The following is a 72,089-nucleotide window of genomic DNA, read 5'->3' as shown; positions in this document are numbered from 1 at the left end:
TCCACTACAGAATATCCCCAGTCCACTACAGAATATCCCCAGTCCACTACAGAATATCCCCAGTCCACTACAGAATATCCCCAGTCCACTACAGAATATCCCCAGTCCATGTGTATTTCATCACTACAGAATATCCCCAGTCCATGTGTATTTCATCACTACAGAATATCCCCAGTCCATGTGTATTTCATCACTACAGAATATCCCAGTCCATGTGTATTTCATCACTACAGAATATCCCCAGTCCATGTGTATTTCATCACTACAGAATATCCCCAGTCCATGTGTATTTCATCACTACAGAATATCCCCAGTCCATGTGTATTTCATCACTACAGAATATCCCCAGTCCATGTGTATTTCATCACTACAGAATATCCCCAGTCCACTACAGAATATCCCCAGTCCATGTGTATTTCATCACTACAGAATATCCCAGTCCACTACAGAATATCCCCAGTCCATGTGTATTTCATCACTACAGAATATCCCCAGTCCACTACAGAATATCCCCAGTCCATGTGTATTTCATCACTACAGAATATCCCCAGTCCATGTGTATTTCATCACTACAGAATATCCCCAGTCCATGTGTATTTCATCACTACAGAATATCCCCAGTCCTTGTGTATTTCATCACTACAGAATATCCCCAGTCCATGTGTATTTCATCACTACAGAATATCCCCAGTCCATGTGTATTTCATCACTACAGAATATCCCCAGTCCATGTGTATTTCATCACAGAATATCCCCAGTACATCCCCAGTCCACTACAGAATATCAGTCCACTACAGAATATCCCCAGTCCATGTGTATTTCATCACTACAGAATATCCCCAGTCCACTACAGAATATCCCCAGTCCACTACAGAATATCCCCAGTCCACTACAGAATATCCCCAGTCCACTACAGAATATCCCCAGTCCATGTGTATTTCATCACTACAGAATATCCCCAGTCCATGTGTATTTCATCACTACAGAATATCCCCAGTCCATGTGTATTTCATCACTACAGAATATCCCCAGTCCATGTGTATTTCATCACTACAGAATATCCCCAGTCCACTACAGAATATCCCCAGTCCACTACAGAATATCCCCAGTCCACTACAGAATATCCCCAGTCCACTACAGAATATCCCCAGTCCACTACAGAATATCCCCAGTCCATGTGTATTTCATCACTACAGAATATCCCCAGTCCATGTGTATTTCATCACTACAGAATATCCCCAGTCCACTACAGAATATCCCCAGTCCATGTGTATTTCATCACTACAGAATATCCCCAGTCCATGTATTTCATCACTACAGAATATGTGTATTTCATCACTACAGAATATCCCCAGTCCATGTGTATTTCATCACTACAGAATATCCCCAGTCCATGTGTATTTCATCACTACAGAATATCCCCAGTCCATGTGTATTTCATCACTACAGAATATCCCCAGTCCACTACAGAATATCCCCAGTCCATGTGTATTTCATCACTACAGAATATCCCCAGTCCACTACAGAATATCCCCAGTCCACTACAGAATATCCCCAGTCCACTACAGAATATCCCCAGTCCACTACAGAATATCCCCAGTCCACTACAGAATATCCCCAGTCCATGTGTATTTCATCACTACAGAATATCCCCAGTCCATGTGTATTTCATCACTACAGAATATCCCCAGTCCACTCATCACAGAATATCCCCAGTCCATGTGTATTTCATCACTACAGAATATCCCCAGTCCATGTGTATTTCATCACTACAGAATATCCCCAGTCCATGTGTATTTCATCACTACAGAATATCCCCAGTCCATGTTTATTTCATCACCACAGAATATCCCCAGTCCATGTGTATTTCATCACTACAGAATATCCCCAGTCCATGTGTATTTCATCACTACAGAATATCCCCAGTCCATGTGTATTTCATCACTACAGAATATCCCCAGTCCACTACAGAATATCCCAGTCCATGTGTATTTCATCACTACAGAATATCCCAGTCCACTACAGAATATCCCCAGTCCATGTGTATTTCATCACTACAGAATATCCCCAGTCCACTACAGAATATCCCCAGTCCATGTGTATTTCATCACTACAGAATATCCCCAGTCCATGTGTATTTCATCACTACAGAATATCCCCAGTCCATGTGTATTTCATCACTACAGAATATCCCCAGTCCTTGTGTATTTCATCACTACAGAATATCCCCAGTCCATGTGTATTTCATCACTACAGAATATCCCCAGTCCATGTGTATTTCATCACTACAGAATATCCCCAGTCCATGTGTATTTCATCACTACAGAATATCCCCAGTCCATGTGTATTTCATCACTACAGAATATCCCCAGTCCACTACAGAATATCCCCAGTCCACTACAGAATATCCCCAGTCCACTACAGAATATCCCCAGTCCAGTCTACAGAATATCCCCAGTCCATGTGTATTTCATCACTACAGAATATCCCCAGTCCATGTGTATTTCATCACTACAGAATATCCCCAGTCCACTACAGAATATCCCCAGTCCACTACAGAATATCCCCAGTCCACTACAGAATATCCCCAGTCCACTACAGAATATCCCCAGTCCACTACAGAATATCCCCAGTCCATGTGTATTTCATCACTACAGAATATCCCCAGTCCATGTGTATTTCATCACTACAGAATATCCCAGTCCACTACAGAATATCCCGAGTCCATGTGTATTTCATCACTACAGAATATCCCAGTCCATGTGTATTTCATCACTACAGAATATCCCCAGTCCATGTGTATTTCATCACTACAGAATATCCCCAGTCCATGTGTATTTCATCACTACAGAATATCCCCAGTCCATGTGTATTTCATCACTACAGAATATCCCCAGTCCATGTATTTCATCACTACAGAATATCCCCAGTCCACTACAGAATATCCCCAGTCCATGTGTATTTCATCACTACAGAATATCCCCAGTCCACTACAGAATATCCCCAGTCCACTACAGAATATCCCCAGTCCACTACAGAATATCCCCAGTCCACTACAGAATATCCCCAGTCCACTACAGAATATCCCCAGTCCATGTGTATTTCATCACTACAGAATATCCCCAGTCCATGTGTATTTCATCACTACAGAATATCCCCAGTCCACTACAGAATATCCCCAGTCCATGTGTATTTCATCACTACAGAATATCCCCAGTCCATGTGTATTTCATCACTACAGAATATCCCCAGTCCATGTGTATTTCATCACTACAGAATATCCCCAGTCCATGTTTATTTCATCACCACAGAATATCCCCCAGTCCATGTGTATTTCATCACTACAGAATATCCCCAGTCCATGTGTATTTCATCACTACAGAATATCCCCAGTCCATGTGTATTTCATCACTACAGAATATCCCCAGTCCACTACAGAATATCCCCAGTCCATGTGTATTTCATCACTACAGAATATCCCCAGTCCACTACAGAATATCCCCAGTCCACTACAGAATATCCCCAGTCCATGTGTATTTCATCATTACAGAATATCCCCAGTCCATGTGTATTTCATCATTACAGAATATCCCCAGTCCACTACAGAATATCCCCAGTCCACTACAGAATATCCCCAGTCCATGTGTATTTCATCACTACAGAATATCCCCAGTCCACTACAGAATATCCCCAGTCCATGTGTATTTCATCACTACAGAATATCCCCAGTCCATGTGTATTTCATCACTACAGAATATCCCCAGTCCACTACAGAATATCCCCAGTCCATGTATTTCATCACTACAGAATATCCCAGTCCACTACAGAATATCCCCAGTCCATGTGTATTTCACTACAGAATATCCCCAGTCCACTACAGAATATCCCCAGTCCAGAATATATTTCATCACTACAGAATATCCCCAGTCCATGTGTATTTCATCACTACAGAATATCCCCAGTCCATGTGTATTTCATCACTACAGAATATCCCCAGTCCATGTGTATTTCATCACTACAGAATATCCCCAGTCCATGTGTATTTCATCACTACAGAATATCCCCAGTCCATGTGTATTTCATCACTACAGAATAATCCATGTGTATTTCATCACTACAGAATATCCCCAGTCCATGTGTATTTCATCACTACAGAATATCCCCAGTCCATGTGTATTTCATCACTACAGAATATCCCCAGTCCACTACAGAATATCCCCAGTCCACATGAATATCCCCAGTCCACTACAGAATATCCCCAGTCCACTACAGAATATCCCCAGTCCATGTGTATTTCATCACTACAGAATATCCCCAGTCCATGTGTATTTCATCACTACAGAATATCCCCAGTCCATGTGTATTTCATCACTACAGAATATCCCCAGTCCATGTGTATTTCATCACTACAGAATATCCCCAGTCCATGTGTATTTCATCACTACAGAATATCCCCAGTCCATGTGTATTTCATCACTACAGAATATCCCCAGTCCATGTGTATTTCATCACTACAGAATATCCCCAGTCCACTACAGAATATCCCCAGTCCATGTGTATTTCATCACTACAGAATATCCCCAGTCCACTACAGAATATCCCCAGTCCACTACAGAATATCCCCAGTCCACTACAGAATATCCCCAGTCACTACAGAATATCCCCAGTCCACTACAGAATATCCCCAGTCCATGTGTATTTCATCACTACAGAATATCCCCAGTCCATGTGTATTTCATCACTACAGAATATCCCCAGTCCATGTGTATTTCATCACTACAGAATATCCCCAGTCCATGTGTATTTCATCACTACAGAATATCCCCAGTCCATGTTTATTTCATCACCACAGAATATCCCCAGTCCATGTGTATTTCATCACTACAGAATATCCCCAGTCCATGTGTATTTCATCACTACAGAATATCCCCAGTCCATGTGTATTTCATCACTACAGAATATCCCAGTCCACTACAGAATATCCCCAGTCCATGTGTATTTCATCACTACAGAATATCCCAGTCCACTACAGAATATCCCCAGTCCATGTGTATTTCATCACTACAGAATATCCCCAGTCCACTACAGAATATCCCCAGTCCATGTGTATTTCATCACTACAGAATATCCCCAGTCCATGTGTATTTCATCACTACAGAATATCCCCAGTCCATGTGTATTTCATCACTACAGAATATCCCCAGTCCTTGTGTATTTCATCACTACAGAATATCCCCAGTCCATGTGTATTTCATCACTACAGAATATCCCCAGTCCATGTGTATTTCATCACTACAGAATATCCCCAGTCCATGTGTATTTCATCACTACAGAATATCCCCAGTCCATGTGTATTTCATCACTACAGAATATCCCCAGTCCACTACAGAATATCCCCAGTCCACTACAGAATATCCCCAGTCCACTACAGAATATCCCAGTCCACTACAGAATATCCCCAGTCCATGTGTATTTCATCACTACAGAATATCCCCAGTCCATGTGTATTTCATCACTACAGAATATCCCCAGTCCATGTGTATTTCATCACTACAGAATATCCCCAGTCCATGTGTATTTCATCACTACAGAATATCCCCAGTCCACTACAGAATATCCCCAGTCCACTACAGAATATCCCAGTCCACTACAGAATATCCCCAGTCCACTACAGAATATCCCCAGTCCACTACAGAATATCCCCAGTCCATGTGTATTTCATCACTACAGAATATCCCCAGTCCATGTGTATTTCATCACTACAGAATATCCCCAGTCCACTACAGAATATCCCAGTCCATGTGTATTTCATCACTACAGAATATCCCCAGTCCATGTGTATTTCATCACTACAGAATATCCCCAGTCCATGTGTATTTCATCACTACAGAATATCCCCAGTCCATGTGTATTTCATCACTACAGAATATCCCCAGTCCATGTGTATTTCATCACTACAGAATATCCCCAGTCCACTACAGAATATCCCCAGTCCATGTGTATTTCATCACTACAGAATATCCCCAGTCCACTACAGAATATCCCCAGTCCACTACAGAATATCCCCAGTCCACTACAGAATATCCCCAGTCCACTACAGAATATCCCCAGTCCACTACAGAATATCCCCAGTCCATGTGTATTTCATCACTACAGAATATCCCCAGTCCATGTGTATTTCATCACTACAGAATATCCCCAGTCCACTACAGAATATCCCCAGTCCATGTGTATTTCATCACTACAGAATATCCCCAGTCCATGTGTATTTCATCACTACAGAATATCCCCAGTCCATGTGTATTTCATCACTACAGAATATCCCCAGTCCATGTTTATTTCATCACCACAGAATATCCCCAGTCCATGTGTATTTCATCACTACAGAATATCCCCAGTCCATGTGTATTTCATCACTACAGAATATCCCCAGTCCATGTGTATTTCATCACTACAGAATATCCCCAGTCCACTACAGAATATCCCCAGTCCATGTGTATTTCATCACTACAGAATATCCCAGTCCACTACAGAATATCCCCAGTCCATGTGTATTTCATCACTACAGAATATCCCCAGTCCACTACAGAATATCCCCAGTCCATGTGTATTTCATCACTACAGAATATCCCCAGTCCATGTGTATTTCATCACTACAGAATATCCCCAGTCCATGTGTATTTCATCACTACAGAATATCCCCAGTCCTTGTGTATTTCATCACTACAGAATATCCCCAGTCCATGTGTATTTCATCACTACAGAATATCCCCAGTCCATGTGTATTTCATCACTACAGAATATCCCCAGTCCATGTGTATTTCATCACTACAGAATATCCCCAGTCCATGTGTATTTCATCACTACAGAATATCCCCAGTCCACTAGTCCAGAATATCCCCAGTCCACTACAGAATATCCCCAGTCCACTACAGAATATCCCCCCAGTCCACTACAGAATATCCCCAGTCCATGTGTATTTCATCACTACAGAATATCCCCAGTCCATGTGTATTTCATCACTACAGAATATCCCCAGTCCACTACAGAATATCCCCAGTCCACTACAGAATATCCCCAGTCCACTACAGAATATCCCCAGTCCACTACAGAATATCCCCAGTCCACTACAGAATATCCCCAGTCCATGTGTATTTCATCACTACAGAATATCCCCAGTCCATGTGTATTTCATCACTACAGAATATCCCCAGTCCACTACAGAATATCCCCAGTCCATGTGTATTTCATCACTACAGAATATCCCCAGTCCATGTGTATTTCATCACTACAGAATATCCCCAGTCCATGTGTATTTCATCACTACAGAATATCCCCAGTCCATGTGTATTTCATCACTACAGAATATCCCCAGTCCATGTGTATTTCATCACTACAGAATATCCCCAGTCCATGTGTATTTCATCACTACAGAATATCCCCAGTCCACTACAGAATATCCCCAGTCCATGTGTATTTCATATTTCAGAATATCACTCACAGAATATCCCCAGTCCACTACAGAATATCCCCAGTCCACTACAGAATATCCCCAGTCCACTACAGAATATCCCCAGTCCACTACAGAATATCCCCAGTCCACTACAGAATATCCCCAGTCCATGTGTATTTCATCACTACAGAATATCCCCAGTCCATGTGTATTTCATCACTACAGAATATCCCCAGTCCACTACAGAATATCCCCAGTCCATGTGTATTTCATCACTACAGAATATCCCCAGTCCATGTGTATTTCATCACTACAGAATATCCCCAGTCCATGTGTATTTCATCACTACAGAATATCCCCAGTCCATGTTTATTTCATCACCACAGAATATCCCCAGTCCATGTGTATTTCATCACTACAGAATATCCCCAGTCCATGTGTATTTCATCACTACAGAATATCCCCAGTCCATGTGTATTTCATCACTACAGAATATCCCCAGTCCACTACAGAATATCCCCAGTCCATGTGTATTTCATCACTACAGAATATCCCCAGTCCACTACAGAATATCCCCAGTCCACTACAGAATATCCCCAGTCCATGTGTATTTCATCATTACAGAATATCCCAGTCCATGTGTATTTCATCATTACAGAATATCCCCAGTCCACTACAGAATATCCCCAGTCCACTACAGAATATCAATATGACTTTTTAAAAGACAGCATCAATTGGACATCCCAGACACCCATGTCCATGTGTATTTCATCACTACAGAATATCCCCAGTCCACTACAGAATATCCCCAGTCCATGTGTATTTCATCATTACAGAATATCCCAGTCCATGTGTATTTCATCACTGAGATCAAGACTTCTGGACATTAACATGCAAGAGATCAAAACCTGCTCTGTAATAAAGCGCGGTGATCAACTGCATCTGATGGCTTTAATGATCAATAGCATCATATAAAAGATGTGGAAAGGACCGTTAGGAACGTCAACTGAATAATCTGCTTCCTACTGTTTAGCGAGAGGCAGGACCTATTTCTACAGAAGAAACCCATGTTTGTTCTCAGCTTCTTAACTAACTCATCAATATGCTTTTTAAAAGACAGCTTTTCATCTATCCAGATATTTGTAAGCACGGACACCATCAATATGGACACCATCAATATGGACACCATCAGTATGGACACCATCAATATGGACACCATCACCATCAATATGGACACCATCAATATGGACACCATCAGTATGGACACCATCAATATGGACACCATCAGTATGGACACCATCAATATGGACACCATCAGTATGGACACCATCAATATGGACACCATCAGTATGGACACCATCAATATGGACACCATCAGTATGGACACCATCAATATGGACACCATCAGTATGGACACCATCAATATGGACACCATCAGTATGGACACCATCAATATGGACACCATCAGTATGGACACCATCAATATGGACACCATCAGTATGGACACCATCAATATGGACACCATCAGTATGGACACCATCAATATGGACACCATCAGTATGGACACCATCAATATGGACACCATCAGTATGGACACCATCAATATGGACACCATCAGTATGGACACCATCAGTATGGGCACCATCAATATGGACACCATCAGTATGGGCACCATCAGTATGGACACCATCAATATGGACACCATCAATATGGACACCATCAATATGGACACCATCGATATGGACACCATCAGTATGGACACCATCGACACCATATGGACACCATCGGTATGGACACCATCATGGTATGGACACCATCAGTATGGACACCATCGATATGGACACCATCAGTATGGACACCATCGATATGGGCACCATCGGTATGGACACCATCAATATGGACACCATCAATATGGGCACCATCGGTATGGACACCATCGATATGGACACCATCGATATGGACACCATCGATATGGACACCATCGATATGGACACCATCGGTATGGACACCATCGATATGGACACCATCGATATGGACACCATCGATATGGACACCATCAATATGGACACCATCGATATGGACACCATCGATATGGACACCATCGATATGGACACCATCAGTATGGACACCATCAGTATGGACACCATCGATATGGACACCATCGATATGGACACCATCAATATGGACACCATCGATATGGACACCATCGATATGGACACCATCGATATGGACACCATCAATATGGACACCATCGATATGGACACCATCGATATGGACACCATCGATATGGACACCATCGATATGGACACCATCGATATGGACACCATCGAATAGGCACAAAAATTTTTTTAAACCTCAAAGAAATTCCACAAAGATGTCAGTGACATCGAACATGGACACCTCGAATCACAGGAAGATTCATCGTTACCACTTCCTAACATTTGAATAATTGAGAAAGGTGTTGATGTAATTAAACAATGTTCTCTGCTATCTTTTACAGCAAATGCTGAAGGAAAGCCAACTGAACACATTGGGGCTAACAGTATACTGTAGGTAGGGGCACAGTGACTAGACAACAGGATAGATAATAGACAGTAACAGCAGTATACTGTAGGTAGGGGTAAAGGATAGATAATAGACAGTAACAGCAGTATAATGTAGGTAGGGGTAAAGGATAGATAATAGACAGTAACAGCAGTATACTGTAGGTAGGGGTAAAGGATAGATAATAGGCAGGAACAGCAGTATACTGTAGGTAGGGGTAAAGGATAGATAATAGACAGTAACAACAGTATACTGTAGGTAGGGGGTAAAGGATAGATAATAGACAGTAACAGCAGTGTGTGGGTAGAGTCCAGTGTGTGGGTAGAGTCCAGTGTGTGGGTAGAGTCCAGTGCGTGGGTAGAGTCCAGTGTGTGGGTAGAGTCCAGTGTGTGGGTAGAGTCCAGTGTGTGGGGTAGAGTCCAGTTTGTGGGTAGAGTCCAGTGTGTGGGTAGAGTCCAGTGTGTGGGTAGAGTCCAGTGTGTGGGTAGAGTCCAGTGTGTGGGTAGAGTCCAGTGTGTGGGGTAGAGTCCAGTTTGTGGGTAGAGTCCAGTGTGTGGGGTAGAGTCCAGTTTGTGGGTAGAGTCCAGTGTGTGGGTAGAGTCCAGTGTGTGGGGTAGAGTCCAGTGTGTGGGTAGAGTCCAGTGTGTGGGTAGAGTCCAGTGTGTGGGTAGAGTCCAGTGCGTGGGTAGAGTCCAGTGTGTGGGGTAGTGTCCAGTGTGTGGGTAGAGTAGTGTGTTGGGTAGAGTCCAGTGTGTGTTTAGAGTCCAGTGTGTGGGTAGAGTCCAGTGTGTGGGTAGAGTAGTGTGTTGGGTAGAGTCCAGTGTGTGTTTAGAGTCCAGTGTGTGTTTAGAGTCCAGTGTGTGGGTAGAGTCCAGTGTGTGGGTAGAGTCCAGTGTGTGGGTAGAGTCCAGTGTGTGGGTAGAGTCCAGTGTGTGTGTAGAGTCCAGTGTGTGGGTAGAGTCCAGTGTGTGGGTAGCCATTTGATTAACTATTTAACAGTCTTGTCTGGCTTGGGGGTAGAAGCTGTTTAGATTCCTGTTGGTTCCAGACTTGTTGCACTGGGACCACTTGCTGTGCATTAGAGAAAGAACAGTAGTAGGGAGAACAGGATGGCATACTGGGCCATACCCACCACCCTCTGTAGCGCCTTGCGGTCGGATACCTTACAGTTCCAACGTGCCAAGCGGTGATACAGCCAGTCAAGATGCTCTCAGTGGTGCAGCTGTAGAACCTTTAGAGAATCTGAGGGCCCATGTCAAGTCTCCTGAGGGAGAGAGGCGCTGACGTGCTCTCTTCATAAATGTGTGTGGACCTTGTTATTTCCTTAGTGATCTGGACAATGAGGAACTTGAAGCTCTCGACCCGCACCACTACAGCCATGTTCGATGTGAATGGGGCGTTTGCCCCTCCTGTAGTGCATGATTAGCTCCTTTGTCTTGCTGACAAAGGGAGAGGTTGTTGCCCTAGCACCACACTGCCGTGTCTCTGAGCTCTTCCGGCCAGCTGCTTTCCCTCTCCTAGGCTGCAGACCCCATCTGCTTCAAGGAGACCAACATCATCCCAGTGCACAAGAAAAACAAGGTGACAAGCCTGTTTTTTTCTCATCTCTCCAGCTTTGCACTTCATCATTTATTTCCTTATATAATCATCGCAGCCCAAAGGGTTGTAAGAGAGCTGCAGCACCCCATGATTAATTTAAATGTAAATACTGTACTTTTGCCAAAGTTATAGAATTACTGTTCAGAATAGCCTACTACACCATGAGAAGGACCATCATTTAGCCACAGAGGATCAATAGTTTTTTTTTTGTGAATAACCTAGCTGTGGATTGTGTGTTGCCCCAAGGCATAGCCTACAGTCGGGTAATGGCAAATCTGTCAGTGAACAAAACAGGCCTTTCGCAATATTTTAAATACAATCAGGGGAAAACACAGGCTGTTAGGAAAGGGCTCCTGCTGAAAAGACTGTAGGCATGTTTAGATCAACTTCTAAATATTGTTTTACAAAGTGAGACAGGATGGACTATCTAGGTACTGTACAGGCTTTTGTCAAGATGCATCGGCCATCACCTGCCGGTGAGCTGCAATCACTGGGTGAGTCAGTGAAACTTTAAAGCATTTTTAGGACTGTCATTTCCTTGTCATATTGTAGCCTACAATGTGTCTGTCTCCACACACCGAGGCCAGGCTATTGATGGATTAAACACAAGGTCGTTTTTATTGAGCTCAGATTCTCCGTTTCTCAGTGAAAGTAGCCTGTGATTTTGATCATTTGTGTGGTTTAAAAAAATATTATGTCGAAGTCTCCAGTCATGTAAAGTCATGACGCATAATTAAATTGCATTAAATTGCATTACTAAAAGGTCAACTTTTCCCCGGGATCTGAGGCAACAAAAAAAATCTGCCCCATCTGAGCAACTTCTGTAAGTGCCTCTACTTTACTGATCTATGCCACTACTCAAATGATATTCTTTATTATAAAGGTCATATTTTACCTCATGATCCCTGTTTTCATTGATGGTTTATAACTGGGTTGGTCACCCCCGCCCCCTTAGCCCCAACCAGGCCAGGCCCCCCAGGCCAGGCCAGCCCCCAGCCCCAACCAGGCCAGACCCGCCCCCCCTTGCCCCAACCAGGCCAGGCTTCCCAGCCCCAACCAGGCCAGGCCCCCAGCCCCAACCAGGCCAGACCCCCGCCCCCTTAGCCCCAACCCCCGCACCCTTGCCCCAACCAGGCCAGGCCCCCAGCCCCAACCAGGCCAGACCCCCGCCCCCTTAGCCCCAACCAGGCCAGACCCGCCCGCCCCCTTGCCCCAACCAGGCCAGGCCAGAGTAATAACAGACTGATAGAAATCTGCCCTGGAATTGAAGGTCTTCATGTGCAGCACCAGTTGTCACCACACGAGGGCGACCTTTGCTCAAACTTCATTGGCCACCGTCATTACCAATAGCATCACTTTGTGTAGGTACCGCAGCTTCCGGGTGTGTTCAGCGGTGGTTTATATATATATATATTGATGCATTGTGTTTTATGACAGGTTAAAAGGCTTCTGGGAGTTATATATTGTCAAAATGAATCGAATATTTGGTCGGGGAAAACCCAAAGCACCTCCTCCTAATCTATCGGACTGCATAGGAAATGTAAGTTTTGTCTGGTGGTTGTGTTTAGCTAGCTATGATCACAACCAGTCAGCTACAATGAGCCAGCTAACGTTACCTAGCGATAGGTTGTTCATCTGTCAAAATCAGAACAACAGAACTCAACATCTCATCATATTACGGTTCAACAGTAGAGCCATTTCCCTGGATGTGATCATTTCACTTCAGCAAGTTACGGTTAGGGTCATTTTCATCTTGGGTTAAACAGCTAATAAACTGTCTTCTTTCCCAACGTGGGAATCCTGTTATTTGGTGCCTCGCTGCTTCAGGCTATTACAGTAATGTCAGTTACTGCTGTTGTCTGTCCAGGTCTCATGTCTCTCCTAGCTGTAGGCCTGTCTGGGAACTGTCCAGGGGGCTGCATTCTCCTTCGGTTTAGCCCAAACATGTCATTTAAAGGAAGGACTGTGGTATCTGTGCCTTTTTAGATAGTATTTATTGATACATCTGTGATTAACTGAGAGCTGTGTGATGTAGGTGGATGCCAGGGCGGAGTCTATGGATCAGAAGATCTCCCGTCTGGACGCTGAACTGATTAAGTATAAAGACCAAATGAAGAAGATGAGAGAAGGACCCTCTAAGGTTAGAGGAGAAATATAGGGAAGGGATGTGTTGGGAGATTTAGTAGATGGCTCAGGTTAGAGGGGAAATAGAGGGAAGGGATGTGTTGGGAGATTTAGTAGATGGCTCAGGTTAGAGGGGAAATAGAGGGAAGGGATGTGTTGGGAGATTTAGTAGATGGCTCAGGTTAGAGGGGAAATAGAGGGAAGGGATGTGTTGGGAGATTTAGTAGATGGCTCAGGTTAGAGGGAAATAGAGGGAAGGGATGTGTTGGGAGATTTAGTAGATGGCTCAGGTTAGGGAGGGGAGATTTAAATGGCTCAGAGGGAAGGGATGTGTTGGGAGATTTAGTAGATGGCTCAGGTTAGAGGGAAATAGAGGGAAGGGATGTGTTGGGAGATTTAGTAGATGGCTCAGGTTAGAGGGGAAATAGAGGAAGGGAGGTTAGAGGTTAGGGAAATAGAGGGAAGGGATGTGTTGGGAGATTTAGTAGATGGCTCAGGTTAGAGGGAAATAGAGGGAAGGGATGTGTTGGGAGATTTAGTAGATGGCTCAGGTTAGAGGGGAAATAGAGGGAAGGGATGTGTTGGGAGATTTAGTAGATGGCTCAGGTTAGAGGGGAAATAGAGGGAAGGGATGTGTTGGGAGATTTAGTAGATGGCTCAGGTTAGAGGGGAAATAGAGGGAAGGGATGTGTTGGGAGATTTAGTAGATGGCTCAGGTTAGAGGGAAATAGAGGGAAGGGATGTGTTGGGGAAGGGATGTGTTGGGAGATTTAGTAGATGGCTCAGGTTAGAGGGGAAATAGAGGGAAGGGATGTGTTGGGAGATTTAGTAGATGGCTCAGGTTTAGAGGGAAGGGATGTGTTGGGGATTTAGTAGATGGCTCAGGTTAGAGGGGAAATAGAGGGAAGGGATGTGTTGGGAGATTTAGTAGATGGCTCAGGTTAGAGGGGAAATAGAGGGAAGGGATGTGTTGGGAGATTTAGTAGATGAGGAAATCCATTTGAATTCAATCACTTTTGACAGCCCTTTTGATTTAAACACAACTTTCCGCCCATGGAAGAAGAGGTCAGGAAGTGACGTTTGGGACCTGAATGCCAAAACATTCAGGAGATAAAGGTCCTCAAAGTTGACCCGTTTTGCATACCCCACCATACCACGAGACATCACTGGAAAAAATAAATGGATGATTTGTAATAAATATTATGACATTTAACATAAATTATCTAAAAACGTGTAAACTCAAGATTTTTTTCAGATTCACATTTTGTAGCTTAGGCCCTATTTCACATCATCTGAGGTTGTGTTGTGCCCTCCATCGGTTGAGACACAACATGCTCTTGAATACAGAATGGGTGACATTTCAATCATAGAATGGACCTATCCCTTCAGACCACTAAATCAAATCAAATGTATTTATATAGCCCTTCTTACATGGAGATTATAACAGAACATGGCCAAGATGTTCAAATGTTCATAGATGACCAGCAGGGTCAAATAATAATAATCACAGTAGTTGTCGAGGGTGTAACAGGTCAGCACCTCAGGAGTAAATGTCAGTTTGCTTTTCATAGCCGATCATTAAGAGTATCTCTACCACTCCTGCTGTCTCTAAATAGTTGAAAACAGCAGGTCTGGGACAGGTGGCATGTCCGGTGAACTGGCCAGGGTTCCATAGACGCAGGCAGAACAGTTGAAACTGGAGCAGCAGCATGGCCAGGTGGACTGGGGACAGCAAGGAGTCATCATGCCAGTTAGTCCTGAGCCATGGTCCTAGGGCTCAGGTCCTCCGAGAGAGAGAGAGAAAGAGAGAATTAGAGAGAGCATACTTAAATTCACACAGGACACTGGCCAGGAAACTCCCCAGACCTTAATCCCATTGAGAACGTGTGGTCAATCCTCAAGAGGCGGGTGGACAAACAAAAACCCACAAATTCTGACAAACTCCAAGCATTGATTACGCAAGAATGGGCTGCCATCAGTCAGGATGTGGCCCAGAAGTTAATTGACAGCATGCCAGGGCGAATTGCAGAGGTCTTGAAAAAGAGTGGTAAACACTGCAAATATTGACTCTTTGCATCAACTTCATGTAATTGTCAATAAAAGCCTTTGACACTTATGAAATGCTTGTAATTATACTTCAGTATTCCAGAGTAACATCTGACACAAATATCTAAAGACACTGAATCAGCAAACATGTGGAAATTAATATTTGTGTCATTCTCAAAACTTTTGGCCACGACTGCAGGCTATTTTTATATATAACAGTAGTTACTTTTAGATTTGTATTATTTTCATTTAGATATGATTTTGATTAACCACATGACATTATGAATTAAATAAAACTATTCCACGAAAATGTGCACATGAAAATCATAACTGTCTTGCAGATCGGTAGAAGTGGATAACTTGGCACTTCAAATGAGAAGGTTGTAGACCGCTGGTGTAGCCTGTTACTGGCAACGTCAGGAACATCATGGCAGAATCTGCCAAGGCCAGCAACAGCAGCTATATTGATCTCTGGCTCCCTCTTGAGTCATTTCTCTCCATTTTTAATTGCTTAAAGCATCAGACAAGCTCAGTAGCCTACATATAGTTGATTTCATGTGTCTATATATGGAATAATACACGTTTTAAAATGTAGACTAATATATTGGTCAAAACAACAAAACTCTCAGTCGACCAAAAAAAAAGGTAGGGGCGTGGATCGGAAAACCAGTCAGTATCTGGTGTGACCACCATTTGCCTCATGCAGCGTGGCACATCTCCTTTGTTGTCAAAACGTTTTTTAATTCAAACGGTTTCACCCTAGAGCAGCGTTTCCCAAACTCGGTCCCCGGGACCCCAAGGGGGTCACACTACACAGCTGATTCAGATGATCAACTAATCATTATCATCAAACCCCTTGGGGTCCTGAAGACCGAGTTTGGGAAACGCTGCCTTTGACTGACCGCTTACACTAACCTCTGATGCCTGCAAGTCTATGTGTCAGTATGTCTGCCTGTCAGTCAGTCTGTCTTTCTTGCCTGCCTGCCTGCCTGCCTGCCTGTCAGTCTGTCTTGTCTGCCTGTCTATCTGTCTGTCTCTGGCTGTCAGTCTGTCTTGCCGGTCTGTCTGTCTGTCTGCCTGTCAGTCTGTCTGTCTGTCTGTCTTGCCTGCCTGCCAGTCTGTCTGTCTCTGGCTGTCAGTCTGTCTGTCTTGTCTGCCTGTCTATCTGGCTGTTTCTGGCTGTCAGTCTGTCTTGCCGGTCTGTCTGTCAGTGTGCCGGTCTGTCTGTCAGTCTGCCTGTCTGTCTGTCGGTGTTCTTAGGAGGGGAAAGCTGATGGACTAATAGTCTAAAAGTCTTCTATCTCCTCTTCCTCTCCAGAACATGGTGAAGCAGAAAGCTATGAGGGTTCTGAAGCAGAAGAGACAGTAAGATGTTCATTTCAGTACTACTGTATAAACAAGATACCACTGTTGTTTAGAAACTAACACTCAGAAAATGAGTCATTGTCGAATCAGCTTGGAATAAATGACCATTTTGTATTCCAGAATAATTATATTTTATATTGAAGATATGTGATATATTGTATTCTACACTGAGTGGACAAAACATTAGACACAGACTGACCAGGTGAAAGATATGATATCCATTTTGTCACCAAAGCCCCATATACTACCCACCATTGCGACCTGTACGCTCTCGTTGGCTGGCCCTCGCTTCATACTCGTCGCCAAACCCACTGGCTCCATGTCATCTACAAGACCCTGCTAGGTAAAGTCCCCCCTTATCTCAGCTCGCTGGTCACCATAGCATCTCCCACCTGTAGCACACGCTCCAGCAGGTATATCTCTGTAGTCACCCCCAAAACCAATTCTTTCTTTGGCCGCCTCTCCTTCCAGTTCTCTGCTGCCAATGACTGGAACGAACTACAAAAATCTCTTAAATTGGAAACACTTATCTCCCTCACTAGCTTTAAGCACCAACTGTCAGAGCATCTTACAGATTACTGCACCTGTACATAGCCCACCTATAATTTAGCCCAAACAACTACCTCTTTCCCAACTGTATTTAATTTATTTATTTATTTTGCTCCTTTGCAACCCATTATTTTTATTTCTACTTTGCACATTCTTCCATTGCAAAACTACCATTCCAGTGTTTTACTTGCTATATTGTATTTACTTTGCCACCATGGCCTTTTTTGCCTTTACCTCCCTTATCTCACCTCATTTGCTCACATTGTATATAGACTTGTTTTTTTACTGTATTATTGACTGTATGTTTGTTTTACTCCATGTGTAACTCTGTGTCGTTGTATCTGTCGAACTGCTTTGCTTTATCTTGGCCAGGTCGCTGTTGTAAATGAGAACTTGTTCTCAACTTGTCTACCTGGTTAAATAAAGGTGAAATAAAAATAAATAAATAAATGATCCCTTATTGATGTCACTTGTTAAATCCACTCCAGTCAGTGTAGATCAGGGGTCCCCAACTGGTGGCCTGTGGGACAAATCTGACCCACCAATAATATAATTTGCCACCCCAAAGCCCCCAAAATGAATTATGAACATTATTTTCATTTAAAAAATAATATTATTTAAAACAAATCTCAGACCCGAGATGCAAAAAGTCCCAAATGCAATGTTTTTTTATTTTTTTATTTGAACCTTTATTTAACCAGGAAGGGCTCATTGAGATTTAAAATCTATTTTTCAAGAGCGTCCTGGCCAAGATAGGCAGCACCAAGTCATTACAAAAATTACAGACAGACAACATGAAAAACTACAAGTAATCTGGTAAAAACCATTGAATTCACAAGAGTATAAAACAGACAATTAAAAACATTGACAGGTCAGGGAATCAGCCTCAAAATCCTTCATCAGTGATTTAAAAACACCAATCAGGACAAGTTCTTCCAGTTTAAAAGTATTTTGTAAGGTGTTCCAAGACGATGGCGCAGAGTGCATAAAAGCCCTTTTACCAAATTCAGTTCGGACAGTTAGCAGGATAAAGTCCAGCGAACGAAGAGACGACCCACCACATATCTGAACAATAAAAAATCCACAAATAAATAGGTAGTAAACCCAAAATGTCTTTGTAAATAAAAGTATACCAGTGACTGAGCCTACGAGTGACTAGAGAAGGCCAGCCAACCCTGGTATATAAAGTGCAGTGGTGTGTAATGGCTTTTAAATGTAAATGACTGAAAGTGATACCAGTGACTGAGCCTAACTTTGTAAATAAAAAGTGACAGTGACTGAGCCTACGAGTGAGAAGGCCAGCCAACCCTGGTATACAAATGGCTTTGTAAATGCAGTGGTGAGCCGTGAAAGGCCAGCCAACCCTTTTACAGTTTAAAAATACATCTCAGTGACTGAGCCATGGTAGAAGGCCAGTCTCCTTGCCCCCTGGTAGTATCAAAGATATTTATAGAGGTGTAAAAGGCCAGTCAAAATTGATCGCAAACACTGGTATATAAAGTGCAGTGGTGGAAGCATTCATATATAAAATATCCCCATAGTCTAGTAAAGGCATAAATGTAGTGATACTAAAAGAAAATCAGGCCTTATTCCTAAAATAAAAAATCAACCAATTTCAACTTCAATTTTTTTGTAAGTTGTTGAATATGCAAAGTCTCCTTTTAAAAAAGAGTTACAACTCAGCTCGTCATCAATTAAAATTCCAATGTATTTATTTATGAGGTTACAGCCTCAATCTCCTTGCCCTGACAGGTAGTATCCAAGATATTTATAGTCTCCTTGCCCTGAGGTTATCCAACCTCAGTCTCCTTGCCCTGACAGGTAATATCCAAGATATTTATATGAGGTTACAACCTCAGTCTCCTTGCCCTGACAGGTAATATCCAAGATATTTAGTCTCCTTGCCCTATGAGGTTACAACCTCAGTCTCCTTGCCCTGACAGGTAGTATCCAAGATATTTATATGAGGTTACAACCTCAGTCTCCTTGCCCTGACAGGTAGTATCCAAGATATTTATATGAGGTTACAACCAAGATATTTATATGAGGTTACAACCTCAGTCTCCTTGCCCTGACAGGTAGTATCCAATATATTTATATGAGGTTACAACCTCAGTCTCCTTGCCCTGACAGGTAGTATCCAAGATATTTATATGAGGTTACAACCTCAGTCTCCTTGCCCTGACAGGTAATATCCAAGATATTTATATGAGGTTACAACCTCAGTCTCCTTGCCCTGACAGGTAGTATCCAAGATATTTATATGAGGTTACAACCTCAGTCTCCTTGCCCTGACAGGTAGTATCCAAGATATTTATATGAGGTTACAACCTCAGTCTCCTTGCCCTGACAGGTAATATCCAAGATATTTATATGAGGTTACAACCTGACAGGTCAAGATATTTATATGAGGTTACAACCTCAGCCCTGACAGGTAATATCCAAGATATTTATATGAGGTTACAACCTCAGTCTCCTTGCCCTGACAGGTAGTATCCAAGATATTTATATGAGGTTACAACCTCAGTCTCCTTGCCCTGACAGGTAGTATCCAAGATATTTATATGAGGTTACAACCTCAGTCTCCTTGCCCTGACAGGTAGTATCCAATATATTTATATGAGGTTACAACCTCAGTCTCCTTGCCCTGACAGGTAGTATCCAAGATATTTATATGAGGTTACAACCTCAGTCTCCTTGCCCTGACAGGTAGTATATCCAAGATATTTATAGTCTCCTTGCCCTGACAGGAGGTTACAACCTCAGTCTCCTTGCCCTGACAGGTAGTATCCAAGATATTTATATGAGGTTACAACCTCAGTCTCCTTGCCCTGACAGGTAGTATCCAAGATATTTATATGAGGTTACAACCTCAGTCTCCTTGCCCTGACAGGTAGTATCCAAGATATTTATATGAGGTTACAACCTCAGTCTCCTTGCCCTGACAGGTAGTATCCAAGATATTTATATGAGGTTACAACCTCAGTCTCCTTGCCCTGACAGGTAGTATCCAAGATATTTATATGAGGTTACAACCTCAGTCTCCTTGCCCTGACAGGTAGTATCCAAGATATTTATATGAGGTTACAACCTCAGTCTCCTTGCTGCCCTGACAGGTAGTATCCAAGATATTTATATGAGGTTACAACCTCAGTCTCCTTGCCCCTGACAGGTAGTATGCCCCAGGTAGTATCCAAGATATTTATTTATGAGGTTACAACCTCAGTCTCCTTGCCCTGACAGGTAGTATCCAAGATATTTATATGAGGTTACAACCTCAGTCTCCTTGCCCTGACAGGTAGTATCCAAGATATTTATATGAGGTTACAACCTCAGTCTCCTTGCCCTGACAGGTAGTATCCAAGATATTTATATGAGGTTACAACCTCAGTCTCCTTCAGTCCCTTGACAGGTAGTAGCCAAGATATTTTATGAGGTTACAACCTCAGTCTCCTTGCCCTGACAGGTAATATCCAAGATATTTATATGAGGTTACAACCTCAGTCTCCTTGCCCTGACAGGTAGTATCCAAGATATTTATATGAGGTTACAACCTCAGTCTCCTTGCCCTGACAGGTAGTATCCAAGATATTTATATGAGGTTACAACCTCAGTCTCCTTGCCCTGACAGGTAGTATCCAAGATATTTATATGAGGTTACAACCTCAGTCTCCTTGCCCTGACAGGTAGTATCCAAGATATTTATATGAGGTTACAACCTCAGTCTCCTTGCCCTGACAGGTAGTATCCAAGATATTTATATGAGGTTACAACCTCAGTCTCCTTGCCCTGACAGGTAGTATCCAAGATATTTATATGAGGTTACAACCTCAGTCTCCTTGCCCTGACAGGTAGTATCCAAGATATTTATATGAGGTTACAACCTCAGTCTCCTTGCCCTGACAGGTAATATCCAAGATATTTATATGAGGTTACAACCTCAGTCTCCTTGCCCTGACAGGTAGTATGCCCCAGGTAGATATTTATATGAGGTTACAACCTCAGTCTCCTTGCCCTGACAGGTAGTATCCAAGATATTTATATGAGGTTACAACCTCAGTCTCCTTGCCCTGACAGGTAGTATCCAAGATATTTATGACTCCTTGCCCTGACAGGTAGTATCCAAGATATTTATATGAGGTTACAAGGTAATATCCAAGATATTTATATGAGGTTACAACCTCAGTCTCCTTGCCCTGACAGGTAGTATCCAAGATATTTATATGAGGTTACAACCTCAGTCTCCTTGCCCTGACAGGTAGTATCCAAGATATTTATATGAGGTTACAACCTCAGTCTCCTTGCCCTGACAGGTAGTATCCAAGATATTTATATGAGGTTACAACCTCAGTCTCCTTGCCCTGACAGGTAGTATCCAAGATATTTATATGAGGTTACAACCTCAGTCTCCTTGCCCTGACAGGTAGTATCCAAGATATTTATATGAGGTTACAACCTCAGTCTCCTGCCCTGCCCTGAGGTTACAGGTAGTAGTATCCAAGATATTTATATGAGGTTACAACCTCAGTCTCCTTGCCCTGACAGGTAGTATCCAAGATATTTATATGAGGTTACAACCTCAGTCTCCTTGCCCTGACAGGTAGTATCCAAGATATTTATATGAGGTTACAACCTCAGTCTCCTTGCCCTGACAGGTAGTATCCAAGATATTTATATGAGGTTACAACCTCAGTCTCCTTGCCCTGACAGGTAGTAATAGGTGAAGGGTTCAGAGGTCTATTTCTTGCTTTAGAAAACACCATTAGTTTAGTTTTGTCAGTATTGAGGATAAGCTTCAATTGACACAAGGTATGTGGAACAGTATAAAAAGCAGTTTGCAAGTTCTGGGAAGCGACGAGGCACAACAGTAAATAACAGTATCATCAGCATCAAAATGAAGTTGCGCATTTTGGGACATTTTTGTCTAAATCATTTATATAAATAGTGAATAAGAAGGAAGTTAACCCACCTAAATAATGCCAAACTTACATTTTAATTTAATTCGTGAGGAGAGAGAATGCAGGAGACAGTCAACTAATAAAGCAGAGGAGCATTCTGTGGTGCTGAGACGTAATGCTGCAACCGCAACAGCCAATAGGTGAACAGCGCCTGGTGCTGTTCTTGTTATGCAAGTGTTGCCCAGCAACAGATGGAGAAAAACTACACCAGTTGAGTATTTCATTTCAACACTCATATTCCTCTTAATTTGACTTTACAAACAACAAGAGGGCTTAATTGGAGTCTAATTCTACCCAGCCGAGGCCTATATAAAATAATTGAACTGCCAGAGGTAGGCTATAAGGCATATCTTTCACTAGCCCAGCCGAGGCCTATATAAAATAATTGAACTGCCAGAGGTAGGCTATAAGGCATATCTTTCACTAGCCCAGCCGAGGCCTATATAAAATAATTGAACTGCCAGAGGTAGGCTATAAGGCATATCTTTCACTAGCCCAGCCGAGGCCTATATAAAATAATTGAACTGCCAGAGGTAGGCTATAAGGCATATCTTTCACTAGCCCAGCCGAGGCCTATATAAAATAATTGAACTGCCAGAGGTAGGCTATAAGGCATATCTTTCACTAGCCCAGCCGAGGCCTATATAAAATAATTGAACTGCCAGAGGTAGGCTATAAGGCATATCTTTCACTAGCCCAGCCGAGGCCTATATAAAATAATTGAACTGCCAGAGGTAGGCTATAAGGCATATCTTTCACTAGCCCAGCCGAGGCCTATATAAAATAATTGAACTGCCAGAGGTAGGCTATAAGGCATATCTTTCACTAGCCCAGCCGAGGCCTATATAAAATAATTTAAGAAAAAAACATATGGCCTAATAGAAGTGGGATGTTTTTATTGGGCCTACTAATAATTGCAACTGGACAAAAATGTAGCATCCTACATAAAACAATCAGTTACATGTAGCATCCTACATAAAACAATCAGTTACATGTAGCATCCTACATAAAACAATCAGTTACATGTAGCATCCTACATAAAACAATCAGTTACATGTAGCATCCTACATAAAACAACCAGTTACATGTAGCATCCTACATCCTTGGGCTGCTGTAGTGATATCCTTGGTCATGCTGTAGTGATATCCTTGGTCATGCTGTAGTGATATCCTTGGTCATGCTGTAGTGATATCCTTGGTCATGCTGTAGTGATATCCTTGGTCATGCTGTAGTGATATCCTTGGGCTGCTGTAATGATATCCTTGGGCTGCTGTAGTGATATCCTTGATCATGCTGTAATGATATCCTTGGTCATGCTGTAGTGATATCCTTGGTCATGCTGTAGTGATATCCTTGGTCATGCTGTAGTGATATCCTTGTAGTGCTGTCATGCTGTAATGATGATATCCTTGGTCTTGGTCTGCTGTAATGATATCCTTGGGCTGCTGTAGTGATATCCTTGGTCTGCTGTAGTGATATCCTTGGTCCTGCTGTAGTGATATCCTTGGTCATGCTGTAATGATATCCTTGGTCATGCTGTAATGATATCCTTGGTCATGCTGTAGTGATATCCTTGGTCATGCTGTAATGATATCCTTGGTGATGCTGTAATGATATCCTTGGTCATGCTGTAGTGATATCCTTGGTCTGCTGTAGTGATATCCTTGGTCATGCTGTAGTGATATCCTTGGTCTGCTGTAGTGATATCCTTGGTCTGCTGTAGTGATATCCTTGATCATGCTGTAGTGATATCCTTGGTCATGCTGTAGTGATATCCTTGGTCATGCTGTAGTGATATCCTTGGTCATGCTGTAATGATATCCTTGGTCATGCTGTAATGATATCCTTGGTGATGCTGTAATGATATCCTTGGTGATGCTGTAATGATATCCTTGGTCTGCTGTAGTGATATCCTTGGTCATGCTGTAGTGATATCCTTGGTCTGCTGTAGTGATATCCTTGGGATGCTGTAGTGATATCCTTGGTGATGCTGTAATGATATCCTTGGTCATGATGTAATGATATCCTTGATCATGCTGTAGTGATATCCTTGGTCATGCTGTAGTGATATCCTTGGTCTGCTGTAGTGATATCCTTGGGCTGCTGTAGTGATATCCTTGGTCTGCTGTAGTGATATCCTTGGTCATGCTGTAGTCTTCAGATCTGGTGGAGAAGTGGTCCCTCGGCTGCTTGATGAAATCTTCCATCTTCTGTGGTTTATGAACTGATATGCAAAACGACGGCAGATTCAAAACTTAGAATTGTTCAATTTAAATTATTATACAGAATTCTTGCAACCAACAGAATGTTATTTATATGGGGGATGCAAACCTTCCCAGCTCTGCAGATTTTGCTGCGAAGAGACAGATTCATTAGGTCATTTGTTTTGGTACTGTCCATATGTAGCTTGTTTTTGGTCGCAGGTCCAGGAATGGCTGAAGAATTGCAACATTTACCTGGAGCTAACCCTGTAGATAGCACTACTGGGCGATCTGAAAAGTCATAGTCAATCGATCAATAATATAATAATACTTTTAAGCAAACATATTTATCTTTAATTTACAATCTGTAGAAACTATGAGAATAAAAAGGTTCAGAACTTTTGTGAAACATCCCATTTATTAAACATTTATTAAACATTTATTAACATTTAAACATTTATTAAAACAAACGTAAACACGAAACACTACAAAAACAATAAACGAAACGAAAACCGAAACAGCCCTATCTGGTGCAAACACTAAGAAAGGAACAAAGACACAAGGACAATCACCCACGACAAACTCAAAGAATATGGCTGCCTAAATATGGTTCCCAATCAGAGACAACGATAAGCACCTGCCTCTGATTGAGAACCACTCCAGACAGCCATAGACTTTCCTAGAACACCCCACTAGCTACAATCCCAAATACATACACACCAAAACCCCAAGACAAAACACACCACAATACAAAAACTCCATGCCACACCCTGGCCTGACCCAATACATGAAGAAAAACACAAAATACTTAGACCAGGGCGTGACAGAACCCCCCCACTAAGGTGCGGACTCCCGAACGCACCTCAAAACAATAGGGAGGGTCTGGGGGGCGTCTGTCCATGGTGGCGGCTCCGGCGCGGGACGTGGAACCCACTCAGTCCATGTCTTAGTCCCCTCTCCTCGCGTCCCTGGATAGACCACCCTCGCCGCCGACCATGGCCTAGTAGTCCTCACCCAGAACCCCACTGGACTGAGGAGCAGATCGGGACTGAGGCAGCTCGGGACTGAGGGGAAGCTCGGGAGTGAGAGAAAGCTCGAGAGTGAGAGAAAGCTCAGGAGTGAGAGAAAGCTCAGGAGGGAGAGAAAGCTCAGGAGGGAGAGAAAGCTCAGGAGGGAGAGAAAGCTCAGGAGTGAGAAGAAGCTCAGGAGTGAGAGGAAGCTCAGGAGTGAGAGGAAGCTCAGGCAGGTTTATGGATCTACCAGATCCTGGCTGGCTGGTGGTTCCGGCAGATCCTGGCTGACTGACGGATCCTGGCTGACTAGCAGATCTGGCAGATCCTGGCTGACTGGCGGATCCTGGCTGACTGGCGGATCCTGGCTGACTAGCAGATCTGGCGGATCCTGGCTGACTGGCGGATCCTGGCCGACTGGCAGATCCTGGCCGACTGGCAGATCCTGGCCGACTGGCACTTCTGGCGGATCCTGGCTGACTGGCACTTCTGGCAGATCCTGGCTGACTGGCACTTCTGGCGGATCCTGGCAGACTGGTGGATCCTGGCTGACTGGTGGATCTAACTGATCCTGACAGACTGGCGACGCTGGGCAGACTGGCGGCGCTGGGCAGACTGGCGGCGCTGGGCAGACTGGCGACGCTGGGCAGACTGGCGGCGCTGGGCAGACTGGGAGCACTGGCGGCGCTGGGCAGACTGAGGGCACTGGCGGCGCTGGGCAGACTGGCGGCACTGGCGGCGCTGGGCGCACTGGCGGCGCTGGGCAGACTGGCAGCTCCTTGCAGACTGGCAGCTCCTTGCAGACTGGCAGCTCTGGCTGCTTCATGTAGACTGACAGCTCTGGCTGCTCCTTGCAGACTGGCAGCTCCATGCAGACTGGCAGCTCCTTGCAGACTGACAGCTCTGGCTGCTTCATGCAGACTGGCAGCTCTGTCTGCTCCATGTAGACCGACAGCTCTGGCTGCTCCATGCAGACTGGCTGCTTCATGCAGACTGGCAGCTCTGGCTGCTCCATGCAGACTGACAGCTCTGGCTGCTCCATGTAGACTGACATGTCTGGCTGCTCCATGCAGGCTGACAGCTCTGGCTGCTCCATGTAGACTGACAGCTCTGGCTGCTCCATGCAGGCTGACAGCTCTGGCTGCTCCATGTAGACTGACAGGCTCCGGCAGTGCTGTAGAGGAGGAAGGCTCTGGCTGCGCTGAACAGGCGGGAGACTCCAGCAGCGCAGGAGAGGAGGAAGGCTCTGGCTGCGCTAAACAGGCGGGAGGCTCCGGCAGCGCTGTAGAGGAGGAAGGCTCTGGCTGCGCTAAACAGGCGGGAGACTCCAGCAGCGCAGGAGAGGAGAAAAGCGCTGGCTGCGCTGAACAGGCGAGGCGCACTGAAGGCCTGGTGCGTGGTGCTGGAACTGGTGGTACTGGATCTAGGACACGCACAGGAAGCCTGGTGCGGGGAGCTGCTACCGGAGGACTGGAGTGTGGAGGTGGCACAGGATGGGCTAGACCGTGAAGGCTGGCGATGCAGTGTTGGCACAGGATGTGCAAGGCTAGGGATGTGCACAGGAGGCCTGGTGCGTGAGGCTGGCACCAACTTCACCAGCCGACTAACACGCACCTCAGGACGAGTATGGAGCGCTAACCCAGGTGCCATCAAATCCCCGACACGTTCCGTCGGGCGAATTCCATGCAAAAAGCACCAACACAGCAACTCCCTCATTTCTCTCTCCTCCAATTTCCCCATTAACTCCTTCACAGTCTCTGTTTCGCTCACCTCCAACACCGGCTCTGGTTCTGGTCTCCTCCTTGGCTCCTCACGATAAACAGGGAGAGTTGGCTCAGGTCTGACTTCTGACTCTGCCACACTCTCCCTGAGCCCTCCCCCAAGAAATTTTTGGGGCTGATTCTCAGTTTTCCATCCGCTACGCCCTGCTGCCTCCTCATATCTGCGCCTCTCAGCTTTCGCCGCCTCCAGTTCTTCCTTGGGGCGGCGATATTCTCCAGGCTGAGCCCAGGGTCCTTTACCGTCCAGTTCTTCCTCCCATGTCCATTTCTCCAGGTGGTGCAGCCTCTCCCACTGCAGCTTTTCCTGCTGCCTCTCCTGTGGCTCCTGCCAGTTAACATGCTGCTTGGTCCGTTGGTGGTGGGTGATTCTGTAACGGCTTTCTCGGTGTGGTGAAGGAGAGTCGGACCAAAACGCAGCGTGTAGATTGCGATCCATGTTTATTAAAACAAACGTAAACACGAATAAACACAAAACACTACAAAAACAATAAACGAAACGAAAACCGAAACAGCCCTATCTGGTGCAAACACTAAGACAGGAACAAAGACACTAAGGACAATCACCCACGACAAACTCAAAGAATATGGCTGCCTAAATATGGTTCCCAATCAGAGACAACGATAAGCACCTGCCTCTGATTGAGAACCACTCCAGACAGCCATAGACTTTGCTAGATAACCCCACTAGCTACAGTCCCAAATACATAACCACCAAAACCCCAAGACAAAACACACCACAATACAAAAACTCCATGCCACACCCTGGCCTGACCCAATACATGAAGAAAAACACAAAATACTTAGACCAGGGCGTGACACCAGCACAGTTGAAAAATATATGGCAAATAGAAATCCAATATGGATGGTGTTAAGAGATAGATGGGAGCGGCTGAATGGAGCTGAAGGATGGGACTAATAACAAGAGAACCAATTTAAAACATACTGTGTCTGTAAAATGTATATAGGTTCAGAACTTTTTTGAAAGAATACAGTTTGGCAAATAGAAATCATACCGGATGGACAGAAATATGGGAGAGGGTTGAGGGTAGAGGAAGGACATCAGTAATAGATGGGAGAGGTTGAGGGTAGAGGAAGGACATCAGTAATAGATGGGAAAGGTTGAGGGTAGAGGAAGGACATCAGTAATAGATGGGAGAGGTTGAGGGTAGAGGAAGGACATCAGTAATAGAGGTTGAGGGTAGAGGAAGGACATCAGTAATAGATGGGAGAGGGAAGAGGAAGGACACCAGTAATAGATGGTTGAGGGTAGAGGAAGGACATCAGTAATAGATGGGAGAGGGTAGAGGAAGGACATCAGTAATAGATGGGAGAGGGTAGAGGAAGGACATCAGTAATAGATGGGAGAGGTTGAGGGTAGGGGAAGGACATCAGTAATAGATGGTTGAGGGTAGAGGAAGGACATCAGTAATAGATGGGAGAGGTTGAGGGTAGAGGAAGGACATCAGTAATAGATGGGAGAGGTTGAGGGTAGAGGAAGGACATCAGTAATAGAGGTTGAGGGTAGAGGAAGGACATCAGTAATAGATGGAAGAGGAAGGACACCAGTAATAGATGGTTGAGGGTAGAGGAAGGACATCAGTAATAGATGGGAGAGGGTAGAGGAAGGACATCAGTAATAGATGGGAGAGGTTGAGGGTAGAGGAAGGACATCAGTAATAGATGGTTGAGGGTAGAGGAAGGACATCAGTAATAGATGGGAGAGGGTAGAGGAAGGACATCAGTAATAGATGGGAGAGGGTAGAGGAAGGACATCAGTAATAGATGGTTGAGGGTAGAGGAAGGACATCAGTAATAGATGGTTGAGGGTAGAGGAAGGACATCAGTAATAGATGGGAGAGGTTGAGGGTAGAGGAAGGACATCAGTAATAGATGTTTGAGGGTAGAGGAAGGACACCAGTAATAGATGGTTGAGGGTAGAGGAAGGACATCAGTAATAGATGGTTGAGGGTAGAGGAAGGACATCAGTAATAGATGGGAGAGGGTAGAGGAAGGACATCAGTAATAGATGGTTGAGGGTAGAGGAAGGACATCAGTAATAGATGGTTGAGGGTAGAGGAAGGACATCAGTAATAGATGGTTGAGGGTAGAGGAAGGACATCAGTAATAGATGGTTGAGGGTAGAGGAAGGACATCAGTAATAGATGGTTGAGGGTAGAGGAAGGACATCAGTAACAGATGGTTGAGGGTAGAGGAAGGACATCAGTAATAGATGGTTGAGGGTAGAGGAAGGACATCAGTAATAGATGGGAGAGGTTGAGGGTAGAGGAAGGACATCAGTAATAGATGGTTGAGGGTAGAGGAAGGACATCAGTAATAGATGGTTGAGGGTAGAGGAAGGACATCAGTAATAGATGGGAGAGGGTAGAGGAAGGACATCAGTAATAGATGGTTGAGGGTAGAGGAAGGACATCAGTAATAGATGGGAGAGGTTGAGGGTAGAGGAAGGACATCAGTAATAGATGGTTGAGGGTAGAGGAAGGACATCAGTAATAGAGGTTGAGGGTAGAGGAAGGACATCAGTAATAGATGGTTGAGGGTAGAGGAAGGACATCAATAATAGATGGTTGAGGGTAGAGGAAGGACATCAGTAATAGATGGTTGAGGGTAGAGGAAGAACATCAGTAATAGATGGGAGAGGTTGAGGGTAGAGGAAGGACATCAGTAATAGATGGTTGAGGGTAGAGGAAGGACATCAGTAATAGATGGTTGAGGGTAGAGGAAGGACATCAGTAATAGATGGGAGAGGGTAGAGGAAGGACATCAGTAATAGATGGTTGAGGGTAGAGGAAGGACATCAGTAATAGATGGGAGAGGGTAGAGGAAGGACATCAGTAATAGATGGTTGAGGGTAGAGGAAGGACATCAGTAATAGATGGTTGAGGGTAGAGGAAGGACATCAGTAATAGATGGTTGAGGGTAGAGGAAGGACATCAGTAATAGATGGGAGAGGTTGAGGGTAGAGGAAGGACATCAGTAATAGATGGGAGAGGTTGAGGGTAGAGGAAGGACATCAGTAATAGATGGGAGAGGGTAGAGGAAGGACATCAGTAATAGATGGGAGAGGGTAGAGGAAGGACATCAGTAATAGATGGTTGAGGGTAGAGGAAGGACATCAGTAATAGATAGTTGAGGGTAGAGGAAGGACATCAGTAATAGATGGGAGAGGTTGAGGGTAGAGGAAGGACATCAGTAATAGATGGTTGAGGGTAGAGGAAGGACATCAGTAATAGATGGTTGAGGGTAGAGGAAGGACATCAGTAATAGATGGGAGAGGTTGAGGGTAGAGGAAGGACATCAGTAATAGATGGTTGAGGGTAGAGGAAGGACATCAGTAATAGATGGTTGAGGGTAGAGGAAGGACATCAGTAATAGATGGTTGAGGGTAGAGGAAGGACATCAGTAATAGATGGTTGAGGGTAGAGGAAGGACATCAGTAATAGATGGTTGAGGGTAGAGGAAGGACATCAGTAATAGATGGTTGAGGGTAGAGGAAGGACATCAGTAATAGATGGTTGAGGGTAGAGGAAGGACATCAGTAATAGATGGTTGAGGGTAGAGGAAGGACATCAGTAATAGATGGTTGAGGGTAGAGGAAGGACATCAGTAATAGATGGTTGAGGGTAGAGGAAGGACATCAGTAATAGATGGTTGAGGGTAGAGGAAGGACATCAGTAACAGATGGGAGAGGGTAGAGGAAGGACATCAGTAATAGATGGTTGAGGGTAGAGGAAGGACATCAGTAATAGATGGTTGATGGTAGAGGAATGACATCAGTAACAGATGGTTGAGGGTAGAGGAAGGACATCAGTAATAGATAGGAGAGGTTGAGGGTAGAGGAAGGACATCAGTAATAGATGGTTGAGGGTAGAGGAAGGACATCAGTAATAGATGGGAGAGGTTGAGGGTAGAGGAAGGACATCAGTAATAGATGGTTGAGGGTAGAGGAAGGACATCAGTAATAGAGGTTGAGGGTAGAGGAAGGACATCAGTAATAGATGGTTGAGGGCAGAGGAAGGACATCAGTAATAGATGGTTGAGGGTAGAGGAAGGACATCAGTAATAGAGGTTGAGGGTAGAGGAAGGACATCAGTAATAGATGGTTGAGGGCAGAGGAAGGACATCAGTAATAGATGGTTGAGGGTTGAGGAAGGACATCAGTAATAGATGGGAGAGGTTGAGGGTAGAGGAAGGACATCAGTAATAGATGGTTGAGGGTAGAGGAAGGACATCAGTAATAGATGGAAGAGGGTAGAGGAAGGACATCAGTAATAGATGGGAGAGGTTGAGGGTAGAGGAAGGACATCAGTAATAGATGGGAGAGGTTGAGGGTAGAGGAAGGACATCAGTAATAGATGGTTGAGGGTAGTGGAAGGACATCAGTAATAGATGGTTGAGGGTAGAGGAAGGACATCAGTAATAGATGGTTGAGGGTAGAGGAAGGACATCAGTAATAGATGGTTGAGGGTAGAGGAAGGACATCAGTAATAGATGGTTGAGGGTAGAGGAAGGACATCAGTAACAGATGGGAGAGGGTAGAGGAAGGACATCAGTAATAGATGGTTGAGGGTAGAGGAAGGACATCAGTAATAGAGGTTGAGGGTAGAGGAAGGACATCAGTAATAGATGGTTGAGGGCAGAGGAAGGACATCAGTAATAGATGGTTGATGGTAGAGGAAGGACATCAGTAACAGATGGTTGAGGGTAGAGGAAGGACATCAGTAATAGATAGGAGAGGTTGAGGGTAGAGGAAGGACATCAGTAATAGATGGTTGAGGGTAGAGGAAGGACATCAGTAATAGATGGGAGAGGGTAGAGGAAGGACATCAGTAATAGATGGGAGAGGTTGAGGGTAGAGGAAGGACATCAGTAATAGATGGTTGAGGGTAGAGGAAGGACATCAGTAATAGATGGGAGAGGGTAGAGGAAGGACATCAGTAATAGATGGGAGAGGGTAGAGGAAGGACATCAGTAATAGATGGTTGAGGGTAGAGGAAGGACATCAGTAATAGATGGTTGAGGGTAGAGGAAGGACATCAGTAATAGATGGGAGAGGTTGAGGGTAGAGGAAGGACATCAGTAATAGATGGTTGAGGGTAGAGGAAGGACATCAGTAATAGATGGTTGAGGGTAGAGGAAGGACATCAGTAATAGATGGGAGAGGGTAGAGGAAGGACATCAGTAATAGATGGGAGAGGTTGAGGGTAGAGGAAGGACATCAGTAATAGATGGTTGAGGGTAGAGGAAGGACATCAGTAATAGATGGTTGAGGGTAGAGGAAGGACATCAGTAATAGATGGGGGAGGGTAGAGGAAGGACATCAGTAATAGATGGGAGAGGTTGAGGGTAGAGGAAGGACATCAGTAATAGATGGTTGAGGGTAGAGGAAGGACATCAGTAATAGATGGGAGAGGGTAGAGGAAGGACATCAGTAATAGATGGTTGAGGGTAGAGGAAGGACATCAGTAATAGATGGTTGAGGGTAGAGGAAGGACATCAGTAATAGATGGGGGAGGGTAGAGGAAGGACATCAGTAATAGATGGGAGAGGTTGAGGGTAGAGGAAGGACATCAGTAATAGATGGGAGATGTTGAGGGTAGAGGAAGGACATCAGTAATAGATGGTTGAGGGTAGAGGAAGGACATCAGTAATAGATGGTTGAGGGTAGAGGAAGGACATCAGTAATAGATGGTAGAGGGTAGAGGAAGGACATCAGTAATAGATGGTTGAGGGTAGAGGAAGGACATCAGTAATAGATGGGAGATGTTGAGGGTAGAGGAAGGACATCAGTAATAGATGGGGGAGGGTAGAGGAAGGACATCAGTAATAGATGGTTGAGGGTAGAGGAAGGACATCAGTAATAGATGGTAGAGGGTAGAGGAAGGACATCAGTAATAGATGGTTGAGGGTAGAGGAAGGACATCAGTAATAGATGGTAGAGGGTAGAGGAAGGACATCAGTAATAGATGGGAGAGGGTAGAGGAAGGACATCAGTAATAGATGGTTGAGGGTAGAGGAAGGACATCAGTAATAGATGGTTGATGGTAGAGGAAGGACATCAGTAATAGATGGTTGAGGGTAGAGGAAGGACATCAGTAATAGATGGGGGAGGGTAGAGGAAGGACATCAGTAATAGATGGTTGAGGGTAGAGGAAGGACATCAGTAATAGATGGTTGAGGGTAGAGGAAGGACATCAGTAATAGATGGGAGAGGGTAGAGGAAGGACATCAGTAATAGATGGTTGAGGGTAGAGGAAGGACATCAGTAATAGATGGTTGAGGGTAGAGGAAGGACATCAGTAATAGATGGTTGAGGGTAGAGGAAGGACATCAGTAATAGATGGTTGAGGGTAGAGGAAGGACATCAGTAATAGATGGTTGAGGGTAGAGGAAGGACATCAGTAATAGATGGGGGAGGGTAGAGGAAGGACATCAGTAATAGATGGGAGAGGTTGAGGGTAGAGGAAGGACATCAGTAATAGATGGGAGATGTTGAGGGTAGAGGAAGGACATCAGTAATAGATGGTTGAGGGTAGAGGAAGGACATCAGTAATAGATGGTTGAGGGTAGAGGAAGGACATCAGTAATAGATGGTAGAGGGTAGAGGAAGGACATCAGTAATAGATGGTTGAGGGTAGAGGAAGGACATCAGTAATAGATGGGAGATGTTGAGGGTAGAGGAAGGACATCAGTAATAGATGGGGGAGGGTAGAGGAAGGACATCAGTAATAGATGGTTGAGGGTAGAGGAAGGACATCAGTAATAGATGGTAGAGGGTAGAGGAAGGACATCAGTAATAGATGGTTGAGGGTAGAGGAAGGACATCAGTAATAGATGGTAGAGGGTAGAGGAAGGACATCAGTAATAGATGGGAGAGGGTAGAGGAAGGACATCAGTAATAGATGGTTGAGGGTAGAGGAAGGACATCAGTAATAGATGGTAGAGGGTAGAGGAAGGACATCAGTAATAGATGGTTGAGGGTAGAGGAAGGACATCAGTAATAGATGGGGGAGGGTAGAGGAAGGACATCAGTAATAGATGGTTGATGGTAGAGGAAGGACATCAGTAATAGATGGGAGAGGTTGAGGGTAGAGGAAGGACATCAGTAATAGATGGTTGAGGGTAGAGGAAGGACATCAGTAATAGATGGTTGAGGGTAGAGGAAGGACATCAGTAATAGATGGTTGAGTGTAGAGGAAGGACATCAGTAATAGATGGTTGAGTGTAGAGGAAGGACATCAGTAATAGATGGTTGAGTGTAGAGGAAGGACATCAGTAATAGATGGTTGAGGGTAGAGGAAGGACATCAGTAATAGATGGTTGAGGGTAGAGGAAGGACATCAGTAATAGATGGTTGAGTGTAGAGGAAGGACAGGAGTTAATAACAAACTAAATACATGTATTGTAAAATAGACTGTGTCCATGAAATGCATAAAGTATGTATAAGTTGAAAATACAGACATGAGCGTTGTTGTCCACTAGTTTACCCCAGTTTGGTGAGGGGTGGAGGGGTGGAGGGTAATAAAGGAAATGTATAAAAAATAAATATGTGTATTTAAAAAAATTATGGTATGAATAATGATGTATTGTATTCCAGGTATGAATAATGACCATGTTATATTCCAGGTATGAATAATGACCATGTTATATTCCAGGTATGAATGATGACCATGTTATATTCCAGGTGTGAATAATGACCATGTTATATTCCAGGTATGAATAATGATGTATTGTATTCCAGGTATGAATAATGATGTATTGTATTCCAGGTATGAATAATGACCATGTTATATTCCAGGTATGAATAATGACCATGTTATATTCCAGGTGTGAATAATGACCATGTTATATTCCAGGTGTGAATAATGATGTATTGTATTCCAGGTATTAATAATGACCATGTTATATTCCAGGTATGAATAATGACCATGTTATATTCCAGGTATGAATAATGACCATGTTATATTCCAGGTATGAATAATGACCATGTTATATTCCAGGTATGAATAATGATGTATTGTATTCCAGATATGAATAATGATGTATTGTATTCCAGGTATGAATAATGACCATGTTATATTCCAGGTATGAATAATGACCATGTTGTATTCCAGGTATGAATAATGATGTATTGTATTCCAGGTATTAATAATGACCATGTTATATTCCAGGTATGAATAATGACCATGTTATATTCCAGGTATGAATAATGATGTATTGTATTCCAGGTATTAATAATGACCATGTTATATTCCAGGTATGAATAATGATGTATTGTATTCCAGGTATGAATAATGACCATGTTATATTCCAGGTATGAATAATGACCATGTTATATTCCAGGTATGAATAATGACCATGTTATATTCCAGGTATGAATGATGACCATGTTATATTCCAGGTATGAATAATGATGTATTGTATTCCAGGTATGAATAATGACCATGTTATATTCCAGGTATGAATGATGACCATGTTATTTTCCAGGTATGAATAACGACCATGTTATATTCCAGGTATGAGGGCCAGAGAGACCAGCTGGCTCAGCAGTCCTTCAACATGGAACAGGCCAACTACACTATACAGTCCCTCAAGGATACCAAAACTACAGTAAGAACTGTCATTAACTACACTGTATCTGCAGTATAGCCCAACTACACCATCCATTCACTAAAGGACACCAAATGACACTAAAACTACAGTAAGACACTAAAACTACACTGTCACAAACTACACTGGTAACTATGACATAACTACACTATAACTACATTATAACCAAACTACACTATAACTACACCATAACCAAACTACACTATAACCACACCATAACTACACTACACTGTAACTACGCTACACTATAACCACACCATAACTACACCACGCTGTAACTACACTACACTACAACCAAACTACACTATAACCACACCATAACTACACTACACTGTAACTACACTACACTATAACCACACCATAACTACACTACACTGTAACTACACTACACTACGCTGTAACTACACTATAACCACACCATAACTACACTACACTATAACCACACCATAACTACACTACACTATAACCACACCATAACTACACTACACTATAACCACACCATAACTACACTACACTATAACTACACTACGCTGTAACTACACTACACCATAACTACACTACGCTGTAACTACACTACACCATAACTACACTACGCTGTAACTACACTACACCATAACTACACTACGCTGTAACTACACTACACCATAACTACACTACGCTGTAACTACACTACACCATAACTACACTACGCTGTAACTACACTACACCATAACTACACTACGCTGTAACTACACTACACTATAACTACACTACGCTGTAACTACACTACACTATAACTACACTACGCTGTAACTACACTACACTATAACCCCACCATAACTACACTATGCTGTAACTACACTACACTATAACCCCACCATAACTACACTACGCTGTAACTACACTACACTATAACCACACCATAACTACACTACGCTGTAACTACACTACACTATAACCACACCATAACTACACTACACTATAACCACACCATAACTACACTACGCTGTAACTACACTACACTATAACCACACCATAACTACACTACGCTGTAACTACACTACACCATAACTACACTACGCTGTAACTACACTACACTATAACTACACTATGCTGTAACTACACTACACTATAACCACACCATAACTACACTACGCTGTAACTACACTACACTATAACCACACCATAACTACACTACACTATAACCACACCATAACTACACTATGCTGTAACTACACTATAACTACACCACGCTGTAACTACACTACACCATAACTACACTACGCTGTAACTACACTACACCATAACTACACTACGCTGTAACTACACTACACCATAACTACACTACGCTGTAACTACACTACACTATAACTACACTACGCTGTAACTACACTACACTATAACTACACTACGCTGTAACTACACTACACTATAACCCCACCATAACTACACTATGCTGTAACTACACTACACTATAACCCCACCATAACTACACTACGCTGTAACTACACTACACTATAACCACACCATAACTACACTACGCTGTAACTACACTACACTATAACCACACCATAACTACACTACACTATAACCACACCATAACTACACTACGCTGTAACTACACTACACTATAACCACACCATAACTACACTACGCTGTAACTACACTACACCATAACTACACTACGCTGTAACTACACTACACTATAACTACACTATGCTGTAACTACACTACACTATAACCACACCATAACTACACTACGCTGTAACTACACTACACTATAACCACACCATAACTACACTACACTATAACCACACCATAACTACACTACACTATAACCACACCATAACTACACTATGCTGTAACTACACTATAACTACACCACGCTGTAACTACACTACACTATAACCCCACCATAACTACACTACACTGTAACTACACTACACTATAACCACACTACACTATAACCACACCATAACTACACTACGCTGTAACTACACTACACTATAACCACACCATAACTACACTACGCTGTAACTACGCTACACTATAACCCCACCATAACTACACTACGCTGTAACTACACTACACTATAACCACACCATAACTACACTACACTATAACCCCACCATAACTACACTACGCTGTAACTACACTACACTATAACCACACCATAACTACACTACGCTGTAACTACACTACAACCACACCATAACTACACTACGCTGTAACTACACTAACTACACACTGTAACTACAACCTATAACCCCACCATAACTACACTACGCTGTAACTACACTACACTACAACCACACCATAACTACACTACGCTGTAACTACACTACACTATAACCACACCATAACTACACTACGCTGTAACTACACTACACTATAACCACACCATAACTACACTACGCTGTAACTACACTACAACCACACCATAACTACACTACGCTGTAACTACACTACAACCACACTATAACTACACCACGCTGTAACTACACTACACTACAACCACACCATAACTACACTACGCTGTAACTACACTACAACCACACCATAACTACACTACGCTGTAACTACACTACACTATAACCACACCATAACTACACTACGCTGTAACTACACTACACTATAACCACACCATAACTACACTACGCTGTAACTACACTATAACCACACCATAACTACACTATGCTGTAACTACACTACACTATAACCCCACCATAACTACACTACACTGCAACTACACTACACTATAACCACACCATAACTACACTACGCTGTAACTACACTACAACCACACCATAACTACACTACACCATAACTACACTACAACCACACCATAACTACACTACACTATAACCACACCATAACTACACTACACTATAACCACACCATAACTACACTACGCTGTAACTACACCATAACTACACCACGCTGTAACTACACTACACTATAACCACACCATAACTACACTACACTGTAACTACACTACACTATAACCACACTACACTATAACCACACCATAACTACACTACGCTGTAACTACGCTACACTATAACCACACCATAACTACACTACGCTGTAACTACACTACACTATAACCACACCATAACTACACTACGCTGTAACTACACTATAACCACACCATAACTACACTACGCTGTAACTACACTACACTATAACTACACTACGCTGTAACTACACTACACTATAACTACACTACGCTGTAACTACACTACACTATAACCACACCATAACTACACTACGCTGTAACTACACTACACTATAACTACACTACGCTGTAACTACACTACACTATAACTACACTACGCTGTAACTACACTACGCTGTAACTACACTACGCTGTAACTACACTACACTATAACCACACCATAACTACACTACACTATAACCACACCATAACTACACTACGCTGTAACTACACTACACTATAACCACACCATAACTACACTACGCTGTAACTACACTACACTATAACCCCACCATAACTACACTACGCTGTAACTACACTACACTATAACCACACCATAACTACACTGTAACTACACTACACTATAACCACACCATAACTACACTACGCTGTAACTACACTACACTATAACCCCACCATAACTACACTACGCTGTAACTACACTACACTATAACCACACCATAACTACACTACGCTGTAACTACACTACACTATAACCACACCATAACTACACTACGCTGTAACTACACTACACTATAACCACACCATAACTACACTACGCTGTAACTACACTACACTATAACTACACTACGCTGTAACTACACTACACTATAACTACACTACGCTGTAACTACACTACACTATAACCACACCATAACTACACTACGCTGTAACTACACTACACTATAACTACACTACGCTGTAACTACACTACGCTGTAACTACACTACACTATAACCACACCATAACTACACTACACTATAACCACACCATAACTACACTACGCTGTAACTACACTACACTATAACCACACCATAACTACACTACGCTGTAACTACACTACACTATAACCCCACCATAACTACACTACGCTGTAACTACACTACACTATAACCACACCATAACTACACTACGCTGTAACTACGCTACACTATAACCCCACCATAACTACACCACGCTGTAACCAAACTACACTATAACCCCACCATAACTACACTATGCTATAACTACACTACACTATAACCACACCATAACTACACTACGCTGTAACTACACTATAACCACACCATAACTACACTACACTGTAACTACGCTACACTATAACCACACCATAACTACACTGCAACTACACTATAACCACACCATAACTACACCACGCTGTAACTACACTACACTATAACCCCACCATAACTACACTACACTATAACCACACCATAACTACACTACGCTGTAACTACGCTACACTATAACCCCACCATAACTACACCACGCTGTAACCAAACTACACTATAACCCCACCATAACTACACTATGCTGTAACTACACTACACTATAACCACACCATAACTACATGACCCTGTAACTACACTATAACCACACCATAACTACACTACGCTGTAACTACACTACACTATAACCCCACCATAACTACACTACGCTGTAACTACACTACACTATAACTACACTACGCTGTAACTACACTACACTATAACTACACCATAACTACACTACGCTGTAACTACACTACACTATAACTACACTACGCTGTAACTACACTACACTATAACCCCACCATAACTACACTACGCTGTAACTACACTACACTACAACCACACCATAACTACACTACGCTGTAACTACACTACAATATAACCACACCATAACTACACTACGCTGTAACTACACTACACTATAACCACACCATAACTACACTACGCTGTAACTACACTACAACCACACCATAACTACACTACGCTGTAACTACACTACAACCACACTATAACTACACCACGCTGTAACTACACTACACTACAACCACACCATAACTACACTACGCTGTAACTACACTACAACCACACCATAACTACACTACGCTGTAACTACACTACACTATAACCACACCATAACTACACTACGCTGTAACTACACTACACTATAACCACACCATAACTACACTACGCTGTAACTACACTATAACCACACCATAACTACACTACGCTGTAACTACACTACACTATAACCCCACCATAACTACACTACACTGCAACTACACTACACTATAACCACACCATAACTACACTACGCTGTAACTACACTACAACCACACCATAACTACACTACACCATAACTACACTACAACCACACCATAACTACACTACACTATAACCACACCATAACTACACTACAACCACACCATAACTACACTACGCTGTAACTACACTATAACTACACCACGCTGTAACTACACTACACTATAACCACACCATAACTACACTACACTGTAACTACACTACACTATAACCACACTACACTATAACCACACCATAACTACACTACGCTGTAACTACGCTACACTATAACCACACCATAACTACACTACGCTGTAACTACACTACACTATAACCACACCATAACTACACTACGCTGTAACTACACTACACTATAACTACACTACGCTGTAACTACACTACACTATAACTACACTACGCTGTAACTACACTACGCTGTAACTACACTACGCTGTAACTACACTACACTATAACCACACCATAACTACACTACACTATAACCACACCATAACTACACTACGCTGTAACTACACTACACTATAACCACACCATAACTACACTACGCTGTAACTACACTACACTATAACTACACTACGCTGTAACTACACTACACTATAACTACACTACGCTGTAACTACACTACACTATAACCACACCATAACTACACTACGCTGTAACTACACTACGCTGTAACTACACTACACTATAACTACACTACGCTGTAACTACACTACGCTGTAACTACACTACACTATAACCACACCATAACTACACTACACTATAACCACACCATAACTACACTACGCTGTAACTACACTACACTATAACCACACCATAACTACACTACGCTGTAACTACACTACACTATAACTACACTACGCTGTAACTACACTACACTATAACCACACCATAACTACACTACGCTGTAACTACACTACACTATAACTACACTACGCTGTAACTACACTACGCTGTAACTACACTACACTATAACCACACCATAACTACACTACACTATAACCACACCATAACTACACTACGCTGTAACTACACTACACTATAACCACACCATAACTACACTACGCTGTAACTACACTACACTATAACCCCACCATAACTACACTACGCTGTAACTACGCTACACTATAACCCCACCATAACTACACCACGCTGTAACCAAACTACACTATAACCCCACCATAACTACACTATGCTATAACTACACTACACTATAACCACACCATAACTACACTACGCTGTAACTACACTATAACCACACCATAACTACACTACACTGTAACTACGCTACACTATAACCACACCATAACTACACTGCAACTACACTATAACCACACCATAACTACACCACGCTGTAACTACACTACACTATAACCCCACCATAACTACACTACACTATAACCACGCCATAACTACACTACGCTGTAACTACGCTACACTATAACCCCACCATAACTACACCACACTGTAACCAAACTACACTATAACCCCACCATAACTACACTATGCTGTAACTACACTACACTATAACCACACCATAACTACATGACCCTGTAACTACACTATAACCACACCATAACTACACTACGCTGTAACTACACTACACTATAACCCCACCATAACTACACTACGCTGTAACTACACTACACTATAACTACACTACGCTGTAACTACACTACACTATAACTACACCATAACTACACTACGCTGTAACTACACTACACTATAACTACACTACGCTGTAACTACACTACACTATAACCACACCATAACTACACTACGCTGTAACTACACTACACTATAACCACACCATAACTACACTACGCTGTAACTACACTACACTATAACCACACCATAACTACACTACACTGTAACTACACTACAACCACACCATAACTACACTACGCTGTAACTACACTACAACCACACCATAACTACACTACGCTGTAACTACACTACACTATAAGCACACCATAACTACACTACGCTGTAACTACGCTACACTATAACCCCACCATAACTACACCACGCTGTAACTACACTACACTATAACCCCACCATAACTACACTACGCTGTAACTACACTACACTATAACCACACCATAACTACACTACGCTGTAACTACACTACACTATAACCACACCATAACTACACCACGCTGTAACTACACTACACTATAACCCCACCATAACTACACTGCAACTACACTACACTATAACCACACCATAACTACACTACACTATAACCCCACCATAACTACACTATGCTGTAACTACACTATAACCACACCATAACTACACTACACTGTAACTACACTACACTATAACCCCACCATAACTACACTATGCTGTAACTACACTATAACCACACTATAACTACATGACCCTGTAACTACACTGTTACTACACTGTTACTACCCTGTATCTACACTACACAACACTGCATTGTAACTACACTACACTGTAACTACACTATAACTACACCAGCACTACATGACCCTGTTACTACCCTGTAACTACACTGTAACAACACCATGCAAAGTGCATACAGTGGGTGATGTCATCAACGCTCTGCCTTCAAGTCTCCCCGGAAAACGTGTGTTTTGCGAGCGAGAGGCACCTTTCATTATAACGTTGGAGGAAATACTTTCCTAGCATGTGAGGAACGTGCTTGCTGGCCTCGTAAATGTTAACCAGCTAACTAAGAAAATATTTTTGGGCTACAGTTACGCTAACCCATTTTGCAATCCTTTTAGCTGTGCTTGCTAGCTTGCCGGCTAGCTACAGAGGTTAGCTGGCTAGTTAGCTACAGTAGTTGGCTACTGCCATGAAGTTGTTGTTGTGTTATCATATTTAGCCTGTTCCATCGTTTGCAGAATGCATACATTAGAATATAGCGCGGGAGAAGGGAATATAACTGCACTGTAACTACACTACACTATAACCACACCATAACTCCACTATAACTACCTGCTGTTAGACAGTGGACACGGTGGACACATTTAAATGGAGATGCATGACACGTTTGGAATCCCATGATCAGAACTCTATGATCAGAACTCTACGATTAGAACTCTACGATTAGAACTCTACGATTAGAACTCTACGATCAGAACTCTACGATCAGAACTCTACGATCAGAACTCTACGATCAGAACTCTACGATCAGAACACAACAACTGCTTTAACTGTCATGTCTAGACACAGCCTCAGACTACAATAAGGATTTTACACAATCTGTCTCTGTTCAGTTCTCTTCTCCCACGGAACTGAAATATGCATGCAAAGCAGAGGGAATGGGTTTGATTAAACATAAAGGATCAGTCCTTGACTACTTGTCCTTTAGACATAAAGGATCAGTCCTTGACTACTTGTCCTTTAGACATAAAGGATCAGTCCTTGACTACTTGTCCTTTAGACATAAAGGATCAGTCCTTGACTACTTGTCCTTTGTATTGTTGGTTCCCAGGTGGAGGCTATGAAGATTGGAGCTAAAGAGATGAAGAGAGCTTACAAGGATGTGAAGACTGATCAGATAGAAGTAACGTATTTAATGTGTTTATATCAGTTCTCTCACATTATACGCTGTGGAGCTTCTTCATCGTGTGTGATGTGGTGTAGGACCTACAGGATCAGCTGGAGGATATGATGGAGGATGCCAACGAGGTTCAGGAGTCTCTGAGTCGCAGCTACGGAACTCCTGACATAGATGAGGATGACCTGGAAGCAGGTAGGGGTGTGGATATAACAGCAGGTAGGGTAGGGGTGTGGATCTAACAGCAGGTAGGGGTGTGGATCTAACAGCAGGTAGGGTAGGGGTGTGGATATAACAGCAGGTAGGGGTGTGGATCTAACAGCCGGTAGGGGTGTGGATCTAACAGCAGGTAGGGTAGGGGTGTGGATCTAACAGCAGGTAGGGTAGGGGTGTGGATCTAACAGCAGGTAGGGGTGTGGATCTAACAGCAGGTAGGGGTGTGGATCTAACAGCAGGTAGGGGTGTGGATCTAACAGCAGGTAGGGTAGGGGTGTGGATCTAACAGCAGGTAGGGTAGGGGTGTGGATCTAACAGCCGGTAGGGGTGTGGATCTAACAGCAGGTAGGGTAGGGGTGTGGATCTAACAGCAGGTAGGGATGTGGATCTAACAGCAGGTAGGGGTGTGGATCTAACAGCAGGTAGGGGTGTGGATCTAACAGCAGGTAGGGGTGTGGATATAACAAGAGGTAGGGTAGGGGTGTGGATCTAACAGCCGGTAGGGGTGTGGATCTAACAGCAGGTAGGGGTGTGGATCTAACAGCAGGTAGGGGTGTGGATCTAACAGCAGGTAGGGGTGTGGATCTAACAGCAGGTAGGGGTGTGGATATAACAGCAGGGAGGGGTGTGGATCTAACAGCAGGTAGGGATGTGGATCTAACAGCAGGTAGGGTTCGGGGTGTGGATATAACAGCAGGTAGGGGTGTGGATCTAACAGCAGGTAGGGTAGGGGTGTGGATCTAACAGCAGGTTGGGGTGTGGATCTAACAGCAGGTAGGGGTGTGGATCTAACAGCAGGTAGGGGTGTGGATCTAACAGCAGGTAGGGTAGGGGTGTGGATCTAACAGCAGGTAGGGATGTGGATCTAACAGCAGGTAGGGGTGTGGATATAACAGCAGGTAGGGGTGTGGATATAACAGCAGGTAGGGGTGTGGATCTAACAGCAGGTAGGGGTGTGGATCTAACAGCAGGTAGGGGTGTGGATCTAACAGCAGGTAGGGATGTGGATCTAACAGCAGGTAGGGGTGTGGATCTAACAGCAGGTAGGGGTGTGGATCTAACAGCAGGTAGGGGTGTGGATCTAACAGCAGGTAGGGGTGTGGATCTAACAGCAGGTAGGGTAGGGGTGTGGATCTAACAGCAGGTAGGGGTGTGGATCTAACAGCAGGTAGGGGTGTGGATCTAACAGCAGGTAGGGTAGGGGTGTGGATCTAACAGCAGGTAGGGGTGTGGATATAACAGCAGGTAGGGGTGTGGATATAACAGCAGGTAGGGGTGTGGATCTAACAGCAGGTAGGGGTGTGGATCTAACAGCAGGTAGGGGTGTGGGCAGGTGTGGATCTAACAGCAGGTAGGGGTGTGGATCTAACAGCAGGTAGGGGTGTGGGGTGTGGATCTAACAGCAGGTAGGGGTGTGGATCTAACAGCAGGTAGGGGTGTGGATCTAACAGCAGGTAGGGGTGTGGATCTAACAGCAGGTAGGGGTGTGGATCTAACAGCAGGTAGGGGTGTGGATCTAACAGCAGGTAGGGGTGTGGATCTAACAGCAGGTAGGGGGGTGTGGATCTAACAGCAGGTAGGGTAGGGGTGTGGATCTAACAGCAGGTAGGGGTGTGGATCTAACAGCAGGTAGGGGTGTGGATCTAACAGCAGGTAGGGGTGTGGATCTAACAGCAGGTAGGGATGTGGATCTAACAGCAGGTAGGGGTGTGGATCTAACAGCAGGTAGGGTAGGGATGTGGATCTAACAGCAGGTAGGGGTGTGGATCTAACAGTAGGTAGGGGTGTGGATCTAACAGCAGGTAGGGTAGGGGTGTGGATCTAACAGCAGGTAGGGTAGGGGTGTGGATCTAACAGCAGGTAGGGGTGTGGATCTAACAGCAGGTAGGGGTGTGGATCTAACAGCAGGTAGGGGTGTGGATCTAACAGCAGGTATCTAACAGCAGGTAGGGGTGTGGATCTAACAGCAGGTAGGGTAGGGGTGTGGATCTAACAGCAGGTAGGGTAGGGGTGTGGATCTAACAGCAGGTAGGGGTGTGGATCTAACAGCAGGTAGGGTAGGGATGTGGATCTAACAGCAGGTAGGGGTGTGGATCTAACAGCAGGTAGGGGTGTGGATCTAACAGTAGGTAGGGGTGTGGATCTAACAGCAGGTAGGGTAGGGGTGTGGATCTAACAGCAGGTAGGGTAGGGGTGTGGATCTAACAGCAGGTAGGGGTGTGGATCTAACAGCAGGTAGGGTAGGGATGTGGATCTAACAGCAGGTAGGGGTGTGGATCTAACAGTAGGTAGGGGTGTGGATCTAACAGCAGGTAGGGTAGGGGTGTGGATCTAACAGCAGGTAGGGTAGGGGTGTGGATCTAACAGCAGGTAGGGTAGGGGCGTGGATCTAACAGCAGGTAGGGGTGTGGATCTAACAGCAGGTAGGGGTGTGGATCTAACAGCAGGTAGGGGTGTGGATCTAACAGCAGGTAGGGGTGTGGATCTAACAGCAGGTAGGGTAGGGGTGTGGATCTAACAGCAGGTAGGGTAGGGGTGTGGATCTAACAGCAGGTAGGGGTGTGGATCTAACAGCAGGTAGGGTAGGGATGTGGATCTAACAGCAGGTAGGGGTGTGGATCTAACAGCAGGTAGGGGTGTGGATCTAACAGTAGGTAGGGGTGTGGATCTAACAGCAGGTAGGGTAGGGGTGTGGATCTAACAGCAGGTAGGGTAGGGGTGTGGATATAACAGCAGGTAGGGTAGGGGTGTGGATCTAACAGCAGGTAGGGTAGGGGGGTGGATCTAACAACAGGTAGGGTAGGGGTGTGGATCTAACAGCCGGTAGGGTAGGGGTGTGGATCTAACAGCAGGTAGGGGTGTGGATCTAACAGCCGGTAGGGTAGGGGTGTGGATATAACAGCAGGTAGGGGTGTGGATATAACAGCAGGTAGGGGTGTGGATCTAACAGCAGGTAGGGGTGTGGATCTAACAGCAGGTAGGGGTGTGGATCTAACAGCAGGTAGGGTAGGGGTGTGGATCTAACAGCAGGTAGAGTAGGGGTGTGGATCTAACAGCAGGTAGGGTAGGGGTGTGGATCTAACAGCAGGTAGGGGTGTGGATCTAACAGCAGGTAGGGATGTGGATCTAACAGCAGGTAGGGGTGTGGATCTAACAGCAGGTAGGGATGTGGATCTAACAGCAGGTAGGGGTGTGGATCTAACAGCAGGTAGGGATGTGGATCTAACAGCAGGTAGGGGTGTGGATCTAACAGCAGGTAGGGGTGTGGATCTAACAGCAGGTAGGGGTGTGGATCTAACAGCAGGTAGGGATGTGGATCTAACAGCAGGTAGGGGTGTGGATCTAACAGCAGGTAGGGATGTGGATCTAACAGCAGGTAGGGGTGTGGATCTAACAGCAGGTAGGGTAGGGGTGTGGATATAACAGCAGGTAGGGTAGGGGTGTGGATCTAACAGCAGGTAGGGTAGGGGGTGGATCTAACAGCAGGTAGGGTAGGGGTGTGGATCTAACAGCCGGTAGGGTAGGGGTGTGGATCTAACAGCAGGTAGGGGTGTGGATCTAACAGCCAGTAGGGTAGGGGTGTGGATATAACAGCAGGTAGGGGTGTGGATATAACAGCAGGTAGGGGTGTGGATCTAACAGCAGGTAGGGATGTGGATCTAACAGCAGGTAGGGGTGTGGATCTAACAGCAGGTAGGGTAGGGGTGTGGATCTAACAGCAGGTAGGGTAGGGGTGTGGATCTAACAGCAGGTAGGGGTGTGGATCTAACAGCAGGTAGGGATGTGGATCTAACAGCAGGTAGGGGTGTGGATCTAACAGCAGGTAGGGGTGTGGATCTAACAGCAGGTAGGGGTGTGGATCTAACAGCAGGTAGGGGTGTGGATCTAACAGCAGGTAGGGGTGTGGATCTAACAGCAGGTAGGGGTGTGGATCTAACAGCAGGTAGGGGTGTGGATCTAACAGCAGGTAGGGGTGTGGATCTAACAGCAGGTAGGGTAGGGGTGTGGATCTAACAGCAGGTAGGGGTGTGGATCTAACAGGTAGGGGTGTGGATCTAAGGTAGGGGTGTGGATCTAACAGCAGGTAGGGGTGTGGATCTAACAGCAGGTAGGGTGTGGATCTAACAGCAGGTAGGGGTGTGGATCTAACAGCAGGTAGGGGTGTGGATCTAACAGCAGGTAGGGTAGGGGTGTGGATCTAACAGCAGGTAGGGTAGGGGTGTGGATCTAACAGCAGGTAGGGTAGGGGTGTGGATCTAACAGCAGGTAGGGGTGTGGATCTAACAGCAGGTAGGGTAGGGATGTGGATCTAACAGCAGGTAGGGGTGTGGATCTAACAGCAGGTAGGGATGTGGATCTAACAGCAGGTAGGGATGTGGATCTAACAGCAGGTAGGGGTGTGGATCTAACAGCAGGTAGGGTAGGGGTGTGGATCTAACAGCAGGTAGGGTAGGGGTGTGGATCTAACAGCAGGTAGGGTAGGGGTGTGGATCTAACAGCAGGTAGGGGTGTGGATCTAACAGCAGGTAGGGGTGTGGATCTAACAGCAGGTAGGGATGTGGATCTAACAGCAGGTAGGGGTGTGGATCTAACAGCAGGTAGGGATGTGGATCTAACAGCAGGTAGGGATGTGGATCTAACAGCAGGTAGGGATGTGGATCTAACAGCAGGTAGGGGTGTGGATCTAACAGCAGGTAGGGGTGTGGATCTAACAGCAGGTAGGGGTGTGGATCTAACAGCAGGTAGGGATGTGGATCTAACAGCAGGTAGGGGTGTGGATCTAACAGCAGGTAGGGTAGGGGTGTGGATATAACAGCAGGTAGGGTAGGGGTGTGGATCTAACAGCAGGTAGGGTAGGGGGTGGATCTAACAGCAGGTAGGGTAGGGGTGTGGATCTAACAGCCGGTAGGGTAGGGGTGTGGATCTAACAGCAGGTAGGGGTGTGGATCTAACAGCCAGTAGGGTAGGGGTGTGGATATAACAGCAGGTAGGGGTGTGGATATAACAGCAGGTAGGGGTGTGGATCTAACAGCAGGTAGGGATGTGGATCTAACAGCAGGTAGGGGTGTGGATCTAACAGCAGGTAGGGTAGGGGTGTGGATCTAACAGCAGGTAGGGTAGGGGTGTGGATCTAACAGCAGGTAGGGTAGGGGTGTGGATCTAACAGCAGGTAGGGGTGTGGATCTAACAGCAGGTAGGGATGTGGATCTAACAGCAGGTAGGGGTGTGGATCTAACAGCAGGTAGGGGTGTGGATCTAACAGCAGGTAGGGGTGTGGATCTAACAGCAGGTAGGGGTGTGGATCTAACAGCAGGTAGGGGTGTGGATCTAACAGCAGGTAGGGGTGTGGATCTAACAGATCTAACAGCAGGTAGGGGTGTGGATCTAACAGCAGGTAGGGGTGTGGATCTAACAGCAGGTAGGGGTGTGGATCTAACAGCAGGTAGGGGTGTGGATCTAACAGCAGGTAGGGGTGTGGATCTAACAGCAGGTAGGGATGTGGATCTAACAGCAGGTAGGGGTGTGGATCTAACAGCAGGTAGGGTAGGGGTGTGGATCTAACAGCAGGTAGGGGTGTGGATCTAACAGCAGGTAGGGGTGTGGATCTAACAGCAGGTAGGGATGTGGATCTAACAGCAGGTAGGGGTGTGGATCTAACAGCAGGTAGGGATGTGGATCTAACAGCAGGTAGGGGTGTGGATCTAACAGCAGGTAGGGGTGTGGATCTAACAGCAGGTAGGGTAGGGGTGTGGATCTAACAGCAGGTAGGGTAGGGGTGTGGATCTAACAGCAGGTAGGGTAGGGGTGTGGATCTAACAGCAGGTAGGGGTGTGGATCTAACAGCAGGTAGGGGTGTGGATCTAACAGCAGGTAGGGGTGTGGATATAACAGCAGGTAGGGGTGTGGATATAACAGCCGGTAGGGTAGGGGTGTGGATCTAACAGCAGGTAGGGGTGTGGATATAACAGCAGGTAGGGTAGGGGTGTGGATCTAACAGCAGGTAGGGGTGTGGATCTAACAGCAGGTAGGGTAGGGGTGTGGATCTAACAGCAGGTAGGGTAGGGGTGTGGATCTAACAGCAGGTAGGGGTGTGGATCTAACAGCAGGTAGGGTAGGGGTGTGGATCTAACAGCAGGTAGGGTAGGGGTGTGGATATAACAGCAGGTAGGGTAGGGGTGTGGATCTAACAGCAGGTAGGGTAGGGGTGTGGATCTAACAGCAGGTAGGGGTGTGGATCTAACAGCAGGTAGGGGTGTGGATATAACAGCCGGTAGGGTAGGGGTGTGGATCTAACAGCCGGTAGGGGTGTGGATCTAACAGCAGGTAGGGGTGTGGATCTAACAGCAGGTAGGGGTGTGGATCTAACAGCAGGTAGGGTAGGGGTGTGGATCTAACAGCAGGTAGGGTAGGGGTGTGGATCTAACAGCAGGTAGGGTAGGGGTGTGGATATAACAGCAGGTAGGGGTGTGGATCTAACAGCAGGTAGGGTAGGGGTGTGGATCTAACAGCAGGTAGGGGTGTGGATATAACAGCAGGTAGGTGTGTGGATCTAACAGCAGGTAGGGGTGTGGATCTAACAGCAGGTAGGGTAGGGGTGTGGATCTAACAGCAGGTAGGGGTGTGGATCTAACAGCAGGTAGGGGTGTTGGTCTACAGCTGGTTGATGTTGTATGTTGTCAGAGCTGGATGCCCTAGAGGATGATGTTGTTGTGTGTTGTCAGAGCTGGATGCCCTAGGGGATGAGTTGTTGCTGGATGATGACAGTACCTACCTGGATGAGGCTTCCTCTGCCCCCTCCATCCCAGAGGGCATACCCAACGACAGTAAAACCAACAAGGTAAGACACAGCCCATGCCTGCACAGAGCCCTGACCTCAACCCATTGAACACCTTTGTAATGAAATGGAACAGCAACTGCAAGCCAGGCCTAATCGCCCAACATCAGTGTCCGACCTCACTAATGCTCTTGTGGCTGAATAGAAGCAAGTCCCCGAAGCAATGTTCCTACATCTAGTGGAAAGCCTTCCCAGAAGAGTGGAGGCTGTTATAGCAGCAATGTTCCAACATCTAGTGGAAAGCCTTCCTAGAAGAGTGGAGGCTGTTATAGCAGCAATGTTCCAACATCTAGTGGAAAGCCTTCCCAGAAGAGTGGAGGCTGTTATAGCAGCAAACTGGGACCAACTCCATATTAATGACCATGATTTTGGAATGAGATGTTCAATCAGCAGGTGTCCACATACTTTTGGTCATGTAGTGAACTTATTCAGTGCATTCGGAAAGTATTCAGACCCCTTGACTTTTTCCACATTTTGTTACGTTACAGCCTTGTTCTAAAATGGAATCAATAAAAGAAAAATCTAATCAATCTACACACATTATCCCGCAATGACAAAGCAAAAAATAGGTTTTTAGACATTTTAGCAAATGTATTAAAAATAACACCCTTTACTCAGTACTTTGTTGAAGCACCTTTGGCAGTGATTACGGCCTCAAGTAGTCTTAGGTATGATGCTACAAGCTTGGCACACCTGTATTTGGGGAGTTTCCCCCATTCTTCTCTGCAGATCCTCTCAGGCTCTGCCAGGTTGGATGGGGAGCGTCGCTGCACAGCTATTTTCAGATATTCTCGGGTCTCTCCAGAGATGTTTGATCTGGTTACCCATCGCTCCAGTCTGAGGTCCTGGGCGCTCTGGAGCAGGTTTTCATCAAGGATCTCTCTGTACTTTGCTCCGTTCATCTTTACCCTCGATCCTGACTAGTCTCCCAGTCCCTGCCGCTGAAAAACATCCCCACAGGATGATGCTGCCACCACCATGCTTCACTGTAGGGATGTTGCCAGGTTTCCTCCAGACGTGACACTTGGCATTCAGGCCAAAGAGTTCAATCTTGGTTTCATCAGACCAGAGAATCTTGTTTCTCATGGTCTGAGAGTCCTTTAGGTGCCTTTTGGCAAACTTTTTACTGAGGAGTGGCTTCCGTCTGGCCACTCTACCATAAAGGCCTGATTGAGGGGAGCTCTGTCAGAGTGACCATCGGGTTCTTGGTCACCTCCCTGTCCAAGGCCCTTCTCCCCACGATTGCTTAGTTTGGCCGGGCGACCAGCTCTAGGAAGAGTCTTGTTGGTTCTACACTTTTTCCATTTAAGAATGATGGAGGCCACTGTGTTCTTGGGGACCTTCAATGCTGCAGAAATGTGTTGGTACCCTTCCCCAGATCTGTGCCTCGACACAATCATGTCTCGGAGCTCTACGTACAATTCCTTCGACTGCATGGCTTGGTTTTTGCTCTGATATGTACTGTCAACTGTGGGACCTTATATAGACAGGTGTGTGCCTTTTTCCAAATCATGTCCAATCTATTGAATTTACCACAGGTGGAGACCAATCATGTTGTAGAAACCTCTCAAGGATCATCAATGGAAACAGGATGCACCTGAGCTCAATTTCAAGTCTCATAGCAAAGGGTCTGAATACTTATGTAAATAAGTCATTTCTGTTTTTAAAAACCTGCATTCGCTTTGTCATTACGAGTTATTGTGTGTAGATTGAGGAACATTTTTTATTTAATCAATTTTAGAATAAGGCGGTCTGAATACTTTCCGAATGCGCTGTACTTCAATTCATTTTTTTAACTGGTTACCCCAGCTACTTTCATACTAGTCAGCTACCTTCATACTAGTCAGCTACCTTCATACTAGTCAGCTACCTTCATACTAGTCAGCTACCTTCATACTAGTCCGCTACCTTCATACTAGTCAGCTACCTTCATACTAGTCAGCTACCTTCATACTAGTCAGCTACCTTCATACTAGTCAGCTACTTTCATACTAGTCAGCTACTTTCATACTAGTCAGCTACCTTCCTACTAGTCAGCTACCTTCATACTAGTCAGCTACTTTCATACTAGTCAGCTACCTTCCTACTAGTCAGCTACCTTCATACTAGTCAGCTACCTTCATACTAGTCACCTTCATACTAGTCAGCTACTTTCATACTAGTCAGCTACCTTCATACTAGTCAGCTACTTTCATACTAGTCAGCTACCTTCATACTAGTCAGCTACCTCCATACTAGTCAGCTACCTTCATACTAGTCAGCTGCCTTCATACTAGTCAGCTACCTCCATACTAGTCAGCTACCTCCATACTAGTCCGCTACCTCCATACTAGTCCGCTACCTCCATACTAGTCCGCTACCTTCATACTAGTCAGCTACTTTCATACTAGTCAGCTACCTTCATACTAGTCAGCTACCTTCATACTAGTCAGCTAACTTCATACTAGTCAGCTACCTCCATACTAGTCAGCTACCTTCATACCAGTCAGCTACCTTCATACTAGTCAGTTACCTTCATACTAGTCAGCTACCTCCATATTAGTCAGCTACCTCCATACTAGTCAGCTACCTTCATACTAGTCAGCTGCCTTCATACTAGTCAGCTGCCTTCATACTAGTCAGCTACCTCCATACTAGTCAGCTACCTTCATACTAGTCAGCTACCTTCATACTAGTCAGCTACCTTCATACTAGTCAGCTACCTTCGTATTAGTCAGCTACCTTCGTACTAGTCAGCTACCTTCGTACTAGTCAGCTACCTTCGTACTAGTCAGCTACCTTCGTATTAGTCAGCTACCTTCGTACTAGTCAGCTACTTTCGTACTAGTCAGCTACCTTCGTATTAGTCAGCTACCTTCATACTAGTCAGCTGCCTTCATACTAGTCAGCTACCTCCATACTAGTCAGCTACCTCCATACTAGTCAGCTACCTCCATACTAGTCAGCTACCTTCATACTAGTCAGCTACCTTCATACTAGTCAGCTATCTCCATACTAGTCAGCTACCTCCATACTAGTCAGCTACCTTCCTACTAGTCAGCTACCTTCCTACTAGTCAGCTACCTTCCTACTAGTCAGCTACCTTCATACTAGTCAGCTACTTTCATACTAGTCAGCTACCTTCATACTAGTCAGCTAACTTCATACTAGTCCGCTACCTTCATACTAGTCAGCTACCTTCATACTAGTCAGCTACCTCCATACTAGTCAGCTACCTCCATACTAGTCAGCTACCTCCATACTAGTCAGCTACCTCCATACTAGTCAGCTACCTCCATACTAGTCAGCTACCTTCATACTAGTCAGCTACCTTCATACTAGTCAGCTATCTCCATACTAGTCAGCTACCTTCATACTAGTCAGCTACCTTCATACTAGTCAGCTACCTTCATACTAGTCAGCTACCTTCATACTAGTCAGCTACCTCCATACTAGTCAGCTACCTCCATACTAGTCAGCTACCTTCATACTAGTCAGCTACCTTCATACTAGTCAGCTACCTCCATACTAGTCAGCTACCTCCATACTAGTCAGCTACCTCCATACTAGTCAGCTACCTTCATACTAGTCAGCTACCTTCATACTAGTCACCTTCATACTAGTCTTTTGGGGCTTGTGGGTGTCCTAGAGCAAAACAGCCAATATGTTCGGGTGAGTCCCACCTTTCCATAGAGGGGCTACTAGTATGTTGCCCAAATCGTTGGTACGCTGCAGACAAATTTGTGAGAAGAGCGGTTTTCGGAACGTCTCATGGTCTGACAAACACCTCTCTAGCTCTGTCTCCTTTCACCACAAATGGGATGTCTCCTGGTCTGACAAACACCTCTCTAGCTCTGTCTCCTTTCACCACAGATGGGATGTCTCCTGGTCTGACAAACATCTCTCTAGCTCTGTCTCCTTTCACCACAGATGGGATGTCTCCTGGTCTGACAAACACCTCTCTAGCTCTGTCTCCTTTCACCACAGATGGGATGTCTCCTGGTCTGACAAACACCTCTCTAGCTCTGTCTCCTTTCACCACAGATGGGACGTCTCCTGGTCTGACAAACACCTCTCTAGCTCTGTCTCCTTTCACCACAGATGGGACGTCTCCTGGTCTGACAAACACCTCTCTAGCTCTGTCTCCTTTCACCACAGATGGGATGTCTCCTGGTCTGACAAACACCTCTCTAGCTCTGTCTCCTTTCACCACAGATGGGATGTCTCCTGGTCTGACAAACACCTCTCTAGCTCTGTCTCCTTTCACCACAGATGGGATGTCTCCTGGTCTGACAAACACCTCTCTAGGTCTGTCTCCTTTCACCACAGATGGGATGTCTCCTGGTCTGACAAACACCTCTCTAGCTCTGTCTCCTTTCACCACAGATGGGACGTCTCCTGGTCTGACAAACACCTCTCTAGCTCTGTCTCCTTTCACCACAGATGGGACGTCTCCTGGTCTGACAAACACCTCTCTAGCTCTGTCTCCTTTCACCACAGATGCAGAATGTCGACATTGGTTGATGCGGTGGGTTGAGACGGAGCCCAGGCTAAAAAAACATATCTCTAGCTTGAACTGACTGATATGGCTTTGTTGTTTTGTATTAGGCTAATTATTTCAGCAGGGGTGCGGACATTGACTCTAGGTTTTTTTTTAACACACGTATTTTCTTGTTTTTTCAGGATGGCGTTCTGGTGGATGAGTTTGGTCTGCCACAGATCCCTGCTACATAAAACTACAGATCCCTGCTACATAAAACTACAGATCCCTGCTACATAAAACTACAGATCCCTGCTACATAAAACTACAGATCCCTGCTACATAAAACTACAGATCCCTGCTACATAAAACTACAGATCCCTGCTACATAAAACTACAGATCCCTGCTACACTTTTATATGTAGAGTAACATTTCTACATTACAATGATCTGACCTGAGAACAGGTTACATAACTTACTACCACTGTAAACACTAAGGTATTGATGCTGTTTTGGAGATGAGTTTATATTGTTACCGTTACATTTATCTAAAGCCATCCCTTTAAACTTGGTGCACCTTTTAATTAGAACAGACTCAGTGGAATATACGGAGAGAAGGTTCAGAGTATTAGGGATCAATGACAGGAAGCCATGGAAATACATACATTTCTTTCCTTTTCCAATTGGTAGATTTTAAAATGCTCTGATCTTGTCTATTATTTAGGGTTAGGAAAGTAAAATCGGGTTTGGAGTGCCTTTACCTACTAAATATATTGGTGAATCAAAACTACAGTGGTTTGATTCATCCTGAAAGTTGACATATTCAGTTGTTCAATCCATGAAGTATTGGAAGGGGAGAAAAGTCTACAGTAGAGGTTGGCCAGTAGTCCTTTAAAACTATTCTAATAATCATCACTAATCGTGGAACTGTGATGACAACGGTCCAGTCTTCTTGAACCGTGCACCAGGCTCCAGGTATCGACTGCTATGTGTGGTCTGCGTTCCATAATGATTGACATCATAGACGAAATGACCACGGGGGGTAAGGGGACATGTCCCCCCCCCCCCAACATTCAGAACAGGTCAATTCGTGTCACCCCCCCAATCCCCAATCATTTCTTTAAATAAAAAATAAATGATTCCAGGCAATGTTTTTGTTAAATCGCCCTTGATTCAAATAGGCTACAGGTCCCAAATTATTGCACAACTTGTAAAACATGAGCTTAATATGGTCCACTATTGCTAGCGTCCCTCAGGAACAACCACACCAACATGACAGAGGGAGAAAGGTCCACTAACAATGGAATGGAACGATGCCACGTGTCAGGAAACTAACACTAAAGAGACAGTTTTACATATACACACTACCGTTCAAAAGTTTGGGGTCATTTAGAAATGTCCTTGTTTTTTAAAGAAAAGCACAATTTTGGTCCATTAAAATAACATAAAATTGATCAGAAATACAGTGTAGACATTGTTAATGTTGTAAATGACAATTGTAGCTGGAAACGGCAGATTTTTTAATGGCATATCTACAGGGTATATAGTCTAGACCAGGGCTATTCAACTATACTGAACAAAAATGCATATTTCAGTTGACTAGTTTTCCTTCCTATCAGTAGAGAATGGGCCCCTATAATAAACTGCACCACCTCTGTGGGGACTTAAACTCATCAAATCTCGTTGCAAAGTTAGCTTTCAGTTTATCTAAAACTCCGATATCAAGAGATCTGTACTGATGACTGAATGTGGACTGAATGTGGACTGAATGTGGTGCAGTGTAGGGAGTGTTGAATAGCCCTGGCCTACACTTCCTTCTGAACTTCTAACTTAAGTGAGGTGGGTGTGGCTTCGTGACTGATGTCAGCAGCAGCTGCTCACCAGCACGTGAGGTGGGTGTGGCTTCGTGACTGATGTCAGCAGCAGCTGCTCACCAGCACGTGAGGTGGGTGTGGCTTCGTGACTGATGTCAGCAGCAGCTGCTCACCAGCACACGTGACTGATGTCAGCAGCAGCTGCTCACCAGCACCGTGACTGATGTCAGCTGCTCACCAGCACAGGTGGGTGTGGCTGCTCAGCTGCTCACCAGCACGTGAGGTGGGTGTGGCTTCGTGACTGATGTCAGCAGCAGCTGCTCACCAGCACGTGAGGTGGGTGTGGCTTCGTGACTGATGTCACCAGCACGGTTGCTACGCCACCAAAACATGTGGCTGTCTGCTATCGGCGTTAACACTTCATCTGATTGAATCTAGGCCTGTGATTTTAATGCTTCATCTGATTGAATCTAGGCCTGTGATTTTAACACTTCATCTGAATGAATCTAGGCCTGTGATTTTAACACTTCATCTGATTGAATCTAGGCCTGTGATTTTGACAACTCCATTGTTTCCATTGTCAAAGCCAACCATTTGGCATGCCAGGGAGTTAGCATGATAGCACAAACCGACTGGCACTCAGGCTACCCACCCCCTCCTCAGTAAGTATTGTCCTGTTCAGTATTAATTAGCCTGTACTAATATAACAGTGATGACTGAAACCATTGGTCCAGATATTAGGAACATTCCTTCCTGTCTGTAAGATGTGTGTTGGTTTTTGGAAACCAATGTAATAAAGGAACCGAGTTCCGGTTTTCTAAATGTTGATCAACATGATATTGTGCTGCTTTATCTTCTCCTTTTAAACAGGTTGATATCTTCTTCTTGGTGGAGGGTTTAGCTGGTGTGTTCAGGGTTTAGCTGTGCGGCTGGCTGGTGTGTTCAGGGTTTAGCTGTGCGGCTGGCTGGTGTGTTCAGGGTTTAGCTGTGCGGCTGGCTGGTGTGTTCAGGGTTTAGCTGTGCGGCTGGCTGGTGTGTTCAGGGTTTAGCTGTGCGGCTGGCTGGTGTGTTCAGGGTTTAGCTGTGTGCTTCAGGTGTGTTCAGGGGCTGTGCGGCTGGCTGGTGTGTTCAGGGTTTAGCTGTGCGGCTGGCTGGTGTGTTCAGGGTTTAGCTGTGCGGCTGGCTGGTGTGTTCAGGGTTTAGCTGTGCGGCTGGCTGGTGTGTTCAGGGTTTAGCTGTGTTCAGGGGCTGGCGGCTGGCTGGTGTGTTCAGGGTTTGCTGGCGGCTGGCTGGTGTGTTCAGGGTTTAGCTGTGCGGCTGGCTGGTGTGTTCAGGGTTTAGCTGTGCGGCTGGCTGGTGTGTTCAGGGTTTAGCTGTGCGGCTGGCTGGTGTGTTCAGGGTTTAGCTGTGCGGCTGGCTGGTGGCTGGCTGGTGTGTTCAGGGTTTAGCTAGCTGTGCGGCTGGCTGGTGTGTTCAGGGTTTAGCTGTGCGGCTGGCTGGTGTGTTCAGGGTTTAGCTGTGCGGCTGGCTGGTGTGTTCAGGGTTTAGCTGTGCGGCTGGCTGGTGTGTTCAGGGTTTAGCTGTGCGGCTGGCTGGTGTGTTCAGGGTTTGGCTGTGCGGCTGGCTGGTGTGTTCAGGGTTTAGCTGTGCGGCTGGCTGGTGTGTTCAGGGTTTAGCTGTGCGGCTGGCTGGTGTGTTCAGGGTTTAGCTGTGCGGCTGGCTGGTGTGTTCAGGGTTTAGCTGTGCGGCTGGCTGGTGTGTTCAGGGTTTAGCTGGTGTGTTCAGGGTTTAGCTGTGCGGCTGTGCGGCTGGCTGGTGTGTTCAGGGTTTAGCTGTGCGGCTGGCTGGTGTGTTCAGGGTTTAGCTGTGCGGCTGGCTGGTGTGTTCAGGGTTTAGCTGTGCGGCTGGCTGGTGTGTTCAGGGTTTAGCTGTGCGGCTGTGCGGCTGGCTGGTGTGTTCAGGGTTTAGCTGTGCGGCTGGCTGGTGTGTTCAGGGTTTAGCTGTGCGGCTGGCTGGTGTGTTCAGGGTTTAGCTGTGCGGCTGGCTGGTGTGTTCAGGGTTTAGCTGTGCGGCTGGCTGGTGTGTTCAGGGTTTAGCTGTGCGGCTGGCTGTGTTCAGGGTTTAGCTGTGCGGCTGGCTGGTGTGTTCAGGGTTTAGCTGTGCGGCTGGCTGGTGTGTTCAGGGTTTAGCTGTGCGGCTGTGCGGCTGGCTGGTGTGTTCAGGGTTTAGCTGTGCGGCTGGCTGGTGTGTTCAGGGTTTAGCTGTGCGGCTGGCTGGTGTGTTCAGGGTTTAGCTGTGCGGCTGGCTGGTGTGTTCAGGGTTTAGCTGTGCGGCTGGCTGGTGTGTTCAGGGTTTAGCTGTGCGGCTGGCTGGTGTGTTCAGGGTTTAGCTGTGCGGCTGGCTGGTGTGTTCAGGGTTTGTTTAGCTGTGCGGCTGGCTGGTGTGTTCAGGGTTTAGCTGTGCGGCTGGCTGGTGTGTTCAGGGTTTAGCTGTGTGCTGTGCGGCTGGCTGGTGTGTTCAGGTTTAGGTTTAGCTGTGCGGCTGGCTGGTGTGTTTAGGGTTTCAGGGCTGTGCGGCTGTGCGGCTGGCTGGCTGGTGTGTTCAGGGTTTAGCTGTGCGGCTGGCTGGTGTGTTCAGGGGTTTAGCTGTGTGCGGCTGGCTGGTGTGTTCAGGGTTTAGCTGTGCGGCTGGCTGGTGTGTTCAGGGTTTAGCTGTGCGGCTGGCTGGTGTGTTCAGGGTTTAGCTGTGCGGCTGGCTGGTGTGTTCAGGGTTTAGCTGTGCGGCTGGCTGGTGTGTTCAGGGTTTAGCTGTGCGGCTGGCTGGTGTGTTCAGGGTTTAGCTGTGCGGCTGGCTGGTGTGTTCAGGGTTTAGCTGTGCGGCTGGCTGGTGTGTTCAGGGTTTAGCTGTGCGGCTGGCTGGTGTGTTCAGGGTTTAGCTGTGCGGCTGGCTGGTGTGTTCAGGGTTTAGCTGTGCGGCTGGCTGGTGTGTTCAGGGTTTAGCTGTGCGGCTGGCTGGTGTGTTCAGGGTTTAGCTGTGCGGCTGGCTGGTGTGTTCAGGGTTTAGCTGTGCGGCTGGCTGGTGTGTTCAGGGTTTAGCTGTGCGGCTGGCTGGTGTGTTCAGGGTTTAGCTGTGCGGCTGGCTGGTGTGTTCAGGGTTTAGCTGTGCGGCTGGCTGGTGTGTTCAGGGTTTAGCTGTGCGGCTGGCTGGTGTGTTCAGGGTTTAGCTGTGCGGCTGGCTGGTGTGTTCAGGGTTTAGCTGTGCGGCTGGCTGGTGTGTTCAGGGTTTAGCTGTGCGGCTGGCTGGTGTGTTCAGGGTTTAGCTGTGCGGCTGGCTGGTGTGTTCAGGGTTTAGCTGTGCGGCTGGCTGGTGTGTTCAGGGTTTAGTTTGTGTTCAGGGTTTAGCTGTGCGGCTGGCTGGTGTGTTCAGGGTTTAGCTGTGCGGCTGGTGTGTTCAGGGTGCGGCTGGCTGGTGTGTTCAGGGTTTAGCTGTGCGGCTGGCTGGTGTGTTCAGGGTTTAGCTGTGCGGCTGGCTGGTGTGTTCAGGGTTTAGCTGTGCGGCTGGCTGGTGTGTTCAGGGTTTAGCTGTGCGGCTGGCTGGTGTGTTCAGGGTTTAGCTGTGCGGCTGGCTGGTGTGTTCAGGGTTTAGCTGTGCGGCTGGCTGGTGTGTTCAGGGTTTAGCTGTGCGGCTGGCTGGTGTGTTCAGGGTTTAGCTGTGCGGCTGGCTGGTGTGTTCAGGGTTTAGCTGTGCGGCTGGCTGGTGTGTTCAGGGTTTAGCTGTGCGGCTGGCTGGTGTGTTCAGGGGGTGCGGCTGGCTTGTGTTCAGGGTTTAGCTGTGCGGCTGGCTGGTGTGTTCAGGGTTTAGCTGTGCGGCTGGCTGGTGTGTTCAGGGTTTAGCTGTGCGGCTGGCTGGTGTGTTCAGGGTTTAGCTGTGCGGCTGGCTGGTGTGTGTTCAGGGTTTAGCTGTGCGGCTGGCTGGTGTGTTCAGCTGTGCGGCTGGCTGGTGTGTTAGCTGTGCGGCTGGCTGGTGTGTTCAGGGTTTAGCTGTGCGGCTGGCTGGTGTGTTCAGGGTTTAGCTGTGCGGCTGGCTGGTGTGTTCAGGGTTTAGCTGTGCGGCTGGCTGGTGTGTTTAGGGTTTAGCTGGTGTGTTCAGGGTTTAGCTGTGCGGCTGGCTGGTGTGTTTAGGGTTTAGCTGTGTTTAGGGGCTGTGCGGCTGGCTGGTGTGTTTAGGGTTTAGCTGTGCGGCTGGCTGGTGTGTTCAGGGTTTAGTTGTGCGGCTGGCTGGTGTGTTCAGGGTTTAGCTGTGCGGCTGGCTGGTGTGTTCAGGGTTTAGCTGTGCGGCTGGCTGGTGTGTTCAGGGTTTAGCTGTGCGGCTGGCTGGTGTGTTTAGGGTTTAGCTGTGCGGCTGGCCGGTGTGTTCAGGGTTTAGCTGTGCGGCTGGCTGGTGTGTTTAGGGTTTAGCTGTGCGGCTGTGCGGCTGGCTGGTGTGTTTAGGGTTTTAGGGGCTGTGCGGCTGGCTGGTGTGTTTAGGGTTTAGCTGTGCGGCTGGCTGGTGTGTTTAGGGTTTAGCTGTGCGGCTGGCTGGTGTGTTCAGGGTTTAGCTGTGCGGCTGGCTGGTGTGTTCAGGGTTTAGCTGTGCGGCTGGCTGGTGTGTTTAGGGTTTAGCTGTGCGGCTGGCTGGTGTGTTCAGGGTTTAGCTGTGCGGCTGGCTGGTGTGTTTAGGGTTTAGCTGTGCGGCTGGCTGGTGTGTTTAGGGTTTAGCTGTGCGGCTGGCTGGTGTGTTCAGGGTTTAGCTGTGCGGCTGGCTGGTGTGTTCAGGGTTTAGCTGTGCGGCTGGCTGGTGTGTTCAGGGTTTAGCTGTGCGGCTGGCTGGTGTGTTCAGGGTTTAGCTGTGCGGCTGGCTGGTGTGTTAGGGTTTAGCTGTGCGGCTGGCTGGTGTGTTTAGGGTTTAGCTGTGCGGCTGGCTGGTGGTTGGCTGGTGTGTTCAGGGTTTAGCTGTGCGGCTGGCTGGTGTGTTCAGGGTTTAGCTGTGCGGCTGGCTGGTGTGTTCAGGTTTAGGTGTGTTCAGGGTTTAGCTGTGCGGCTGGCTGGTGTGTTCAGGGTTTAGCTGTGCGGCTGGCTGGTGTGTTCAGGGTTTAGCTGTGCGGCTGGCCGGTGTGTTTAGGGTTTGTGCTGTTTAGCTGTGCTGGCTGGTGTGTTTCAGGGTTTAGCTGTGCGGCTGGCTGGTGTGTTCAGGGTTTAGCTGTGCGGCTGGCTGGTGTGTTCAGGGTTTAGCTGTGCGGCTGGCTGGTGTGTTCAGGGTTTAGCTGTGCGGCTGGCTGGTGTGTTCAGGGTTTAGCTGTGCGGCTGGCTGGTGTGTTTAGGGTTTAGCTGTGCGGCTGGCTGGTGTGTTTAGGGTTTAGCTGTGCGGCTGGCTGGTGTGTTTAGGGTTTAGCTGTGCGGCTGGCTGGTGTGTTTAGGGTTTAGCTGTGCGGCTGGCTGGTGTGTTCAGGGTTTAGCTGTGCGGCTGGCTGTGTGTTCAGGGTTTAGCTGTGCGGCTGGCTGGTGTGTTCAGGGTTTAGCTGTGCGGCTGGCTGGTGTGTTCAGGGTTTAGCTGTGCGGCTGGCTGGTGTGTTCAGGGTTTAGCTGTGCGGAGTGTTTAGGGTTTAGCTGTGCGGCTGGCCCCGTGTTTAACTGTTCTGTGCGGCTGGCAACAGGGGTTCACTGCGGCAAAATATTCTCCAGGGTTTGGTTGCGGCTTGGTGTGGAGGGTTTAGTCCTCGGCTCTGGTGTTTCAGGGTTAAGCTTACAGTGGGTTAGGGTTTAGTATATGGGCTGGCTATGTGTTTAGGGTTTACTGTGGACTGGCTCTGTGTGTTTAGGGTTTAGCATGATGGGCTGGCTGGTGTGTTTGGGTTTAGCTAACCTGGCTGGTGTGTTACAGGGTTTAGATGGCTGGCTGGTGTGTTTAGGGTTTAACTAACTGGCTGGTGTGTTTAGGGTTCTAGCATGATGGACTGGCTGGTGTGTTCAGGGTTTAGCTATCCTGGCAGTTTAGGGTTCAACACAGCGGCTGGCCGTGTCCCAGGGTTTAGCTGAACGGCTGGCTGGTCTATAGGGTATAATTGCGGCTATAATAATGTTTAGGGTTTATGTGCGGCTGGCTGGTGTGTTTAGGGTTTAGCTGTGCGGCTCCTGTGTTTCACAGCTTGCGGCTGGCTTTGTTCAGGGTACAAATTGCGGCCTGTGTTTAGGGTCAGTTGCGGCTCATCACTTTATTTTAAGGCTGTGAAATGTCAGAATAATAGTGCGGAGAGAATGATTACCTTGACTTTGTTGTCCTTAAGCCATTTTGCGGCTGGCTTTGTTCAGGGTTTGCTTGCGGCTGGCTACAATTTCAGGGTTTCTGAGGCTGGCTGTTTAGGGTTTCTGTTGTTTTTCTGAGCTCATGATGTTGAAAGAAGTTCAGCTTTACAGTGTGAATGGTAAGCCTGCATGAAATACATCCACAGGTAGAAATTACCTTTAATCTGACCCCGACAACTGTTCTGTGAGAAACAACAAACTCACTCAAACAAAATATTCTCCAAAAAGTTTATTGATATCATTTTCTTGAAATTTCCAAGCTGTTTAAAGGCAGTGGGTCAACTTAGTTCTACATGATGGACTGGACTGGGTTAAACTTCATGATGGACTGGAATTGTGATTATTATAAGTGAAATAATCTGTAAACAATTGTTGGAATAATAACTCTGTGTTTTAATAACCAGTTCAACATGATGACTGGTAAACTAGTTTTATGTGGGTTAACTAACCAGTTCTAAGTGGACTGGTAAACTAGCTAATGACTCCAACCTAAGTGGATAGTCAAACTAGTTTAATGACTCCAACCTAATGTGGATGTAAACTAGTTTTAATGACTCATACTCTAAGTGTATGTAAACAGTTGAAGAAGTTTTAATGACTCCAATTCCTGACATTTAATCCTAGTACAAATTCCCTGTCTTAGGTCAGTTAGGATCATCACTTTATTTTAAGAATGTGAAATGTCAGAATAATAGTAGAGAGAATGATTACCTTGACTTTGTTGTCCTTAAGCCATTTTGCCACAACTTTGGAAGTATGCTTGGTCTACAATTTCTTTCTGAGGTCTTGGCTGATTTCTTTTGATTTTCCCATGATGTATGTAAACTAGTTTTTAATGAAATACATCCACAGGTACACATTATATTGACTCAAGTTTTAATAGCCTATCAAAGCCTAAAGTCATGATATCATTTTCTGAAATTTAAAGCTGTTTAAAGGCACAGTCAACTTAATGACTCCAACTAAGTGTATGTAAACTAGTGTTAATGACTCCAACCTAAGTGTATGAATAAACTTGTGTTTTAATGACTCCAACTAAGTGTATGTAAACTAGTTTAATGACTCCAACCTAAGTGTATGTAAACTAGTTTTAATGACTCCAACCTAAGTGTATGTAAACTAGTGTTAATGACTCCAACCTAAGTGTATGTAAACTAGTGTTTTAATGACTCCAACCTAAGTGTATGTAAACTTCCGACTTCAACTGTAGCTTTTTTAATGTTTTAATTTCACCTTTATTTAACCAGGTAGGCCAGTTGAGAACAAGTTCTCATTTACAACTGCGACCTGGCCAAGATAAAGCAAAGCAGTGTGACACAGACAACAACACAGAGTTACACATGGAGTAAACAATAAACAAGCCAATAACACAAACAAGTCAATGGCACAGTAGAGAAAAGAAAGTCTATATACAACTTTGGTACTGGTGTCAAGTCTATATACATTGTGTGCAAAAGGCATGAGGAGGTAGTCAATAAATAGGCCATAGGAGCGAATAATTACAATTTAGCAGATTAACACTGGAGTGATAAATGAGCAGATGATGATGTGCAAGTAGAAATACTGGTGTGCAAAAGAGCAGAAAAGTAAATGAAATAAAAACAGTATGGGGATGAGGCAGGTAGATTGGGTGGGCTATATACCGATGGACTATGTACAGCTGCAGTGATCGGTTAGATGCTCAGATAGTTGATGTTTAAAGTTGGTGAGGGAAATAAAAGTCTCCAACTTCCGCGATTCTTGCAATTCGTTCCAGTCACTGGCAGTGGGAAGGAAAGGTGGCCAAATGAGGTGTTGGCTTTGAGGATGATCAGTGAGATATACCTGCTGGAACGTGTGCTACGGGTGGGTGTTGTTATCGTGACCATTGAACTGAGATAAGGCGGAGCTTTACCTAGCATAGACTTGTAGATGACCTGGAGCCAGTGGGTCTGGCGACGAATATGTAGCGAAGGCCAGCCGACTAGAGCATACAGGTCGCAGTGGTGGGTGCTATAAGGTGATTTGGTAACAAAACGGATGGCACTGTGATAGACTGCATTTGCTGAGTAGAGTGTTGGAAGCTATTTTGTTGATGACATCGCCAAAGTCGGGGATTGGTGATCTAATTGATGAATGTGTCCTGTTTCAGGACACTAATATGTCACAAGTCACAACTTCACAGGAGAGCCATTTCAACGTTTTTTTATCAAAATGTGTTTTCTGGCTTCTGGAACAGGTGAACTTTCATGTGCCTTAATAACAAACGCGCCGGAGATGCCCAACTCGGAGAGGGTGGAGAGGAGGATCTGATGGTTCACAGTATCGAAGGCAGCCGATAGGTCTAGAAGGATGAGAGCAGAGGAGAGAGAGTTAGCTTTAGCAGTGCGGAGCGCCTCCGTGATACAGAGAAGAGCAGTCTCAGTTGAATGACTAGTCTTGAAACCTGACTGATTTGGATCAAGAAGGTCATTCTGAGAGAGATAGCGGGAGAGCTGGCCAAGGACGGCACGTTCAAGGGTTTTGGAGAGAAAAGAAAGAAGGGATACTGGTCTGTAGTTGTTGACATCGGAGGGATCGAGTGTAGGTTTTTTTCAGAAGGGTGCAACTCTCGCTCTCTTGAAGACGGAAGGGACGTAGCCAGCGGTCAGGGATGAGTTGATGAGCGAGGTGAGGTAAGGGAGAAGGTCTCCGGAAATGGTCTGGAGAAGAGAGGAGGGGATAGGGTCAAGCGGGCAGGTTGTTGGGCGGCCGGCCGTCACAAGGCGCGAGATTTCATCTGGAGAGAGGGAGAAAGAGGTCAGAGCACAGGGTAGGGCAGTGTGAGCAGAACCAGCTGTGTCGTTTGACTTAGCAAACGAGGATCGGATGTCGTCGACCTTCTTTTCAAAATGGTTGACGAAGTCATCTGCAGAGAGGGAGGAGGGGGAGGGGAGGAGGATTCAGGAGGGAGGAGAAGGTGGCAAAGAGCTTCCTAGGGTTAGAGGCAGATGCTTGGAATTTAGAGTGGTAGAAAGTGGCTTTAGCAGCAGCGACAGAAGAGGAAAATGTAGAGAGGAGGGAGTGAAAGGATGCCAGGTCCGCAGGGAGGCGAGTTTTCCTCCATTTCCGCTCGGCTGCCCGAGCCCTGTTCTGTGAGCTCGCAATGAGTCGTCGAGCCACGGAGCGGGAGGGAGGACCGAGCCGGCCTGGAGGATAGGGGACATAGAGAGTCAAAGGATGCAGAAAGGGAGGAGAGGAGGGTTGAGGAGGCAGAATCAGGAGATAGGTTGGAGAAGGTTTGAGCAGAGGGAAGAGATGATAGGATGGAAGAGGAGAGAGTAGCGGGGAGAGAGAGCGAAGGTTGGGACGGCGCGATACCATCCAGTAGGGGCAGTGTGGGAAGTGTTGGATGAGAGCGAGAGGGAAAAGGATACAAGGTAGTGGTCGGAGACTTGGAGGAGTTGCAATGAGGTTAGTGGAAGAACAGCATCTAGTAAAGATGAGGTCGAGCGTATTGCCTGCCTTGTGAGTAGGGGGAAGGTGAGAGGGAGAGGTCAAAGAGGAGAGGAGTGGAAGAAGGAGGCAGAGAGGAATGAGTCAAAGGTAGACGTGGGGAGGTTAAAGTCGCCCAGAACTGTGAGAGGTGAGCCGTCCTCAGGAAAGGAGCTTATCAAGGCATCAAGCTCATTGATGAACTCTCCGAGGAACCTGGAGGGCGATAAATGATAAGGATGTTAAGCTTGAAAGGGCTGGTAACTGTGACAGCATGGAATTCAAAGGAGGCGATAGACAGATGGGTAAGGGGAGAAAGAGAATGACCACTTGGGAGAGATGAGGATCCGGGTGCCACCACCCCGCTGACCAGAAGCTCTCGGGGTGTGCGAGAACACGTGGGCGGACGAGAGAGAGCAGTAGGAGTAGCAGTGTTATCTGTGGTGATCCATGTTTCCGTCAGTGCCAAGAAGTCGAGGGACTGGAGGGAGGCATAGGCTGAGATGAACTCTGCCTTGTTGGCCGCAGATCGGCAGTTCCAGAGGCTACCGAGACCTGGAACTCCACGTGGGTCGTGCGCTGGGACCACCAGATTAGGGTGGCGCGGCCACCGGTGTGGAGCGTTTGTATGGTCTGTGCAGAGAGGAGAGAACAGGGATAGACAGACACATAGTTGACAGGCTACAGAAGAGGCTACGCTAATGCAAAGGAGATTGGAATGACAAGTGGACTACACGTCTCGAATGTTCAGAAAGTTGAGCTTACGTAGCAAGAATCTTATTGACTAAAATGATTAAAAATGATACAGTACTGCTGAAGTAGGCTAGCTGGCAGTGGCTGCGTTGTTGACTTTGTAGGCTAGCTGGCAGTGGCTGCGTTGTTGATTCGGGGCTAGCTGGCTAGCTAGCAGTGTTGATTACGTTACGTTGCGTTAAAAGAACGACAATAGCTGGCTAGGTAACCTAGAAAATCGCTCTAGACTACACAATTATCTTTGATACAGAGACGGCTATGTAGCTAGCTACGATCAAACAAATCAAACCGTTGTACTGTAATGAAATGAAATGAAAATGTGATACTACCTGTGGAGCGAGGCGGAATGCGACCGGGTTGTTGAGTTCTAATCGGTAGACGTTGGCTAGCTGTTGGCTAGCTAGCAGTGTCTCCTACGTTAAGGACGACAAATAGCTGGCTAGCTAACCTCGGTAAATTAAGATAATCACTCTAAAAACTACACACTCTAAACTACACAATTATCTTGGATATGAAGACAGCAAAGACAACTATGTAGCTAGCTAACACTACACTAATCAAGTCATTCAGTTGAGGGTAATAGTTTCTACAGTGCTGCTATTCTTATTGACTAAAATTATTAAAAATGATACAGTACTGCTGAAGTAGGCTAGCTGGCAGTGGCTGCGTTGTTGACTTTGTAGGCTAGCTGGCAGTGGCTGCGTTGTTGATTCAGGGGGTAGCTGGCTAGCTAGCAGTGTTGATTACGTTACGTTGCGTTAAAAGAACGACAATAGCTGGCAGAGTAAGAGTTACCAACCTCAGACATTTCAGCCCAAATAAATGCTTCACAGAGTTCAAGTAACAGACACATCTCAACATCAACTGTTCAGAGGAGACTGCGTGAATCAGGCCTTCATGGTCAAATTGCTGCAAAGAAACCACTACTAAAGGACACCAATAAGAAGAAGAGACTTGCTTGAGACAAGAAACACGAGCAAAGGACGTTAGACCAGTGGAAATCTGTCCTTTGGTCTGTTGAGTTCAAATGTTAGATTTTTGGTTCCAACCCCCATGTCTTTGTGAGACGCAGAGTAGGTCAACGGATAATCTCCACATGAGTGGTTCCCACAGTGAAGCATGGAGGATGAGGTGTGATGGTGTGGGGGTGCTTTGCTGGTGACACTGTCAGTGATTTATTTAGAATTCAAGACACACTTAACCATGACTACGACAGCATTCTGCAGCGATATGCCATCTGGCTTGCACTTAGTGGGACTGTCATTTGTTTTTCAACAGGACAATGACCCAACACACCTCCAGGTTGTGTAAGGGCTATTTGACAAAGAAGGAGACTGATGGAGTGCTGCCTCAGATGACCTGTCCTCCACTATCACCCGACCCCAATTGAGATGGTTTGGGATGAATTGGACCGCAGAGTGAAGAAAAAGCAGCTAACAAGTGCTCAGCGTATGTTGTAACTCCTTCAAGACTGTTGTAAAAGCATTCCAGGTGAAGCTGGTTGAGAGAATATCAAGAGTATGCAAAGCTGTCATCAAGGCAAAGGGTGGCTACTTTGAAGAATCTAAAATATATTTTGATTTGGTTAACACTTTTTTGGTTACTACATGATTCCATATGTGTTATTTTATAGTTCTGATGTCTTATACAATGTAGAAAATAGTAAAAAATAAAGAAAAACCCTTGAATGAATATGTGTGTCCAAACTTTTGATTGGTAATGTACATGGTGAGATCTTTAATAATAAACTAAACAGACACTTCAACTAACACATGTCGATGTTTTTAAGGCGTTCATGGTAAGATCTTTAATAATAAACTTACAAGCAAACTGACACTTGATGTGTCACGTTACATGACCACTACGTCTAAATGACGTGTACGTGTCTCCATTGACAGTCAGGTAATTCATGGAGGTATTTTGACTCTGTACCGGTACCCCCTGTATATAGCCTCCACACTGACTCTGTACCGGTACCCCCTGTATATAGCCTCCACAATGACTCTGTACCGGTACACCCTGTATATAGCCTCCACATTGAATCTGTACCGTAATACCCTGTATATAGCCTCCACATTGACTCTGTACCGGTACCCCCTGTATATAGCCTCCACAATGACTCTGTACCGGTACACCCTGTATATAGCCTCCACATTGAATCTGTACCGTAATACCCTGTATATAGCCTCCACATTGACTCTGTACCGTAATACCCTGTATATAGCCTCCACATTGACTCTGTACCGTAATACCCTGTATATAGCCTCCACATTGACTCTGTACCGTAATACCCTGTATATAGCCTCCACATTGACTCTGTACCGTAATACCCTGTATATAGCCTCCACATTGACTCTGTACCGTAATACCCTGTATATAGCCTCCACATTGACTCTGTACCGGTACCCCCTGTATATAGCCTCCACATTGACTCTGTACCGTACCCCCTGTATATAGCCTCCACATTGACTCTGTACCGGTACCCCCTGTATATAGCCTCCACATTGACTCTGTACCGGTACCCCCTGTATATAGCCTCCACATTGACTCTGTACCGGTACCCCCTGTATATAGCCTCCACATTGACTCTGTACCGTAATACCCTGTATATAGCCTCCACATTGACTCTGTACCGTAATACCCTGTATATAGCCTCCACATTGACTCTGTACCGTAATACCTGTATATAGCCTCCACATTGACTCTGTACCGTAATACCCTGTATATAGCCTCCACATTGACTCTGTACCGTAATACCCTGTATATAGCCTCCACATTGACTATGTACCGTAATACCCTGTATATAGCCTCCACATTGACTCTGTACCGTAATACCCTGTATATAGCCTCCACATTGACTCTGTACCGTAATACCCTGTATATAGCCTCCACATTGACTCTGTACCGTAATACCCTGTATATAGCCTCCACATTGACTCTGTACCGTAATACCCTGTATATAGCCTCCACATTGACTCTGTACCGTAATACCCTGTATATAGCCTCCACATTGACTCTGTACCGTAATACCCTGTATATAACCTCCACATTGACTCTGTACCGTAATACCCTGTATATAGCCTCCACATTGACTCTGTACCGTAACACCCTGTATATAACCTCCACATTGACTCTGTACCGT

The 72,089-nt window shown here is 45.5% G+C and overlaps 1 protein-coding gene across 1 annotated transcript; it reads left to right on the top strand.

Moving 5' to 3' along the window:
- Positions 1-12,956: 12,956 nt before the first annotated feature.
- Positions 12,957-58,573, top strand: LOC115119756 (charged multivesicular body protein 5-like). Its single transcript, XM_065013866.1, has 8 exons — positions 12,957-13,136; positions 13,632-13,736; positions 17,085-17,131; positions 36,165-36,258; positions 45,011-45,082; positions 45,163-45,271; positions 52,015-52,130; positions 56,790-58,573. Exons 1-8 carry the CDS (start codon positions 13,068-13,070, stop codon positions 56,838-56,840), a joined length of 663 nt encoding a protein of 220 aa, XP_064869938.1. The 5' UTR covers positions 12,957-13,067; the 3' UTR covers positions 56,841-58,573.
- The last annotated feature ends 13,516 nt before the right edge of the window (positions 58,574-72,089 follow it).

The sequence above is a fragment of the Oncorhynchus nerka genome, linkage group LG9b (genome assembly GCF_034236695.1).
Source record: "Oncorhynchus nerka isolate Pitt River linkage group LG9b, Oner_Uvic_2.0, whole genome shotgun sequence".
Classification (NCBI taxonomy): domain Eukaryota; kingdom Metazoa; phylum Chordata; class Actinopteri; order Salmoniformes; family Salmonidae; genus Oncorhynchus; species Oncorhynchus nerka.
This window is presented reverse-complemented; position numbering and strand designations above follow the sequence as displayed.

Coding starts and splice junctions, on each gene's coding strand:
- LOC115119756 (XM_065013866.1), top strand. CDS start 13,068: ATGAATCGAATATTTGGTCGGGGAAAACCCAAAGCACCTCCTCCTAAT. Junction 17,132..36,164: donor GTTCTGAAGCAGAAGAGACA/GTAAGATGTTCA, acceptor GTTATATTCCAG/GTATGAGGGCCAGAGAGACC. Junction 45,083..45,162: donor TGAAGACTGATCAGATAGAA/GTAACGTATTTA, acceptor GATGTGGTGTAG/GACCTACAGGATCAGCTGGA.